Source organism: Oryzias latipes, chromosome 17 (assembly GCF_002234675.1).
Source record: "Oryzias latipes chromosome 17, ASM223467v1".
Taxonomy (NCBI): Eukaryota; Metazoa; Chordata; class Actinopteri; order Beloniformes; family Adrianichthyidae; genus Oryzias; species Oryzias latipes.
The window spans coordinates 30317568-30378896 of record NC_019875.2 but is presented as its reverse complement, the minus strand read 5'-3'; the positions used below and the strand labels follow the sequence as shown (position 1 = coordinate 30378896).

At 45.7% G+C, this 61329-nt stretch overlaps 4 protein-coding genes, 2 long non-coding RNA genes and 1 other non-coding gene across 13 annotated transcripts; 5 read left to right on the top strand and 2 right to left on the bottom strand.

Annotated features, from left to right (window-relative positions):
* Positions 1-990: 990 nt before the first annotated feature.
* Positions 991-12773, top strand: LOC101169237 (caytaxin). Of its 3 annotated transcripts, none has more exons than XM_011487103.3 (14): positions 991-1154; positions 1408-1490; positions 2773-2869; positions 3824-3879; positions 3948-4175; positions 8356-8514; positions 9350-9452; positions 9542-9673; positions 9772-9858; positions 9991-10089; positions 10255-10290; positions 10369-10416; positions 10507-10553; positions 12292-12773. In XM_011487103.3, the coding sequence occupies exons 3-13, from the start codon at positions 2793-2795 to the stop codon at positions 10544-10546; spliced, it is 1065 nt and encodes a 354-aa protein (XP_011485405.1). In that variant the 5' UTR covers positions 991-1154; positions 1408-1490; positions 2773-2792; the 3' UTR covers positions 10547-10553; positions 12292-12773. The 3 variants fall into 3 exon arrangements, with proteins under 3 accessions (XP_011485405.1, XP_020566918.1, XP_004079510.1); XM_020711259.2 differs by having other exon boundaries at positions 1327-1490; XM_004079462.4 differs by lacking the exon at positions 991-1154 and having other exon boundaries at positions 1220-1490.
* LOC110016936 lies at positions 8791-20884 on the bottom strand. Of its 2 annotated transcripts, none has more exons than XR_002875054.1 (3): positions 20111-20884; positions 9814-9895; positions 8791-9699 (listed from the first exon to the last, which is right to left on the bottom strand). It is a non-coding gene; the product is annotated as an uncharacterized LOC110016936 (long non-coding RNA). The 2 variants fall into 2 exon arrangements; XR_002292258.2 differs by having other exon boundaries at positions 9814-9898; positions 20111-20883.
* LOC101166991 (nicotinamide riboside kinase 2) lies at positions 14309-16462 on the top strand. 4 transcript variants are annotated; one of them, XM_023964842.1, is made up of 8 exons: positions 14309-14490; positions 14566-14656; positions 15228-15276; positions 15480-15642; positions 15719-15790; positions 15860-15966; positions 16053-16138; positions 16226-16462. In XM_023964842.1, exons 1-7 carry the CDS (start codon positions 14465-14467, stop codon positions 16136-16138), a joined length of 594 nt encoding a protein of 197 aa, XP_023820610.1. In that variant the 5' UTR covers positions 14309-14464; the 3' UTR covers positions 16226-16462. The 4 variants fall into 4 exon arrangements, with proteins under 4 accessions (XP_023820610.1, XP_023820609.1, XP_023820612.1 ...); XM_023964841.1 differs by having other exon boundaries at positions 16223-16462; XM_023964844.1 differs by lacking the exon at positions 15228-15276 and having other exon boundaries at positions 14327-14490.
* Positions 20885-23330: 2446 nt separating the features above from the next.
* LOC101166747 (protein-lysine 6-oxidase) lies at positions 23331-28436 on the top strand. Its single transcript, XM_004079531.4, has 7 exons — positions 23331-24592; positions 25410-25518; positions 25845-25982; positions 26062-26218; positions 27139-27234; positions 27315-27430; positions 27592-28436. Exons 1-7 carry the CDS (start codon positions 23842-23844, stop codon positions 27596-27598), a joined length of 1374 nt encoding a protein of 457 aa, XP_004079579.2. The 5' UTR covers positions 23331-23841; the 3' UTR covers positions 27599-28436.
* A 3209-nt stretch (positions 28437-31645) lies between these two features.
* On the bottom strand, positions 31646-43438 carry LOC111949064. Its single transcript, XM_023965197.1, has 3 exons — positions 41956-43438; positions 35807-36412; positions 31646-32998 (listed from the first exon to the last, which is right to left on the bottom strand). Exons 1-2 carry the CDS (start codon positions 42871-42873, stop codon positions 35882-35884), a joined length of 1449 nt encoding a protein of 482 aa, XP_023820965.1. The 5' UTR covers positions 42874-43438; the 3' UTR covers positions 31646-32998; positions 35807-35881.
* Positions 43438-44404, top strand: LOC111949065. Its single transcript, XR_002875087.1, has 2 exons — positions 43438-43775; positions 43856-44404. It is a non-coding gene; the product is annotated as an uncharacterized LOC111949065 (long non-coding RNA).
* Positions 44405-61028: 16624 nt separating this feature from the next.
* Positions 61029-61116, top strand: mir27d (microRNA 27d). The gene has a single exon (NR_107193.1). It is a non-coding gene; the product is annotated as a microRNA 27d (primary transcript).
* The last annotated feature ends 213 nt before the right edge of the window (positions 61117-61329 follow it).

Here is a 61329-nt window from a genome sequence, read left to right as displayed (position 1 = left end):
GAAGCGCTGCTGTCTATGAAGCTGTGAGGCAACTTTTTAATGATCAGTACCCTTGGTGGAAGTTTTCTTTTGCTTTTTTTGTTTGGCATTTGCCTGAAATTTTGGGTCTTAATCAGAGAAAAGGACGCGTCCTCGTGCGGCAGCGATCAGCCGATCCCACACACGCAAAAGCTAAGAAAGGTTAAGGGTTTGAAACTGCAGATGGGAAAAAACATTAAGAAATAAAAAGATGGAATTTTTTAGAGGTATGAGATGAAAAGTTTTTACAAGAAAATTGGAGGAATCGTGTGATTTAATTCTTTAAAGAAATTGCATTTCCTGTTTCTAAAAAGATTCCAACAGTTATTTAAAATCCTAATACTTTTAAAATGTTTAGTAATGAATCCTCCTCTTTTTATGAATTATTTACTTATTGACAAATGTTAGATTAGAAATCGTATTTATTTTGAAATGAACTGTTCAAGTTTGTCATTATAACGGTGTGTTTCTATTGTGAGGACTCAGTAAACAGGTGAAATGGGCGTGGTTCCATCGTGGGGCTGACGTCACAAAATGACGTTTGTTGCCCTGCTCTTTTGAAGAGGAGCGACGGGCGCCCTCTGCTGGCAGAAAGGCCACATGACAGTGACCTATTTAAAGCAGCTGAAGGCAGCAGCGGGAACGCAGAGAAAACTGCTCTTCATCATTTAGATGATGGTCATTTTCTCACTGTGTTCTTGTTTATACGTTTGTCTGCTCATCTAAGTAAATTCTGCTTCAGGTTCGGATCTGCTGCGTTTTTCTGACAGACTGCAGGTTCTGGAGATGCTATAAATAGAACCTCATAAACACAAATGCATTTTCCTTCAGAGAAAGGGGGGGATGTCAGGGCTTTATTGCCCCGGGCTAAGTGCAGGAGGGAGTCACAGAGAGGCAGCTCACGTGGAGGGTGGGGGGGGTGGGGGGGTTATTCAGAGCGAGACAGACTGTACTTTATGGTGAGAAACAGGAGGAGAGGAACCGAGCGAGGAAGATGCTGTTGCCAGGAGACGAAGAACGGTCCATCGCTGACGGCTCTAAATTGCACTCAAAGAGCGATGTCTCCGAAATGGACTGAACTTAAGGAAAACAGGTGATCCCGGCTCGTCCTGCATCCCGACCACAGCGAGGAGAAGGTAGGAAGCTGTGGTTGCATAACCATCATCACGCAGCTCCCATAAGGCTGACATCATAAGGATTAGAGGCTGGGTGGAGGGGGTGGAGGGGAGAGCGAGCAGGAAGAGTTGGAAACAGCAACGAAAATGAAATGGTGATGAAGGGAGCTGAGGCTGAGGATCATTTCTTTAGGAAAACGGGTCAGAAGACCCGGCTGCTGAGGACGCGGAGAGGATGAGAGCCGACTGATCCCTCCATCCTTTTCCTCTGCAGGAGGGCTGGATCTGACTCCGCTTCACAAAAGGACGACTGCGCATCCGCTGGACTCACAACGCAGGAGTGTAGCCGCTGCTGAGGTAAACATCCCAACCTGCATGTTTCAGCAGCGGGGAGAGCGTCTGCTCAGATGGGTCACAGCTGAACCAAACTCTGCAGGGCAGATTTCACAGAGAGCAGCCGTTCAAACCGCCCTGTGGAGGATTTCTTCTTCAGGATTATTTCATCTAAAGTAACAGGAATGATCTGGTTTCTTTGGAAAGAGAACAGCCCTCATCTGAAATCCGAACCTTTGAAATTGTATTTGATTAGTCCTTTGAGGGAGAGAGGGATAGCAGAAAAAGACTGATGTGGTCAAAAGCATCTCGTCTTTGAGCTGCTTCAGTGTCAGCTAAACGTTCGTTCAAATCAGGAAGCCTTTAGAGGGTTCTCTGCTCCTCTGAAATGTCGTATTGTTCTCATCCGGAGGGTCAAAGCACCAAAGAAAACTGTTTTTCACATGGAAAACATCCTTTCTTCAGATGTTGACGGAGACGTCAGGAAAAAGACGAGTGACGCCGAAGCCTCGGTGACGTCTGTTTCATGCAGCAGTTTGCAATGATGAAGCAGAACGTCGGGGTGTGGGGGGCAGAACAATTTGTCAGCCTGTGACGGAGAGATGAAGGCCGCCATCTGGACCCCCCGAACATATGTCTCTGTCTGCACCATCATCGGGAAAAGACCTCCACCCGCTCAGCAGTGATGCTGATGTTGGTGGTCCTCTTCATCCGGATGATGCTCCTGCAGTCAAACATTACAACCTGTTTAAATATTATCCTGTGTGAGGTAAAAAGGAGAAGTGAACCCCCTGGGACCGTCAGACAGCCCAGTTCCTTTGACGTCACGGTGTTTAAATGTCATTTTCATTTGTTTTTCTTCTTCGTGCGGAGGTCCTCTGGTGCACAGACATCTTCTCTGTGGATAAATGTGACGTCAGACGTCAGTTTCAGTGTTTTTGCTCTGGTTTAATGCACAGTGAAAAAGCCTCAGAGGGTTTATGACATCATGGATGTGGTTCCCTTAGGGACCGACTCCAGCTCGACTAATCCCATTCATCATCTCTGCCTTCATCGTCTGGAAGAAGTTAGAACAAAAAAAGATCTTTTATCAAACCGTAACTCCTCACATGTCAGAAGATGCTGCACTGAGCACGCTCAACTCAACAGGTTTGAGGTGGAAGAAGGTCTTTGGTTTCCTTTGGCTTCGTAAAGCTCAGTGGTTCTGAGTGAACATCGGAGACTCAGCAGATTCCCAGTCTGTGATGAAACCTAAACAAGTCTGATGACCGATCCTTGAAGCCATGATGAATTTTCTCCGCCACAGTGGAGCCCCGCCCCCAGAGGATGGGAACGGCAGAAGCCACGTTACGCATGGACAGCATGGAGGTGAAGGACGAGTGGCAGGACGAAGACTTCCCCAGGTATGTGCTCTCAGCGGCCTCTGCCTCGTGATGGACAGGTGTGTGGCTGACAGGGAGCAGGTGTGTGCTTTCCATCCTCTTTCACAACAGCTGGCTGCTTTGTGTCCTTGAGCAAACATCCAGAAAGGTAATCAAACATGTCAGAGCAACCGGCTCAGAAAAGCTCAGCCTCCCTGGCAGAGCGGATTTCTGTCCAAACCCTCAGCCTGAAGCTGCAGTCCTGCAACTGTCTGAACTCTGCAGTTGTTGTTTTTGTGGACTTCCTCCTGAGCTGCTGCTGCTGCCCCCTGAAGGCACAGACAGCTTAATTACAAAGATCTGCTCCAAATCGTGCTGCTTTTTGGGTCTGTAGAATTAGTTACAGCTACTGTCCGTCTGCCGTTACAGCCGCCGGTATTTATGGCGTTCCTGTCAGCTCACCTCCAAGTCTCTGCTGTGTAATCTCATGGGTCAACATGAGTGAGGAGACGCTCATCCCTCCTGTTTTTTCTGGTGATCTTTTATTGATTATGAAGCTGCATTAAAAACTTTAAGCTTTAGGAAAACGTTGTGTCCTGAAGCTGACAGAGTTGAATCTCATTGTCTTATTTATAAGTACACGAAAGTAACCAGACGGTTTTGCTGTTGAACAAAGTTCATCAGGACAAATGCAGATCAAAACAGAAAAACAACTTAATATAGAACCTGGGGAGGAGGAGGAGCAGGAAGGAGGCCCTAAGGAGGTGCTGGATTTGGTAACTCCATGGTCAAAAAAATGACTGCTGAAATTAATAAACATCTTTTGTAGAGCAGCAGCAGAGAAAATAAGCTTCTTAGTGTTCATCGCCTTCAAAAAGGGGGATTGAAAGAACATCCTAATGAAGTCTGAGGCTTTATTAGCAGCAGAAATGACCTGTGAAACGACAAAGAAGATCTCCTGGCCTGCTGCTCATCGCTTGACGTGCTCCTTTGCAGACCTCTGCCTGAGGATGGAGACGTGGATTCATGCGGCCTGACCGACAACAGAATCCGTGAGTGGAGGAAATGCTCGGCGCAGCTTCGTTTTCTCATGAAACATTAACTTTCCTCTCTGTAACAGATCACCCCACATCCCTGGATATCGGGGAGTCCATGACCCAGAGGAAGCGCCGCACCCTGGTGGCCCCTGACATGAACCTGTCCCTGGACCGCAGCGAGGGCTCGCTGCTCTCAGACGACCTGCTGGAAACTCCAGACGACCTGGACATCAACGTGGACGACATCGAGACTCCGGATGAGACCGACTCGCTGGAGTTCATCAACAATGGCAACGAGCTGGAGTGGGAAGGTCAGGAAGGTGCCTGCACACAGCTGTGCTTCATGATGTTCAGGTCTCCAGGGGTTTTAGGATCAGGGGGTCCTCATAGACCTGGACCGATCAGAGACTCCAAACCGTTATACCCAGGACTAAAGTTACAGAGAATGAATGTAGGAAAGGCTGGAACAGAAGACACTCTGACACCATGACCTCCAGCCCGACTAATGGACTGGATGCTGCCGGGGGGTGGGGGGGTGGAATAATATCCCCCTGGCTACCATGCAGATATGTTAAGTAGGTGCACCAAAGTTACACCTACTTAATTAAATTAATTTGAATGAAAGTAAAATAACTGTCTGAAAACTACGTGTTATTTTTAAACTTTATTTTTAAACTTAATCTTAACTGAAGCAAATAATGAAGTTAGATCAAAGTAAAAAGTTTATCTTTCCAACATCCATATGTGGTCTTATCACCCTCTCATGGTGGAAAAAGTATTATCTGAGCTTCTTCATCCACTAAATCATCTTCAAATGGACACGTCATGCTGCTTCACCTCTCTGAAAACAAACTAACCTTCAACTAAACCTGCTCCAGACCAGGTTATGTTCAGAGCATGAGTTGCTATGGCAACCTGACCTACCCTGAAACATGCGTCACAATGAAAATAGAAATGAGATAGAAATTCGTGCGTTTACTTTGTCTGTTCTTTTTCTCCAAGCATTAACTCTTTCTTTTGCCGATGATGCAGCCGTATTACATAATCTTCATACGCCGTCATTTAAATCTCAGCCTCCGTCTCACTGAAGTATAGCGCTCTCTTTTTTTCTCCACGCGTTTCCATGGTGACTCCAGAAATCTGTGATCCATTGAGAATGTCTTTATGTACCTGCTGTGCACGTGCATTAACCCAGGGTTACCAAGTGGTTCAGGGTTAAAGTCAGGGTAGTTTAAACGGGCCTTCTGGAATACCCCCCAGGTCTATAGACAGTCAAGATGAGGGTATTCTCTGAAGCATTTAGCCTGCAGACAAAGAATGGCATATTTTTATGAACGATATTTCCACCTTTTCATATCTTTCCATGACGTCATCATGTGTTCCTGATTCATCAGTTAGACCAGCATTCATTCATTTCTGTCTGTATTGTGAGAACACTTGTGGGGGCAGCATCACACCCTCCACAGTACAGCCTGGCGGACGCTGTTAGAAGAAGAAGTTGTAGTTTTTAAGGAATGCAGGGAGAAATTCCAGACTTTGACTTCCAGAACCTGCCTCACATTGAAGGTGAGGTGGAGCTGGGTGTGAAGGTGCCCGGAAGTCGCAGCCAATATTTCTGCGTCTTTGGAGAAACAGAAACCAGCAAAGGAAAACAGAAGCAGCAACAACTGAGAAAGACGGCGAGAACTGGACGGAGGCCTGCGAGGCCAAAACTCTGAGCGGAAACAGGAGAGAATTTTTTTAACAATTGAGTAACTTTAAATAGAACAACAATAACAACATAAATAACGTTACCAAGAATAACAATCACCGTGACCTAACGTAAAAAATATAGCATAACAGTAAAAGAATAAACACAATACACAAAAGGAAAAAATATATAAAGAAAATTTTAAGTAAAAATATAAACATTCCAAGGATAGAATATAAATATCCATGAGAAGAACTTAGGCTGAAGTGCACAGAAAGGTAAAACATACAGGGAAGCAGGGGGGTATTCCAGAAAGCAGGTTATGCTAGCTCCGACGGTAAGTTTGAGGCTAAGGAAGTTGATAACCTCAGTTTTCGGTTCCAGAAATTGAGGTATGTTTCAGTGTATGTCAAGTTGCCATAGCAACTCATGCTCTGAACATAACCTGGTCTGGAGCAGGTTTAGTTGAAGGTTAGTTTGTTTACAGAGAGGCGAAGCAGCATGACGTGTCCATTTGAAGATGATTTAGTGGATGAAGAAGCTCAGATAATACTTTTTCCACCATGAGAGGGTGATAAGACCACATATGGATGTTGGAAAGAGAAACTTTATACTTTGATCTAACTTAGTTATTTGCTTCAGTTAAGATAAATTATTTGTTTGTTAAGTCAGTTTAAAAATAACACATAGTTTTCAGACAGTTATTTTACTTTCATTCAAATTAATTCAAATTAAGTAGGTGTAACTTTGGTGCTGCTGTTAGATCGGCACCGCAAGGGATTGTGGGATACCATTCCCTTTGCCTGTCTGGACGGAATTGGGTTTAAGTGTGGCTTTTTGACCAAATTCTTTTAGTTGTTTTACTGTGTTTTGCCATGTTTTGCTGAGTTATCTTGTCCTACTGTGCATATGTCTCTGCACCATGAGTAAAGGCCTGTTCACACCGGGACGAATTTCGCCGGCGATTTTCGCCGACGTTTAACGCCTCGTGACTAAACAAAGGGCACCAATGAGAGTGTGCACACCGACGCGAAAAAACGCCACGCGTTAAAGCGTCAAAAAAAAAAAAACGTCTCGGGTTCGTTTTTTTTTTTCGACGCGTCGCGTCGAAATCTACTCGACCAATGAGAATGGCGCTTTTGCTCACGTGTCTGGAGCTTCTGAAGTTACAGTAAAACACAACTTGGGGGCGCTCAAACACAAAACTGCCTTGCTGAGCACACATACCAGCGAAGAAGATAGACGCCAAGTAGCGTCTACACAGCCGCGAAGAAATAATGACAGACATTCTAAAATATCCCCGAACCAAGCACCAGTTGGAGCTACTGGTGCTTGAAATATTCATGTTTTCTTTGTTTGATTCTGACAAGCGTGTAAATACTTGCTCTCTTCTTCTGAGTGAAAAGCGACTTTAAGAAGCGTAAAGTTGCGCAGCGCCACCTTGTGTACAGGAGTATTTCTGTTTTACATTAAGCGCCATCTAATGTCAGGGAATGAAATTGCATGTTCACTCCACTCATCGTCAGCGAAAATCGCCTGGGTGTGAACACAAAAAACGTGGCGAAAAACGCTGGCGAATAACGCCTGGCGAATATTCGTCCCGGTGTGTACGGGCCTTAGGAGTGAAGGAGAGGATGATGAGTTTATATATCACCCCTACTGACAAATAAGGCGATGATAAAGATGGACAAGTCTTTAATGAATTTGAGCGCAACGTGCATTTTTTCCCCCGTCTTTTTTATTGTTATAAAAATTTAGCATATCTGCCGGCTCATACTTAGACATCTGAGAGATCAAGAAATATAATTAATTAAGATGGAAAAAATATAAATTGAATTGGAGTAATATGACATTTAGTTAGATAAATACATAGATTTGAGTTGTAGAAAACAATTATTGAGTTTTATAGACGTAAGAAATTAGGTTGAATAAATTTAACTCAATTATTTGTTACCAATAGAAGTATTTCATTTAAGGTGGCAAAATTGGATAAGTTTTATATATATATATGCGTCACAAGGAAAATGGAAATAAGATCAGAAACTTGTGCGTTTACTTTGTCTGTTCTTCTACTACAAGCAGAAACTCTTTCTTCTGATGATGCAGCCGTGTTACTTTTTTGATGGACGTATAATCTTCAACTGCCGTCATTAAAATCTCAGACTCCGTCTCACTGAAGTACAGCACTTTCTTTTTTTCTCCACGCGTTTCCATGGTGACTCCGGAAATCGACGATCTATTGAGAATGTCTTTATGTACCTTCCGTGCACGAGCATTAACCCAGGGTTACCAAGTCGAGCGTAATTACACTAACTCATATCCGGTCTTTTGGAACCGACATACCCAGAGTAAGCAAGTTCAGGCGGATTTCAGCCAGAGTTCAGGCTTAAAGTCAGGATAGTTTAAACATGCTTCCTGGAACACCCCCCAGGTGAGGAGACGGAGTGACAGGAGGGACAAAAAGGGTGAATGAAAGGTGCACAGCAAAGAAACATGACTGTTCCCAGAATGCATTGCTGCCAAAATGAATTTAAAAAGTAAAAAAGTTATTTTTAAATCTACGAAAATTAGTTTTCTCTAAAATGAGCTAAAAACATGTTTCTTTTCTATTTCTTTAGTGTTTTTCTGGCGTCATAAACACTTTTGTTTGTAGTAAACAAAACTTCAGTCTCTGCAGTTAATATTTTAACAGTCTTTGATTCTGAATGTGGAGAAATGTTTTTTCTGAAATGAGAAATGCCGTTGATGGAAAAGATGTCAGGTTTTGTGTCGTGGAGAGACTGACTCCTGCCGGCCCTCAGATGACACACCTGTGGCCTCCGCCAAGCGCCTCCCAGGTGAGGGAGAGGAGGAGAGGGATTCGTCTGGTCGTCTGTGGCGAACAGTGATCATCGGCGACCAGGAGCAGCGGATCGACATGCAGGTCATCAGGCCGTACCTGCGCGTGGTCACGCATGGAGGTGAGGACACGTCTGCAGGATCCTGTCACCTGAACTTCAGACCTTTTGATTTGGTCAAATAAATAAATCTGGCTTCTTGATGGGACCAAAGAAAACTTATGCTGTGTTTGAAAATGTCAAATAAAAACCAAAACTTTTATTGTCAAGACATCGTTTAACAAAAAACCTTCTTTGTAAGAATACGATCAAGAAAATAACTTTCAATGTGAAGATTCTGAAATAATTGTAATAAGAAATTTGACCTTTAACCATCAAAAACTAAACACCGGGATGGAAACTGTTTTTTTTATTTATTTATTAGAACTTCAAAAGATGACATACATGTTCACGTATAGAACAGAAAGAAATAAAGATGAAAAAAATAATACAATACGACAAATTAAAATAAAAAACGGAATTGTGGCCTTGTACAAATGTCATAATATGGTCATACAGCACCTGATCTTCAATGAAAATGGACAGTTTTCTTGCATTTTTGTTTTTCATAAATTTCAGCGATTTAAAATATAAACAGATAACTTTATGAAATGTATTAAATGATGGTTTGATTTTTAAAAATATGCTCTTATGAATGAAAAATGTTCCAGATACTAATAGAGTGCTGACTGAAAAATCAAATGAATAATCACCAGAATATCTCCAAATAACACGATATGTTTTTGTAATTGAATAGCAATAGGAAAGGGAAACTTTGAACAGCACCAACAAAAACAATCCTCCAAAAACCGTTAACATATTCAAAAACAGATGATCAAGTGTTTCTATATTGATATAGCAGAAATAACAGTTATTAACGTATTTTTAGTAGTACCATGAGCCGTTTGTTTCTGCTCAGGTTACTACGGCGAGGGTTTGAACGCCATCATCGTCTTCGCGGCCTGCTACCTGCCTGACAGCAGCTCTGATGACTACACATACATCATGGAGAACCTGTTCCTGTAAGCCCTTCTGAAGCAGTGTCCTCTGTCCTCCTTTGGAGGTCAAAGAGGACCAGAAAGCCTGGTTTTGATGCAGTTCTCCCTCTCAGGTACGTGGTGAGCAGTCTGGAGCTTCTGGTGGCCGAAGACTACATGATTATTTACCTGAACGGCGCCACTCCTCGCAGGAAGATGCCAGGAATCAGCTGGCTGAAGAGATGCTATCAGATGATCGACAGGAAGTAGGAGGAACTCAGATTTGTTTGCGCTGAACATCAGAAGAGGCGTCAAAGTGTCAGTGATGTTTGGGATTCAAACATGGTGGAAATGTTTCCAACAGACTGAGGAAGAATCTGAAGTGTCTCATCATCGCTCACCCGACCTGGTTCATCCGGACCGTCCTGGCCATCTCCAGACCTTTCATCAGGTGAGGAAGTCCTGATCTCCCATCATTCCCTTCACACCTTCTGACAGAAAACATCAGATTATTTCTCCTGGCATAGATCATGTTCAAACAGCAGATGTGAAGCAGGATTAATGCTGTTGATCTTCTCCACAGTGTGAAGTTCCTGGATAAGATCAGATATGTTTACACCCTGACAGAACTCAGCCAGATAATCCCCATGGAGCACGTGCAGATCCCCGACTGCGTGCTGCAGTGAGTACTGTCGGCCACCAGGGGTCACTGTTTTACAGCTCACAGCAGAAACAACCAGACAAAAACATTCAGACTTCTCTGGTGTTTATGGGAAGTTTGTTTTGTGTTTGTTTGTTCATTTCAATGTTATTTACTTACAAATACATTTTTTGCTGTATTTCTCAGATATGATGAGGAAAAGATCAAAGCGCAGAGAGAGCGGTGAGTTTCGGATGGTTTGTAGAAGATGATGTGTTTTCCTGCAGAGATGCACGTTAATGAATCTGTTCTCATTGGCAGGTTCGAAGCAGAGCAGCAGCACGCCAACCCAACCCTCTCCAAAGAAAGGTGAACTCTTTTTTCCTTCACGTTCATCAAAGTATTCAGAAGATTCCTCTGGTGAAAATGTTTCCTGTAACCTGGGTTTGTTGTTTCCAGGCCAAAGTCGATGCTGGCTGGAGTCTGCCGTGACATTTGACTTAAAGGTGAGATGTGCTCCTCGTATGTCAGACAGGTGGAACTCGTCCCTGACAGACAGGGACATCAACTCTGGATGTTTGCTTATGTTGGACGGAAACACCTGACGCGGCCAATCAAATGCTGCGTCTGATCCTGAGAAGCTCAGAGGAGCTCGACCTTCTTAGATCTCAGAGCGAAAAACTTTCTGACACCTCCAGTTAAAGGAGAACTCCCCGACACTCAGAGGGGCTGTGCAGCAGCGGAACACCCCTCCGTTCTCCTGTCCGCAGGTTTTAAAAACCTAAGCTGTTACATCCCAGCGTCTGGTTGCTGAACCTGATCTGGGTCTCAGCACGCCATCGGATCTCCGGGTGTTCTTTCATGGTGAAAGGACACGCATCATGGGGGGGCGGGGTCCTGAGAGCGCCTCCTCGAGGTTTTGGTCTTGCTTCTCTCGTGGAACCATCATTTCCACCTGAGAAGATGAACGGAGCAGACTGAAGCTGCAGCAGTGGGTCTGGTTCTGGATCATCTGAACCTCCAAATGTTGGTTTAAGCGGTTTCTGCCTCCAAATGCAGTCCTGGAAGCTCACAGTCCTCCTAAACATCTACAGATTTCTGTCAGCCACTTAACCAACAGAAGACAGATTACCTGTGAGGAGATCATCAACCAACATTTAGTATTGGTTGATGCTATAAATCCTTCAATTCAATGTTTTCCTGTTTCTCTTTCTTTATTTCAGTGTCTTTCACCATTTTTGGTGCTTAACTCCTTCTATAATCTCTCATCTATTTTCACCATTCAACTATTCAAATGTTCAGCTCTTTCAGCTTTTTCCAGCTGTGACTTTTTCCAGCTGTGACTTTTTCCATATATTCCAAGATTTCTGCCTCCATTAAATCCATGGGGAATCCTTGGAGCAGAAGCTCGCTGGTTTGAGACCCGGCTCTGCTATTTTTCACAAAAATATCTTTATTGTGATTCTGCTTTTTTCACTTTATTTACGGTCAACTTTGATCATTTCTTTATTTATTATTATTCATTTATTGCCAATTATTCCCCTTCAAGTTTCATTTTCATTCATCAATATAGCATCAACCCTGCGTTTTCTTCTGGAAATGCAGCTCCTTCTAGTTTAGATTGAGTCCTGACATCTGCGTTCCTAAACCTGAACAGTTTTCTCTTTGCAGTTCATCCTATAGGAACACGTTCCTCCTAACGAGTGGAAAAACTGCCGTGACAGAAGCAGCTGTGCTAACCAGTGATCGCAGCGGTCGCCGTCAAATATCAGCAGCTCGTTTTTCCATCGTCATGTTTCAGGTCCTGAAGTTCAGCCTCGCCTGAATCCAGGAAATGTTAGCTAATCCTCAGCCAGCAGTTAGGGAAAGTCCGGCTGCTCGTCCCGTCAGAGCAGTGGTCCCCAAATCCAGGCCTGGAAGCTCTTTATTGGCTAAACACACCTGATCCAGGCAATCGGCAGCAAATGAGGCAGAGTTTCTGGAAAACCAGCAGGACACCGGCCCTCCAGGCCTGGATTTGGGGATCCCTGCGTCAGAGCATCCGCTTGCAGCGGATCGATTGCTGATCAGCTTCAAACTGATGCGTAAAGCCGCTGCAGCCACAGGCGGGAACTTTTCCCAGAAGACGTCCTGACCCCACACGGGTCAAAAGGCCAGCCAACCAGAGGGGAGGTGACCCCCCAGCACTGACACAAGCCCTGCAGGGTTACAGGAGTTTCACCTCTTTCTGCATTTCTGTTCCAGAGCAGAGACCGAGCATCAGCAGCTTCTTGCAGACGTTCAGACCTCCTGAGAGGATCCATCAGCAGCAGGACAATCCTCCATCGCTGTTTAACACCAGACCAACGCTCTGCTCCATCACATCCACCGCCTGCCGGCTGCACGCCAGGCTAAACCCACGCCGCATGACCCCAAACTCCCAAATAAACTCCTTAGACTTTGTGTTTTAAAGACGAGCATCTTCTGCAGATTAATGAGCAAAAGACTCGCGTCTCCTCCAAACTTGAGTGTTTCTGATGCAAAAATGTTTCATTTCATGTTTTCCAGAGCTGAATATGCAGGTGGCATGCTTGTCCCCCCCCCTCCCGGGTATTTGTATTTTTGTCGACTGTAAAGTACATTTTTCAAAATAAAAGCATTTGCTGTTATAGAGTTTAAGAGTTACTATTGAAGATGTGCCATTTAATGTTTGTAAAAAAATACATAAAAAGAATTTATAAATCAGAGTGAAAAGTGCTTCATCATGATTATGAAACCTGCTGGGGAGCGAATCCTGTTTTTATGAGCTGTCATTGTGTGTGGAGCAGACTGAGCTGCTGGCTGTCAGCTCATCCTCGTCATCATCAGCTGATGGCTCTTTGGGGGCGTTCTGTTGTCCCCTTAAGGTGACCCCATCATGACCTTGCATGGCGTTTTTATTTCAGGATCAAACCACTTTAATCTACACGGCGCCACAGACAAAAAACATGGAAAACCACACATGACAGTTGTGTAAAACAATTCCACAGGTAGAGTCTCTGTAAAAATGAGTTTTTAGATGTTTATCACTGCTTTCATTCAAATCTAGAGCTTTTTAAAAACGGCTCTGTAGATTAAGGTAAATCTTTACATCTTGGAGTTTAGGAAAAATGGCGTTTTTGTTTTTATTTTCAGCCTTTTTTCCTGTCGTGGTTCAAATCAAAGCTGCAGTAAATCAAACGGAAAGAGTTTCAGCCAAACTCACATAGGTACTGAGTCCAGAGGTTACATAACGTTACCCAGGGGTCACGCCTGCTTATGTCACACTGGGGACAGTGTGTGTGTGTGTGTGTGTGTGTGTGTGTGTGTGAGTGTGTGTGTGTGTGTGGGCGGTGGGGGGGGGGGGGACTGAGGACATGCCAAGTCAGGACTGACCTCAAAATAAAACAGCTTTTTCCAAACACTGTCTGGGTCTTTCATCAGTAACTGGATGTAGATTCTGCACATTGGGGGGAAAGCGTCCCTCCTCAGCGTGTGACCGCCTCATGACTTCAGTGTTCGATCCTCCGACTGAAGACAATTTTAGGAGCTAAAGTCGTTGTCTGTGTCACAAGGTGTTTTCCACCAAGTTAGTTCTGGCAGGGAAACATGAGACCATGAGCATCAGCCCATCACCCCCCCCCCCCCCCCCTTCAGAACCAGAGGGACGACTGGGTTGGACCAAACGCCCTGAAAACCAGCAGAACACACTGTTAGGCAGCACACATCCGGAGGAGTGGCCGTGGGGGAGGAAGGTGTTCTGGTGCCTTGGTGGGGGCCACGTGGCATGTTGCATCAGAAAAATGTTTGATGCAGCAGCCAGGCCTCTAAATATAGAGCGGCCGGTTTGCACTTGTCCACAGCGAAGCCTTTGCCTGAACTGTGACACAGATATCTGAAAATACCTGCTGATACCTGTGTAGCCCCCCCCCCCCCCACCCCCCTTACAGTGTCCTCTGAGGGACAAAAAGCCCCTCTGATGAATGACCCCTGCCCAGTAGAACAGAGCCGATCATCGGACCAAATGAACCTTTCAGATTTCTGAGATTCTTTCTTCTTCTCTGCTGCTTTGAAGGGACTTTTCCTGATGGGGGTGTCTGCCACCCACCCCCAACCAGCTGGTGTAGACCTCGGTATCCACTTTCACGAAGACCTCCTCATGCACTGGTGCTGGGGGGGGGGGGGGGGGGGCAGCTCCTCATTGGCTGGTGGGAAATGGGGCCATTGGTTTGGGGGGCTGTGACGCAGCAGCCACGGCCTTATAAATGCCCGGCAGGGAGATTGTCTATCAATGAAGTAGTAAAAGGGGGGGGCATCCCTGGCAGAAGAGAAGGACAGGCTTCAGCCTCGGACTCTGTGGGCTTTTGGCTCGGCTCCCCGCTTCTACCCTTCCAGTGTGACCAACAGTCAGGAGACAGTGATGAAATTCATCATCGGCATCGGAGGGTAAGGCGCCGTCCCCTGATTGGTGCGTGTTGTTCTCAGTGGAAGGTCGTCACGTGTTTCCCACTCTGACTCCAGAGTGACCAACGGTGGGAAGACCACCCTCACCAACAGGCTGCTGAAGACCTTCCCAAACTGCTGTGTGGTGCATCAGGACGACTTCTTCAAGGTGAGATGAAGTCTTTCCTCCTCTCTACAGGTGATATCCACCTTTTAAAGTTTCCCTTTCTGATCATAAACATCAACACATCTGACCAGTAGATGTTGTCATGGCAGCAGCATAGTAAAACATCAGGCTGATTGTCTCCTGGACAGCCAATGAAAGGGCTGAGCGTCGCCGCTAAAAGTCAGACTTCACTGCATCGTGCTGTGAACTGCGATCAGACTTTATTGTGAGCTTCGATCTGCTCAAACAAGAATCTGCTTATGCTGCATGAATGACGCTCAAACACTGGAGGTTCTGGACTAAACCAGCAACAAAAAAACGTTCTTTCACAACAGCATCCTGTTTCTTAGCATAACCAGACAAAGACAGCCGCTCCGCCTCACCCTTTGCTCCGACAGCGACTCCAAACGTCTGTTGAGGTCTGAGCAGAAATCTGAGGATCCCGCCCGCATGCTTGTGCTGCTGCGCGTTCACTTTTGGTGGAGACGAGTCCCTGACTTGTCCTGTCCAGGTGTGATCAGCTACGATGGGTTACTAGGTTGCAGCAATGTTTTGTTGGTGACTGTTATTTCAGAAACCCGATCAGATAGATGTCGGGGAGGACGGCTTTAGACAGTGGGATGGTAAGAATGGATTTCACGTAGGAAAAACCCTGCCGTAATGTACTTTTTCTTTCCTGCACATTTCTGCCATGTGGTAACAAGCAATCCTAAACTTTCTGTCAAATATTGTGTAAAAGCTGCAGCTAAGCGTGTTCAGCCTTTGGACAGGAGCGCTGCTGTTTGCCGTGAGACCCACTCTGGCCTGTTTTCTTGCCCTGCATCAGTGATCTCCGCTCTGGACATGGAGGCCATGGTCAGCACCGTGAAGGGCTGGCAGGAGAACCCGGTCAAGTTCGCCCGCTCCCACGGCGTCAGCCTGTCCTCTGACGCCGACGGCGAGGCCGTCCATATTCTCATCGTGGAGGGCTTCCTCATCTATAACTACAAGTAAGTCAGCGTTCTGCGACTCCTCTGACCTCTGTGGACCCCTGAAGGTCTGATCAGAGATCTGCCCCCCTCGCAGGCCTCTGATCGACATCTACGACAAATGTTTCTACATCTCCATTCCCTACGAGGAGTGCAAAAGAAGGAGGAGGTAAGAGGATCTCCGAGCAGCTTTCAGGTTTGCCCAGCTCATCAGGCAATGACGATGCCGTCTCTGCAGCACAAGGACGTACACGGTCCCCGACCCCCCCGGCCTGTTTGATGGCCACGTCTGGCCCATGTACTTGAAGCACAGGAAAGAGATGGAGAGCAACTGCGACAGAATAGGTTTGCAAAGTCGATTCGATCAGAAAACGGTGGTAAAATCCTCCCGTCCGCTCACCTCCCGCCTGCTTTCCTCTTTTCGTGGACAGAGTACGTCGACGGAACGACGACCAAGGAAGACATCTACAACAAAGTGCATGAAAGTGTTCAGAATTCCCTTCTGAACCAGTCATAGGTAAGCAGTGATTTCATGTGCACGCTGTCATGCACAGACCCCCCCCATCAATGACCCCCCCCCCCCCCCTCTCTGTCTCCACAGCAGATCCGGCTCCTGTATAGACCTGTAAATACCTGCAGCTGTAGGATGATTTGTAAATAGATGATTGTGTAACTTTGTAAGGATTCCCAGCAGACGTGTTGTGTTTTGTATCACCATGTGTAACTTTTTTAAACGATATGCCATCACTGCACCCTCCAGTGTCACCACCTGGTCTCCTCTCCGATCCACTGGAGTGAAGGAATTGATCCCTCACTACTAAACCAAAGACCTGAAAACAGCTCCTGTTTCCTGTCGTTCTTCCCTCTGAAGCTCAGAACAATCGCAGCTTCCGCTCTAACCGTGCCGTAAAGTCAGAAAGACGTCCTAAAACTCTTCAGAAGGTCTCCTCACTGATCGCTGAGGGTCTGATTCCCCCGGCTCACAGCCAAAGAGCATCATATGACTGCATGTGGGCGGCAAAAAGGTCAAATGTTTGCTGTCAAACGTTCCCACAGGTGTTTGTTCAAATGTCAGAACAGTCTGAAGGAACCTGGCTGCCGTCAGAAAAGCAGACGTCCTTCATGAGACGAGCAGCTTGAAAAGATCACAAAAACCTTCCCAGGACATGAGATCCTTCCTGGAGGACTTCTGAAACTTTTCAGGGTTTTGAGAGGAGGTTTGGTGTCAAGTTCAAGTTCTTCCAAACCTAACAAAATAAAAATAAACTTCAGTCCCATGAAGAGATCTAATAGAAAGATTTAGAAAGTTACCGTGTGACGGATGCTGCTAGGATGCAGTTTTCTCAGCGCGTGCTTAAATGACGGCTTCAGTCCCAGTTTTTAACCCTTGTGCTATCTTAGATGACCCCCCCCTTCCATTGAGGTGTTCTCCCTACCATGACAAAGGTGGATAAAGGTGGAAAGATTTCATGTAATCCATGGACACCAGTGAAGATCACAAATCATTGAAGATAAAAGGTTCACTGTCTAGTGGGTCTAGTTGACCCCACTCCCAATGTTAAAGTGCCTAGGATAGAACAAGGGTTAAATAACGGCTTCAGTCCCAGTTTTTAGCCCCGGTTTGTTACATTTTTGTGGTGTTGCTTTCTGTGAAGCCTTTAAGCTCCTTTCTTAAACACAGATGCTACATCTGCTCTAAACTCAGCTGCAACATTCCTGAAGGAGTTTCCAAACGTCATTTTTCCTTCAGGAACTATCAAATCCTTTTTAAAGCAGCTGAAGAACTTTGACTTTTCTGATTGAACTGGTTCAGTTCTTCAGAGAAGAGGGACCTTCTGGATAAACGGAGAAGCTTCGGCGCCGTCAGCGGAGCTTCCTGACGTTCACATCCGTTTGTTTTCCGCAGCATTACTTCAAATGTGATTTCAATGGAGTTTCTTCATGTTTATCGTTGTAAATACGTGAAAAGAATTGTTCAGTTTTCATCCTAACGAACTTAAACTTGACTTTTGTTTCAACCAAAACAAATAAAAAAGTTAATTCTTTCATTTCCTTATTAAATGTTAAACTGTATTAGATGAATTTACCTCAGGGTCTTTTCATTTTTCCTTCTGAGTATCAGTCATGCTAATCAGTCCTGTAGAGGACATTTCTAAACCTAAATGTCTCCAACCACTGCAGACGACTGCGTGGACTCCTTTCAGGTCCTATGGAGGACATTTGGCACTTTTCGATTATCCAGACTGTGAAGGAGTGGGGCTCTGGGAAATGCAGTTTTGGGTGGATTCAAAAAAAGATTTTTATTGGACAACATTTATTTATCTCTGGTCGTCAGGAGGATTTCTAATCCAATCCCCTCAAAAGCAGGTGAACACTAAAGGTCGGAGCGTGGTGGGAAAATGTTAGCTGCAGAACACAGGTCAGAGTGCAGCAAAGCATGATGGGAAACTGTTCCTTCAGCTGCAGGTCAGAGTGCGTTAGAGTCAACCCTATCTGCAGTTTTCAGCCTTAAGACTAAACTTGATTTCATGCTGGACCCCCACCCCCCATGACAGAAAATTACCATATCAGTGAGTTACTATGGTTACTATGATTTCACAGAAATGTGAGGAACATCAAGCCCCTCCCTCATCAGAAGTGATGAAAATCACCTCTGATTTTATGTAACCACAGGTCTACTGTCCCAGGACCTCAGCGGGGGTGTTGGGGGGGGTGAGGGTCTTGTGATGCGTCCCTGAGAGTTTTCAGATACCAGAAGCTCCTCTGCAGGTTTATATTTAGAGACGAGTGCTCGCCGTGTCAAAGGAACATCCAATCATCGACCGCCACAACCACTGTCACCCCCCTAACCCCCACCCCCTCAAGAGCGCCGTGGCCTGGTCTGACTCACGGACAGCCCCCCCCCTCCGTAAGGGGAGAAGTCATGAGCCCCCATGTCCCCCATGGATACGGTGGCTCATTAAGCTGGGGTGTCCATGTAGGGCCAGAGAGGTGGGAGCCTCAGCGATAAAAGGTCCAGGCATGTCAGAGACCCCCCCATGTGGAAATGGGGGGGAATTCCAGGGAGAGCAGATGACGATCTGAGCTCTGAACATCTCCCCCCCCAACCATAAAGATGATCAACAATGTCCTGAACTCATTCAACAATAATAATCGTATTTGTCAGACGGTTGATCAGCTGATCCAACTCTCCTCTACAGTCAGATGTTTCTGATCCACAAGGAGAACATTAGGAAGATGAAAGCTGCTTCAGAAAACACCTTTGTGTTTGAGACCAGAAGCTGTTTTACATGTTCTGCCGTTAAAGCAATAGTTTCATCAAGCAATTCAATTCAATTTTATTCCATTCATTTCTACAGCCTGATGTTTACATCAACAGTCGTCTCAATGGGCTTCATACCAGTAACTGTTATTCAGACAAAAGTATAACTGAGTTTGCTGTTACAGTAAAGGCTGTGCCATAGTTATGTAAGTGTAGTCTTGTTACATCACATGTGGAGAAAAAGATGATTATTGTGTTATTATTTCTTTATCTATTTTATGTTTAGGGTTAGGGTTATGTATTTTTCTTCTTTTTGTATTATTATTTCGTTTATCTCCATCTTCCTCCACCTATCTGGTACCGGGTCGCGGGAGCAGTCTAAGCAATTTTATTTATTTATTCATTTATTTCTTACTACTATTTATATTTTACTACTATTTTTACTCTTTTATTTTTATTCTTACTCTTGCCATTTGTTTTTTTCTAATTTTAACTGTAATATTTCTCGTTTGGCTGCTGTAACAACTCAATTTCCCTCAGAGGATCAATAAATCTTATCTTATCTTATCTTATCTTATCTTATCTTATCTTATCTTATCTTATCTTATCTTATCTTATCTTATCTCATCTCATCTTATCTCATCTCATCTCATCTCATCTCATCTCATCTCATCATAACTCATCTTATTTTGTGAAAATGCAAGGCCATTTCTGCTTTAGAACGTTTGAAAATAGTCTCCTAAATCTTTGCTTCATCACAGAAAAATGGGATTCTGTCATTATTCCTATGGAATACAGAAATAGAAACATCGCTTATATTTCTTCCTGATATTCTCATCAGTTTTTATTCCTGATCAAAGCAGATTTTAAATGTTAAAAATTGCTATGAACAGTGTTACTCATGGAGCTTTTGCCTCAAGTCAAAGCAAACATGGACTCTGTTTGGGGAGCCTTTGACTCGATCAGGCGGGAAAAGCGCCGTCGCTCATTTGTCACGTGTGGAAAAGCTTAAATGTGAAGATGGAAGCGGCTGACTGCGAATGAAAGCCGACCAGCTGATGTTTGCTAAAGTTAGTCAAATAAGTCAAGCAGCAGACGGCGCCCCCACCCCAGTCCTGCTGCACACCCACCCAAAAGAACATTTCCAGGCTTTTTAATTCACATTCAGAACTGAATCTGTGGGATTCAGTGTGAGTTCACTCCTCAAACCGGTTTGCAGAGTCTCACCTGCAGGTTCTGCACCATGATCTGGATCTATCATGTAATCCTCAGAACTGGGGCCTCAGGCAAACACAACTGGTATATTCCATGTGGGGGGGGGGGTCTTTTTAGACCATCATCTCCGATAAACATCACAAGAAGCAAAGCTGTGAGCAGCCCCGGATACCTGGATTCATGCAATAAGATATGTTCAAAGTGCAGAAAAATTAGTCTCTCATTCATTTTCTTCTGTCAGTGTGCCAGTACAACATTCAGACACTTCTTGTTTTATTCCCACATACTAAGAATTTCATCCTAAACTTATTTTTGTGGCAACAGTTGTTGTGGTTTGTTCACTTTCAGTTCAGACACACAAGAAAGACTCAATTCAGCATGAATACTCACTGGCTATATTTCTGGGTTACATGTCCTGCTCGGGAAGTCTTGAGCCAAACCAATACTGAGGGTCTGTGCTTCTTAAATAAATCAGGACCTTGCAGAAACCGGAGTGGGGCGGTGCTGGACTCGAAAATAAGACCTGAGCTATTCTTAGCCCAGATGTCCTTCTCCGTGAACAGAGCATATCTATGATCCCCACCATCTGGGAAAAGAAACCTAATCTGAAACATGATCAAAATGTGGGTCCAAAAAAGACGTGAGTCCAGTTGGCAGATTTATTTTAGCCAAAAACACTTTGAAGGAATCAACCTGAGAGTCTGCACAGGTCCTGTTTGAAAGTTTAAGATTGGCCACCTAAATGCAGATTAACATAGAGATTTAATCACAGAACAGAAAACAAGTCAATTAACAACACAACAACAATTCCCGAATGAAGAATATGAGAGTGAATGAATCCATTCAAAAACATGATTTATTTGATTTGATTGATTTGCTACATGTGAAATTATTGTTTTATTTTGAAAGAATGAGGTCCCAAGTGCTTCTTCCTGTTTGCCAATAAATGATCTAAAATATGAGGGCCAGAGACAAGGCCTTCAGAGCAGGGGGTGAAGCTGGCCTAAGAACAGCAAGAGCCAACCTGTCCTGGGGCATCAGGAAAGCAAAAAAGGACCAAATGCACAAAGTATCGTCTCACTTCAACGACAGCAGAGATGCACGGAGGCTGTGGCGGGGCATCCAGGCCATCACACACTACAAGCCTGCACCACAGAGCTGTGAGAGCAACACCCCCCTTCTCAACAACCTGAACAGCTTCTTTTCACGCTTTGAAGGACTAAACAGCACACACTCACAGAAAACGCCCCCCTCCCTCCACGATCAAACTTTGCACCTAACAACAGCCAGCGTGAAGAGGACACTCTCCACCATCAACCCACGGAAAGCAGCGGGTCCAGACGATATCCCGGGCCGTGTGCTGAAGGACTGTGCAGAAGAGCTAAAGGATGTCTTCACAGACATCTTTAACATCTCCTTGGAGAAAGCCATCGTCCCATCATGCTTCAAGGCTACAACCATCATCCCTGTGCCAAAGAAACCATCACCATCCAGCTTCAACGACCACCGCCCCATAGCAGTAACGCCCATCATCATGAAGTGCTTTGAACGGCTAGTCACGTCACACATCAAGTCCACTCTTCCCCCCACCCTGGACCCCTTTCAGTTTGCATACCGACCCAAACGATCGACAGAAGACGCCATTTGTTCTGCTCTCCATCCAGCTCTCACCCACTTAGACAAAAAGGACGCATATGTGAGAATGCTGTTCATAGACTTCAGCTCTGCATTTAACACAATAATACCACAGCAACTCATCTGCAAACTGGACAAGCTGGGTGTTAACACCCCCATCTGCAACTGGCTACTGGACTTCCTCAGCCAAAGACCACAAACAGTACGAGCCGGCAACAACACCTCAAATACAATCATTCTCAACACCGGGGCACCCCAAGGCTGTGTGCTTAGTCCGCTGCTCTTCACCCTGCTGACACACGACTGCACAACAACCCACAGCACAAACCACCTTGTGAAATCTGCAGATGACACAACTCTGGTGGGTCTCATCACCAAGGGCGATGAGACCCACTACAGGGAAGAGGTAGATCTGCTGACAAAATGGTGCAGAGACAATAACCTCCTGCTAAATGTCGGCAAGACAAAGGAGATTGTTGTCAACTTCCAGAGGGGCCACACTCCACACCTGCCACTGATCATTGATGGTACTGCTGTGGAGAGAGTGAGCAGCACAAAATTCCTGGGGGTGCACATCAGTGAGGACCTCTCCTGGACCGCCCACACCACATCATTGGCAAAGAAAGGACAACAACGTCTCTACTTCCTGCGGAAACTAAAAAGATCAGGTGCTTCACCAGCCATCATGACCACATTCTACAGAGGAACCATCGAGAGCATCCTCTCCAGCTGCATCACTGTGGGGGGGGGGCAGCTGTACACACAGCAACAGGAGAGCCCTGCAGCGCATAGTCAACACAGCCAGGAGAATCATTGGAACACCACTCCTCTCCCTGCAGGACTTATACATCACCCGCCTCACCCGCATAGCACTAGCAATAATCAAGGATGCACACCACCCTGCACACAACCTGTTCAGCCTTCTGCCCTCAGGGAGGGGGTACAGGAGCCTCCACTCCCGCACCACCAGGCCATCAGGATGCTAAACACCCTCACCCCTCTCCACCTACCCACCACCCATCTCCCCCCATGAACAGTGCTCAAACGACCCCCCCCCCCCCCCGCTGCCTTCAGACACTGCCTTAAGTGCACTCGCACTTAAATAGCAAATTGCTAATGTTGTAAATTGTATCTTTTCTTTCCTTTTACTTGTTTATTTATTTTATATATATACTTTTTTTCTTCTCCTGAACAGACACGAGAGAGTGAGAAACGGAATTTCGATTCATTGTATGTGATGCATGTGAAGAATTGACAATAAAGTTGACTTTGACTTTGATTATTACTGATAGACAGAATTATTTTACCCAATAAACTATACTAAAGTTCATTTCATGATATAAAATATGACAAAATATAATATAATATAATATAATATAATATAATATAATATAATATAATATAATATAATATAATATAATATAATATAATATAATATAATATAATATAATATAATATAATATAATAAATATAACTTAATATAATATAATATAACATCATATAATATAATACAATGAACTTTATGGGACTAAGTTTCTTTGGGTTTGTTAAATCATGTCATATTTAAATTAAAAAACAAAGTGCGTGTGCGCACGCGTGTTTTTTTCCTGCAGGAATCTCCGTGGATGTGTCAGCGTGGCTGCAGACCGCCCCCCTGTGGTGACACGAAGAACTGCTGTCAAATGATGAGAACCAGGTTCAGTAAAAATGTTTAGTGAATTTAATTCTTCATTCAATTTGGAATTCATCAAAGTTAAATATTTTCTTTCGAGTAACTTTTTCAAATGAAACGTTACTGAAGCCTCGTGTCTGAAGACAAAAATGTAACAAATGTTTCTTTATTTTTCTCTGTAAACACAGGAGTGAATGGCTTCATGGGGGGGTGGGGGGTCTCCCTTTACATCCGTGCGTAAAGTTTACTCAGCAGACTGCTTGTGTAACTTCAGCTCGGTGACGGGGGGGTTAAAAGTTTCCTCCAGAGGCCTGACTCCGGACCCGGGTCCATAAAGGCGCGGGAGGAGGCAGCGGCCCTCCTCCACAGCTGCAGGCCCCTGAGGTGGCATGTTGCTCTGCGTGAGAGCTGCAGCCACAAGCGTCTCACCTCGTTGATGCAGCTGCCGGGATCCTGGATCCGTCATTTGGTTGTCATGGCAAAAGGCCTTCTGGTCATTTGGTATTTTTTCCACGGACTACTTTCTCTGACTTCTGGACAGCAGCGCACTGCGGGCCCTTGGCGGCACCACATCCAGTGGGAGAACAACGGTCAGGTTTACAGCTTGATGAGCACTGGATCGGAATTCCAGAGTCCGGTTCGGTCCAGAATTCTAGCGAGGGTTTTTCTGAGCAGCAGGATGCCCAGCAGCGACATCCCAGGGACGCGCGGGGGAGGCGGGCAGCCTGAGTCCAGGACCAGGACCGACCACACGGTGGCAGGACCTCTGGCCCCTGAAGGGGGGTACGCAGCCGTCAGTGCCGGTTCCGCTGGGCCCAGAGAGCCGGAACCCCTTCAAGGATCCGTGGAGCGCCTCGGTGCTTTTTATACCGAATCCACCAACAGCTCCCTGCGTTCAACAGCCAGAGAGGATGCTGAGAACGAACCAGATCCCGATCCAGAGCAGATCATGGACACGCACACCTCTGCGTATCCCGCAGGCCCTCCCGCACACTTTCCAGCTCTCAGCGCAGATTTTTCAAACGAGATCAGTGATGAGGACATGATGAACGACGACCCGCGAAGCCCCTTCAAAAGCCACCGGAACTCCGTCTTCTACAACCTGTACCCCAGCAGGGGCAGGTCAGGGGCCCGCGCGCTCCGTCCGCCGGGCGCAGGAGGATACGGGACACGGTATTTCCAAAACGGTGAGCTCCGCGCCAAGCAGGAACACTTCAACTCAAAGGCTTTAGAATAAACGGAATAATGTAGCTTTCTATATTCTAGTCCAATGATGACAGTAGCTTCAACATCAGAAGAAGCTTTTAAGATGAAAGTTTTGTTGCAGCAGAGGAACAAAAAGAGGTTCAGCAATAAAATAGCCAACATGTAAATAAAAACTGTTTTTCTATAAAGGAAACAGCAAGAAAATGGTTTTAAATTACTGTAAATTTGAAAATCATCAGCGGAGCAGATTTTTAAATTAGCTGAATATGGCTGACTCTGATTCTTGTTTCATTCAATTATTCAAATCAGAATATGGTCATTTTAACGCCACTTATGTGTTTATTGTGAGTTAAAGTCTGTCCTAAAGTATTTAAAAACATTCATTTCTCATGAATATTAAAGGAAAAGCCTTTTTCTGGATGTTCCCATCAAAACAGGAAAACATTCAAGACTAACTCAGTTTTCTAAACAAAACACATGTAAACTACAAGTTTAGTTTGTGGAGTCTGTCTGTGACTTCAGCACATCTGTTTTTAGTATTTATGCAACTTTAAGTGTGTTTTACATCTCTTTCATCTTTTCTCTCTTTCATTTCCTGATGGTCAAATCAATAAGATGGCTTCAGAAAGTTCAGAAGGGAGATGAAGGATAAATAAAATACTAAAGAATATAAAACCCATGAAGTTATGCCAACCAGCAGAGATTTACTCCCCGACTGCAGACGATGGATGTGACATGTATGTTCTCTGCTCGGTTTCATGGTTCAGACCTGAGAAACATTCCTTTGACCCCCTCCAGGACTGCCCGATCTGGTGCCGGACCCCTACGCCATCCAGGCAGGTGCTTACGTCCAGCGCATGCAGATGTACGCGCTGCGCTGTGCAGCCGAGGAGAACTGCCTGTCCAGGTGAGCTGCCCCCACCCCAGGAGTGAGTCGTCCTCTGCAGCTCACACGGATGGAGAAACACGTTAGAAAGCATCTCTTTGGTTCTGAAATCCTCTGGCTAATGTCGGTTTTTCCATACACGGTGTCCGTGTGCCGGCTTGGCCTTTTGCTGAGATGTGTCAGAATTTAGTTTGAGTTCCTGCCAAAGCGTAAAGGTTCCGCTCTGGTTTTCCCACAAGCATCAAGCTCAGTGGAACAAAATGATGTTCTCCGTTGAAAAGCGCGAGCTGCGGCCAGCAGATCTTTCCACTGCAGCTGATGTTTCTTTCCCTCTGTGGTTCACCAAGGTCAGCTTACGCACCCACGGTCAGGGACATCGACTTCAGGGTCCTGCTGCGGTTCCCACAGAAGGTGAAGAACCAAGGAACCTCAGACTTCCTCCCTGTTAAGCCTCGACACCAGTGGGACTGGCACAGTTGTCACCAGTGGGTTTTTGCTGCTTCACATGAACATCTCAGAGCGTGAGGGACGGGCTCCAGAGTTCTCATCCTTGCGTCTCTGCAGGCACTTCCACAGCATGGACGCCTTCAGTAACTACGACCTGCTGGACGTCGTCAGCGGGCTGAAGGTGGCTGAGGGCCACAAGGCCAGCTTTTGCCTGGAGGACACCGGCTGTGAACCTGGATTCAGGCGGCGCTACGCCTGTACAACACACACGCAGGTGAGGCAGGGACACACCTGGTTTGTTCCAAAATGGTCCAGGTTTGCGTTTCAGTTCATAGGCTGTGTCTGAATTCCCACCCTAACCCCTACAGTGTCTTCGCTATTCTGTAGAGCCGTCTGAATCAAAAATTCCAAAATCCAGAGCCCTGGAAATTTCCCAGAAGTCTCTGTGAAAAATCTGCGTGCATCGATGCTCACTAGTGGATATAGACCACAATGCATTGCATCGGAACAATGTTTGCCAAAAAAAATGTATTTAAATGTTTTTTTTTTAATAAACAATCAACGTTTTCATCTTCAGAACTCAGTGGACTCATAAATGATCGTCACAAAATGCTCATATTCATTAGATTTTAACTTTGTGATGTCATATTCGCCGTTTAAAAAAACAAAAAAAAGTAGTGAGCGTGGCGACCGAATTGCTTTCAAAATTCACGACACTACATAGTGCTGCATTATATAGCTTGGTGGTAGTTGGGGTTAGGGCGGGAATTCGGACACAGACATATTTTAATTGAATATAACATCCCAAATGTTAGTGTTCCTCCGTTTCTGACATATTTGGATGACATTTCTTGGCTCTTGGGTTGTAGACTATACATCAAACTGGATCTGACTCCTTCAAACAAACACATTTCAGGTGGTCTTGTTGGTTCTTCCCGGAGCAAAGAAGGTAATCCTTTCAGTCCGGGTTTTCTGGCTATTGGTGCTGCTGTGAAACCACTGAAACTCTGCAAAGTGAGGTTTTGGGATGATAGTCATCAGGAAGGCAGCAGGCCTTCATGATGCTCTGCTGCTCGGGGTCCGGGGGATTCTGACCCCATTCTGGCTCCAAAAACAGCTTTTCTAGATGAAACCTGTTGGTGAGAGACTTCAATTTTAGACAACCCCTGACTGAGAAGGTTTGCTTGTTTTTAGGGTCTGAGTCCGGGCTGCCATGACACTTACGCCGCCAACATCGACTGTCAGTGGATCGACATCACTGACGTCCCCCCAGGAAACTACATCCTGAAGGTACCGCCACGCCGTTTGGATTTGTGAACACTCTCACCTGTTTCTCACGCTCCGGATTAAAACTCTGCTGAACTATTCAGGTCACCGTCAATCCTAATCTGTACGTTCTGGAGTCGGACTTCTCCAACAACATCGTGAGATGTGACGTCACCTACACAGGAATTTATGTCCAGACCCGCAACTGCAGAGTAACGAGGTACCGCCAACATTTTAGGTCCTAGTTTAACACTTTTGATGTTGCATGAAAACTTTACTGATGAACTAAGAAGAAAATGTACAAAAGAAGATTTCTGAGCTTCTGAAAGGCAGCAGGAAAATCTGTTTTAGATTCATTTCTCTTCATTTCTTCTGTTTCAGGGGCTGAAATCTTCTTCTTTTTTTAAATCAGGAGCTGCAGGTTTCTGAGAGATGATTGTTCTGCTGATGTTTTCTTGATCCACTAGGTTGGGTTTTTTCATTTAATTTAAACACTAAAGTGTTCTGTATTTTTGATTTTTCTCATTAAAGTCTTAAAACAAAGAATATTTTCTTAACACCTGATCATTTCTGTTAGAGAACGAGTAACATTAAAATTAAAAAAAATGGTTGATTATAAATCATAAATGTGTATTTTTGTGCTTTTTTTTAACATAAATGTCTTTCCATGAAAACCTAATTTATTGAAACTATATACTTACTATATACTTTAATAATACTGAGATTATCATGTGAGAAGAAGCGTCACAGGTCGCAGGACAGCGGCTGAACACCAGCCTCAGTTGTTTGTTTGTCTCTTTCCTCTCAGCCCAGCAGCAGTTTCTAGTTTCACTCGTTTATTTCTTCACTGCTAAGAAGAACCCTGTCACATATGGTGTCAGAAGTGGGATTCGAACCCACGGCTCTATTGAGACTGCCAGCATAAGTACAATCTCCTAAACCTTCTGGAGGTTTGAATAACGGGTGCGGAGCAGAGTGAAAGACGCTGTGGAGGCCAGCCAGTCCCTCTGAAGACAACCAGCTTCCGTTTGGTTCCCAGAGAGCCAACCGGATCCTCGGCTCCGGTTCCCGCTCATCCCGGCAGACAGAAACCAGGAGCTTCAGCTTGCAGGATGTGGCCTCAGATGCAGACGGGCCTGCAGGCAGGAAGGCATGTTTGCTGACAGACCTCTGTGAAGACCCAGACCTCAGGACTTTGTACATAAATGCCACATCCACTGAAACCAGCCACGGGGGGGGGGGGGGGGGGGGGGGGTCTGCAGCACTGACAGATGAACTCCAGATCATCAGATTTATGTTAACGTGCACGCTCTTTCTTCAAGCTCTGGGATCTTCTGTCTGAGTTAGAAGATCAACCAAATCCAGCACAGAAGATCCTCGGTGAGTCACTGAAAGATGTTTGCACCGTGAACAAAACGGAATCTTCTGTACTTTGGCGTTGGAGTTGACCTCGTTTGAGGCCTTCACCCCCCCCACAGCTTCTCCAGAAACCTCTGGAAAACCTGCTCCACTGGGTTCATGCAACACGAAGTCCACAGATGTGAGGATTTAGAGGAAACCGGCTTCAGAAACCAACGAGCATGAAGATTAAGAGCAGCTGAAAGTGTTTGGACGAGCTGCAGCCACAAAGATAGTTTATGCTATTAAAAATGTCTGGAAACTGCCCCCCCTCCCCCACACACCTTTCATAAAGCCATTTCCATTTGTGTCTGTCTGAAGGCTCACAGAACAATTTTGTACAGCCTCCTGCAGCAGAGGTTTATTAAAGAAAGACGTTAAATGCTCCGAGTGACGTTCCTGATGAAAACATTTATCAGATGTCAAACAGAAAAGACCTCGGCTGAAAGCAAAAGCTGCAGAAACAAAACATGTAAGTATCTGTGATTCACCTTCTGGATGAAAATGTAACGATGGATTTATAGAAACTGGCAGAAACCAAAAACATCTGCAGAACTAGCGACAAAGAAACCAGGAGGGCTGGCACGAAACCCAGCGAGCAGGTAGGTACGCTGCTGAGGGAGCAGGTCACACCATGTGCAGACCAAACAGGGAGGGGTCTCCAGGTGCGTGCCAGTTGGTGTCGGCAGGTTAAAGCCGGACCACGTGACAGGCTGCAGGAACGCCACAGAGGAGCGTGCGCCGCCTGAAGAGAGCATCCCTGCAGGTTGATTTAGGCACCGAGGAGAGAAATTCCTCAGCAGATCTGTCATCCCGCTGAGATTCTGACCAGAGCTGGGGTCAGGTCCAGACCAGGGCGGGAATGTGGCGCAGCGGGCCACTTCCTCACTCTGGTCTCTCCCAAAACCAAGAAAAACAGGGTTGTAAATGTGGCCAGAGGACAAACAGCTGAGTCATGCTAGCGATTGTCCTGTTCTGTGTCAAGCTGGGTGGCATCATGCAGTCGGTCACCTGGGTGGGATTTGGAGGGGATCCTGACCCGCGTCGCTGATCCCCTTATTTTTTTTATTTTTTTTTTTTTTAAACTTGTCCTGTCCAACAGCTGGGCAAACAGATGAGAGCTGAGGGCCTCTTGTGTTGGACATATTTTATTTTAACAAGAGGGGTTATTAATCTTCAGACAAACCAAAGGTATGTCTGAATAAACCCCTTTTGTAATTGAGGCCAAACTTTATTAATTTCAAACATGTCTGAAAATCTTTGGTGTTGGACCGGACGGAAAAGGAAAGAGGGGAAGAAGAGAGAGGGACGTTAGAGAGAGGGGGGGTAGGGGGTGATAATAGGAGGGGAAGGGGGATAAGACCATGAAGCAGCATAGAGCAGACAAGTTTACTGGTTTTTTATCATTACGGTAAGGTTCAAATGTAGTACAAAAAGGGCGGGGCCTGTTCACACACACTCAAATATTATCAACACACCTGCTAGCTGCAAAAATGTCCACATGTCAACATGTACACAAAACAGATAGTGTTCACAAACGCATACACGTTTGTGAACCCCTTTACTGCTGATCCCGCTGATCCCCTTTACTGCTCATCTGGACAGAGCCTCCACTCTCAAAGCTTTATCTGAAACCTCTTGAATTGAGACGGCATGTCTGCTGCGACTTCTAATGAGATGTCTTCATAAAAAATAAAAATAAACTACACTTTATAACAAAAATGTAATTAGAAAAACTCTGTTGTGACTCCCATACATCCAGAATGATTGCTTTGCTGATTTCTTTTTTTGAATTTCAAGAATACTCCGTTTTTTAAATCGGAAGATATTTTGCCTCACAAAAAGTGGCTTTTTAAATTGTATTTATAATTTATGTTTAAACAAAGGGGCATTCTTTGAAAATGACACTTGTTGAGCGGCTGCATCTTAACGGGAGCTCAGGTATGTCTTTCGGTTCCCATGAGGCCTCCTCAAGGGACGCCTTGATGATGGAAGGTACCGTTGTTGTGGGTGTGGTAAGTGTATCGTTGTCAGAACTCTGTTTCCCATCTCCAGAGTTCTAGCCACACGTCCTGGATGCTGCAGACCTGGCTCTATGTTTGGACCTGATCTTCTGTCTCCTGACCCTGTTTCTGACTCTGTTTGCCTGCCACGACCATCGCCTGGATCCTGACCACCCTGTCTCTCCTCTGATGATCTTATGCCTGTTATCGACCCCTGCCTGCATGCACAGAGTGTGCCGTACGATCCCGTAGGACGTCCACACAAACTACACTCCGATTGTCTGATTTCTAGCAGTCAGCCTGCAGCGAGGAGCGTGCACGTATCACGTGAACAGCCCTAACGGCTCCTTCTATGGTCTGCAGGATTTGGGTGGGTTGAAAAATAAAATGTCCGTACGACAAGCCTGCATCTCACCTACTCCACCCTTACGTGACGTCTAAGTTTTCACTACGACCTGTCGCCCGCAGCATAAATGTAGAGAAATGAGCATTTTCCCGTTACGGGTTCACTGAGCGTCTACGACCTGGATACTTCCTGCAGGTGAACCGCATGTCCTGCACAGGCTTGACCATTTCTCACCTGCAGGCAGCTGTAATCACCTGTGAGGACAGGTGGGACTCAGGCTTAAAGCTTTAGTTGGATGATATCTGGAAAAATATTGTTCAGATCCAAACTAAAATCTGATGTTTAATCGAGGGATTTGAGTTTGGATTGAAGCAAATGCTGCCCCCCACCCCCACCCCACCCCCACCAGCTGCAGCAGCAGTTAAGGAACTGCAGCAGCATCAGAGTACTAAGAATGATGCAGTAATTCAAACGGGCCAAAAAGAAAAAGTACCAAAGAAGACAAACTGGATTCTTCCTCTGAAGCCCGTTCAAAAGAACAATCACTGTTCCTGATGGAGAACCTGGAGAGAATCCCGGTCCAGGAGGATTTCAGGAGTGAACGTTTGTGACAGAAAGTGCTTCACGGTGCAGTCGCCCCCCCAGCACCAGCTCAGGCCTGCTGAACTGAAGAACATTAATACCCAGCTGCCGCTGCATCATAAAACTTTATTGAAATCTTGTATCTGAAACGTATCCAACAGGATTGTGCAACTCAGCGGTTTTCTGACTTTTGTTTTTGTTCAGAGTCAAACTTTTAGAGAAACAGACCAAAGGCCGTCCTGCTCTCTGCCTGGCGGTGTTTGTCTAGCATCCTTTTGTCAGACTTCCTCCTCTGTTCTGCAGGAAGGAGCTTGTTCTTTTGTGCGTTTTTGTTTGCTTCCTGTTCTTAACTCTGCTGTGATTGATCGCCACACCTGCATTACATTCATTAGGACGCAGACTTCAGTGGCTTGTTCCTGCACGTCCTGCCTCCTGCTCTGCTCCACCTCTTTCTTCTGTCTTTTCTGTGTGTTCAGACTCGAACCCATCCTGGGTTGGCCCTTCCCTGCCCCCTCTGCCCCAGCAAACGGAGAACGTTGGGTTCCTCACCTGGAGGCCTCCTGCTTGGAGTCTGCATCTGGGCACCAAAAACGGTTACGTAAGGCGAGGTTTTGTCTGTGGGAATTCACTCGGAACATCACAGAAACTGTAATGACTGCAGCTCCACAAATGTCTGCCCCCCGGCCTCATGTTAAGACTCCCCAGAGGCCTAAAGGTCACACTGACTGCTCCAAGATCTCCTTTTTAGTCATGTTTTTATTTGGTTTGTTCAAATGACAAGATTCTGATTGGTCCCCGTTGTGGTTTGATATTTGTGAGGACAACAGACAACCATGAACGTGACGGGCAGTTCTGCCTCTGTCTGTCATGACGAAGGGGGGAAGGATCTGCGAAGAAACGGGGAGGGGGTTTTGGTCAAAGCAGAGAGCGGCGACATTCTTAGACAAGATTTAAACAAACACAGACGCTGGCTGAGTCAGACCACACACGGACCCTGTGGATCTGCTGAGCAACAGCTTCCACTCCCCCCTCACACGAAACGCCGCTCACGTCTGTATTTACTGAGAAAAGCGGGACATTTAGGATCATCTGAGCATCAAACAGAGTTCAAAGAGTCGCAGCTCTTCGTCTCTTCTTTCCTTCCCTCCTCATACGTTCAAACACTCGTACAAAAATATATCTTTGCTGAACTTTACACGGTTTGGTAAAATCTGTTAAAAAAATAGTCATTTTTGGGATAAAAAAATCTTCACTGTTGCGAAAAATGATGCTTATGTTGCTGTTTGTGGTTGTACCCGCTCACTCCTTCCTCCTCTCAGCAGCTTACACCTTGACCGGATCCTCTAGCTTGCCTTCACACTTGCATTCCCTGGTGATGCTCGATGGCAGGTCAGCTCTGGGTTCTTCAACCGCCCCCCCCCCCTTCAGTGCTGCTTTGGTCTGCCTCCGTCTGCTCCTGCTGGAAATGCAGAAAACAGAGAAAGATGACTGTAATTCAGACGACTCACTCAACAAGACGTGTTTGCAGAAGGCTCCCTCCTGTGTCGTCCCTCAGTGATGGAAACAGAGGGAGAGCTTGTGTATCCTTGTGAGTCATGATGTCTGAGTTGTGAGTCAGACCTGCATAGAAAAGCTTGTTTTTTCGGATTTTTCTGTCAGTCTCTGCAGAAATCTTGACGCCTCCACAGCCCGAGCGGGAAGGTTTGCATCAGACTTAACATCAAATGTATGTGTGTGTCTGTGGGATTCCTGAAGTTTTCATCTTTAACCAAAGAACCTCCCTCATCATGAAATCATCCAGCCCCATAAAACGCAGCCTGAGGAGAGGACGGTCAACGCTTTGGATCAGACAAACCTGCAGATTCTGCAGATGTAGACACAAGATCAGGCTGGCTGGACGTGCAGACCGTCCCTTCAGGCTCTGAAGTTATATAATAATTCTACATAATTATACTACATGATTAAAACTGAAAGTGGAATGATTTGAAATCCCTTTTATAACATTCCTTTGGTTCGTAGAATCAAATGTTGGGTCCAAACACAAAAGACTTCAAGAACAAATACAGAAATATGATTATTGGTAAATGTGTACATTTATAAAATACAAATTAACTGTGATATATCTGTCAATCTTTAGGAAAATTAAACTTGGGTGTGTTTGGGAATAAGATTTGAAAGGAACCAAACAAGTGCTTAAATATGACAAGTGTGTGTTTCCAGGTGTGTGTTTGTGTGTAGTTCTATGTGTGTCTATGTGTATCTGTAACTGAACAGAGAACGGTACTGAAAGTGGGTGGACTGCTAATATGTCTGTTTTAGGGCATTTTATACGACTTTTACTTCTTCCCCCCTTTGGGATATTTGCTGCATAGTTTTATTTTGATGTTTTTATTGGTTTCTACACCAACTTTATCATGTTTGTGTTCTATAAAAGGAGAAAAAGAATGAATAAGTCATACTGACTGAAAATGTCATGATTGGCTTTCTTGCATCTCTGTTGCTGCAGGAGGATGTGATCTGACTCAGAGGATATTTTATTTTGAAAAGAACTGGTGAAAAAGTTTCAATTGTTACATAAAGAAAATTAGATGATTGTTATAATTGAAATATTGTCAGAATTTAAAAGTTACATTTTATAAACGAAAGGCTCAATGACCACAAAAAGCTGTATTTTTTCTGCCTTTGGGTTAGGAACTGGACCAAAATGACCTTTTTAGAGGGAAAGGTTGCATTCAAATCTATATACGTTTTTAAGTTTAAACACGTAACATAAGTTTAAACACGTAAACGTGAAACCTTTTTTGGTGACTCAAGCAGGGCATGGGGGACAGCTTGCAGTGCGCCTCTGGGTTGCTTAGCAATGCTGGTCCTTCTAACATTGACCCTGGGCTCTGAGGGACTCATTGAAACGATTCAAGCCTTTCAAATACCAACAACATGGAGGCTGAACAGAAACTCCGTCATTGCAGTTCATTAAACGGCTCATTCAGATGCACCTCCGGCGCCTGCCAGCATCATCCAGAAGCTCCCACCTTGGAAGCGCGCCTGCTCCTGCAGCAGTTTATGGTGGACGCAGACGTACCGAGGGTCTGCTTCACTGGGCTCTGGCACGTGGCTGAGGGGGTTTTATTATTAAAACCAGACTGCGCTTACCCAACGCACAGGGCCCAGAAAAATAGACTGCAGTTACGCATTTTCTGCACAAGAGGGAGGCCCTAAACTCTCACACATGTCTCTGCAGCACCTACAGAGGGGGGCACGTCGGAGGGGCTGTTCCAGTTCCCGCCTCTGCTGCAGGGGCTCTTTTCGTCTATTAAGGCTGGAACTATTAACGATGAGAGGGAGGCTGCAGCATCAACCGCATCCTCCAGAAGCTGCAGCGGCGTCTTCTCTTTGCCAAAAGCAGCAGAACTTTGTTCCACCTCCCTTCACGTTACAGCGTTTACAAAAAAGCATCAAAGTTCTAGCTTCACATCCATCAAAGTGAAAGTGCCACAGAGACGCAGAGCGAGGCTCTTCAAGCACACTTTCAGAGGAACAAATGCAGCTCCTAACGTTGCTTTTCCCTTTTCCCGACACAGAATTCCTCACCGGACTGGTGAAAGGAAAACTGTTCAGTCAGGAGGGAAGTTTTCCCTCCGCCTCTGATTACATCCACATGTGGAGCATCACTGACAGGACAGACGCTGTATGGAGGGATATTTATGCCACCACGTTGCACACAAAACTTTCTAAGTTGCAAATTAAAATATTAAATATTTGCTTTCAAATTTTTGTTTTTTATTTTCAAAAACGTTTTTTTCCTCAAATTTTTTTTTTTGCTTTCAAAAAATATTTTTGTGTTTGCAAAACAAATGTTTTCAGTTAGGTTTCAGTTTAGCGTGAGATAGCTGCCATCAAACAGCTTCTTCACCCTAAACTAAAAAAATAAAAGGTAGAAAAGAGAGAGCAGACACACCGCCTGCAGAAACATTTGTCCTGCAAACGCAAACATATTTTTTCGTGTGTAACGTGACGGCATAATTATTGCTCCATACACGGAGTGGAGAGAGCTGGGAAAGCATGATATCAACCAAAACAGAACCCCCCACCCCTCCCCTCCCCTGCACTGCTGCCCACACACAGACACGCACATCAAACAACCCCCCCCCCCCCCCCCCCCCCCCCCCCCGCGGCGCATGCTGCAGCTCGTTTTCTGGCTTTGAACCGAGCTGCCAGTAAACACAGCCGACGTCATCGCAGAAGCATCAGGACCAGCGTCACTTACTGACAGACGCCCCCGCCGGGTCCCCGCCGACCTCCACCCGTCACAGAAGAGCCTCAGGTTTCAGGCCCCCCCCACCTACACCTTGCTGGTGCTCTGGCGTCCTTTTACAGGGTGGGCAGGGGTCTTCACAGGCCGGGTTTGTGGGTGGGGGCCCTTCCCACATCTGCCGTTCTGGGGATAAGGTGGGGGCTTCTGAGTTTGGGGATTGGAGGGGCTGTTCTCGATGATGACCTTTGGGTCCAGGGTTGGGGGGGGTTCAGTGTGGTTGGGGGCCCGCTTCAGGTTCAGATGAGGCAGGTGTCCGTTCATACTGAGCAGCTTTTCTTGACTCGAGTCCTTATTGAGGCCGGGGGGGACGAAGCTGTTGGTTTTGACCACTGAAGCCATGTGGACGGGGGAGGGAGCGTTTGTTCTGAGGAGGACGCGGTCCTCGCCGTTGGCTTGGGGGCCCTGACCTGTAGCAGGTTCCTGATTGGCCATCAGTGCGACTCTCAGGTCTCCTAAAGGAGCAGGGTCATGAAGGTGATCGGACGACCCCCAGGTGACGCCCGGCGCCTCCCCCTCCAGGCGGATGTCCGCTGTGAGACGATCTATCTGCTCCACCACCTGGAGGAGGAAGGAAAACACCCCGTCAACGATGAACCCTACATTCCTACAGAACACTTTCACCACAAAGAGAAAAATCCAACCTGAACCCAAACCACAGAATTCTGGGAAAGCAAACAGGGAAATAATCCGATGATGAGATTTGATGCAGTCATGAGAAACTGCAAAGTGGAGGTTTGTCGACTGCTGAACTGCCTGCAGAGCACGTTCACTTAGCCACCAAATGGGATTAGCAGCAGGCGGGAGAAACTACCCCTGGCTGCAGTATGCAGAAGAAGGCGGAGCTAAACGTGGGCTCCGCCTACTGCAGCATGGCCTCTCAGCAGGAGCGTCCGATGCAGCCGATTCACAGCCGAACCTTCCAACCTTTTTCCGCACTGTTAAACACACCTCTTGGATTGTTGCACTGAAAATAACGACTGCCACATTTTGATAGTTTTAACTAAAATAAGGAGAAGGCTACTGTTCCAAACAGGAAGTGCAACAGGAAGTCCTCCAAATGCAGGCTGTTCCTCAACCGCCAAATTAAATCCTAGTCTGACCATAAGTCTGTAGTCGGTTACTATTCTACAAGCAACACTAACTGATAAAGTTTAGGGTCAAACCAACTGACTAAAACAGAGAACTGGAGTTTCACCCCCCCCCCCCCCCCCCCCACACACACACACACAGAAAATGGTTTGCCCCTGGCTCCAACCAAATCAGGTCAATTCAGTTCATTTTTTCGCCATGTTGGAGCCAGACAAGGTCAGTAAGCAGTGATTGGTCCAAGTCCGTCTGAGTTTCTATGGAAACCACTCTCAACAATCAAGGGGGAGCTTGTTGGAAGGCCACACCCCTACCACTTGAAAGCAGGCCTACATGACATCTGTTAAACGTTTTGAACAGTGGGGGCCAGCAGGCTCCACCTACTGTAACGGAGACATCTGATTGGTCCGTTTATAACTTGAATAATTTGAACAACAGAAAGAATATCATGAAAAATAAGAGGAAACGGTTGTTAAAAAAGGTATCAGAGCAAGAATGTTTCTACTGACCAATAGAATGACGGAGTAACCGCTGTTTATTTCTCTATAGGGTCTGTGGCATTTTGGCTTCTTTGAGCCACTTCCTGGTTGGAACGCCATGGGGGAGGAGTCAGTATGTACAGTTCTCCAGTTCTAAGATGTCAGTGATCAAACCTAAGACCATTGAAATTCTCTTAAATATACTGATTATCCTGAGCAAATTCAGAGGTATTTATATTTCCTCTACAGGTTTTAATACGTCGTCTTCTAGAAATGATGATCAATATTTCCTCTAATTGCTCCAATTAATAATTTCCTCACCTGTTTGACCTCAGAATGTCTGAACTCTCATTTAAGGAGCAGATTCTTTCCAGAAATGAACGTTTATTTACGGCTTTAAGCAGAACGAAGTGCTGAAGGAAAAACAAGCTGGACGAGTTCCAGCAGGAAGGTCAGAGGAGAACGTCTGACCAGAGATCCAGGAGACGACGACGAGAGGATCCCAGTGATGAGTCAGCACACACACACACAACACACAACACACTCACAACACACAACACACACACAACACACACACAACACACAACACACTCACAACACACACACAACACACAACACACTCACAACACACAACACACACACAACACACACACAACACACTCAGAACACACAACACACACACAACACACAACACACTCACAACACACAACAGACACACAACACACACACAACACACACACAACACACTCACAACACACAACACACTCACAACACACACACAACACACACACAACACACTCACAACACACAACACACACACAACACACAACACACTCACAACACACAACACACACACAACACACAACACCCTCACAACACACAACACACACAACACACTCACAACACACACACAACACACAACACACAACACACTCACAACACACAACACACACACAACACACAACACACACACAACACACAACACACTCACAACACACACACAACACACAACACACTCACAACACACAACACACTCACAACACACAACACACACAACACACACACACAACACACACACACAACACATTCACATCACACAACACACACACTCATAACACACAACACACACAACACACAAACACACACACACAACACACTCACAACACACAACACACACACACACACAACACACACACACAACACACACAACACAACACACACACAACACACTCAAAACACACAACACACACACCACACACACAACACACACACAACACACACGCACAAAACACACACACACAACACACGCGCACACAACACACACACAACACACGCACACACACACAACACATGCACAACACACATACAACACACACACAACACACACACAACACACGCACACAACACACACAAAACACACATGCAACAAACGCGCACACAACACACACACAACACACGCACACAACACACGCACACACACACAACACATGCACAACACACATACAACACACACACAACACACACACAACACACGCACACAACACACACAAAACACACATGCAACAAACGCGCACACAACACACACACAACACACGCACACAACACACGCACACGCACACAACACACACACAACACACATACAACACACACACAAAACACACACAACACACGCACACAACACACACAACACACGCACACAACAAAGACAACACACGCACACAACAAACACAGAAAACACGCACACACACACAACACATGCAAGAAATGAACGTTTATTTACGGCTTTAAGCAGAACGAAGTGCTGAAGGAAAAACAAGCTGGACGAGTTCCAGCAGGAAGGTCAGAGGAGAACGTCTGACCAGAGATCCAGGAGACGACGACGAGAGGATCCCAGTGATGAGTCAGCACACACACACACAACACACAACACACTCACAACACACAACACACACACAACACACACACAACACACAACACACTCACAACACACACACAACACACAACACACTCACAACACACAACACACACACAACACACACACAACACACTCAGAACACACAACACACACACAACACACAACACACTCACAACACACAACAGACACACAACACACACACAACACACACACAACACACTCACAACACACAACACACTCACAACACACACACAACACACACACAACACACTCACAACACACAACACACACACAACACACAACACACTCACAACACACAACACACACACAACACACAACACCCTCACAACACACAACACACACAACACACTCACAACACACACACAACACACAACACACAACACACTCACAACACACAACACACACACAACACACAACACACACACAACACACAACACACTCACAACACACACACAACACACAACACACTCACAACACACAACACACTCACAACACACAACACACACAACACACACACACAACACACACACACAACACATTCACATCACACAACACACACACTCATAACACACAACACACACAACACACAAACACACACACACAACACACTCACAACACACAACACACACACACACACACACAACACACACACACAACACACACAACACAACACACACACAACACACTCAAAACACACAACACACACACCACACACACAACACACACACAACACACACGCACAAAACACACACACACAACACACGCGCACACAACACACACACAACACACGCACACACACACAACACATGCACAACACACATACAACACACACACAACACACACACAACACACGCACACAACACACACAAAACACACATGCAACAAACGCGCACACAACACACACACAACACACGCACACAACACACGCACACACACACAACACATGCACAACACACATACAACACACACACAACACACACACAACACACGCACACAACACACACAAAACACACATGCAACAAACGCGCACACAACACACACACAACACACGCACACAACACACGCACACGCACACAACACACACACAACACACATACAACACACACACAAAACACACACAACACACGCACACAACACACACAACACACGCACACAACAAAGACAACACACGCACACAACAAACACAGAAAACACGCACACACACACAACACATGCAAGAAATGAACGTTTATTTACGGCTTTAAGCAGAACGAAGTGCTGAAGGAAAAACAAGCTGGACGAGTTCCAGCAGGAAGGTCAGAGGAGAACGTCTGACCAGAGATCCAGGAGACACACAACACACACACAACACACACACAACACATGCACACAACACACGCACACAACACACACCACACACACACACACCACACACACAACACACACACAACACACTCAAAACACACACACAAAACACACACAACACAACACACACACAACATACTCAAAACACACAACACACACACGCACACAACACACAAAACACACGCACACAACAAACACAGAAAACACGCACACACACACAACACACACAACACATGCACACAACTCACGCACACAACAAAGACAACACAGGCACACAACAAACACAAAAAACACGCACACACACACACAACACATGCACACAACACACGCACACAACACACAACACCCACACCACACACACACACACCACACACAACACAACACACACAACACACTCAAAACACACACACAACACACACACAAAACACACACACACAACACACTCATAAAACACACACAACACACACACACACAACACACACACAACACACTCAAAACACACACACAACACACACGCACACAACACACACACACACACAACACACACGCACACAACACACACACAACACACACGCACACAACACACGCGCACACAACACACACACAACACACACACAACACACGCACACAACAAACACAGAAAACACGCACACACACACAACACACGCACACAACACACGCACACAACACGCACACAACACACACACAACACACGCGCACACAACACACACAACACACGCACACAACACACAAAACACACGCACACAACAAACACAGAAAACACGCACACACACACAACACACACAACACATGCACACAACACACGCACACATCAAAGACAAAAAACACGCACACACACACACAACACATGCACACAACACACGCACACAACACACACACACAACACACATACAGCACACGCACACAACAAACACAGAAAACACGCACACAACACACACACATAACATACACATGCACACAACATACACAGAACAACACACGTGAACACAAAAAGGAAAGCACTCATAAATGTAAACATGAACACACAGAAACTCTTCTGAACACACATGAACACTTTGAAAGACACACAGACACGCGTGAACACACAGGAAGTCCCCTCCCCTCCCCTCCTCTCCTCTCCTCACGTCATCGTCTCAGCAGGATCAGGAGGACGGATCAGGGTGTAGAGCGTCTGGCATGATAATATGAGTGATGTGCACCTAGAGAGTAAATAGCTCTAATTATAGACCTCCTACCTCTTTCATCTCCACGTGAACTTGCTTCAACCCCCCCAGCACGTCCTCCAGATCTGTCACCACTTGCCGGATCTGATCCCTAACTGTAGGCTTCCTCCTCCTCTGCCTCGTCTCCTCAGACGGCTGACGCTGGCAGATGTGTGGAGAGGTGGACGTCTCTGAGCGGGGGACACCTGAGGGAAGGTTGCAGGTTCCCTGTCTTCTGCTGTGGTTCAAATGCTTCTGTGGGACCTCAGTGGGGAAGAAGCATTCATGAGGACCCTCACAGCTACTGCAACCCTCCTTTAAAGAAACGTACAGCCTTTCAGGCTCCTGATGGTTATCTCTGTGCGCCCCTCCCTGGAAGAACACGGCCTCCGGTCCACAGTGCCCGTTTGCCATGTTAGAAGGAACCGGATCCACCTGGTAGCTTCCAGAAGAACATCCACAGCCTTCTTCTTCGTCCAAGGCCAGATACCTGATGGTCCTTCTACGCCTGTGCCCATGACCTTTGACCTGAAGATGGGGAAGTGGGTGTGGTATCCCGCTGTGGAGGGCGGGTCCCCCGTTGTAGCTGCTCACACAGCCACAGTGTTGGCTCACAGAGGAGCAGTGTCTCCTTGTGGGCTGTGCCGGGCAGCTCCACAGGGCCGGGTTCAGTTCCCAGGCGCATGTCTGGCTCCAGTCGTCTGGGTGGCTCCAGGGGCCGGGCCCCGCAAACACAGGCCTCCTTTGTGGGCTGCGCTGACCGCCGTCCCTGACCTGAGGAGCTCGGACGTCTCTCCTGCAGTCCAGGCGTGGGGCGGACGCTGGCGGGCGTCCGGCGGAGTGACAGCCGTACAGCTGCTCACAGGAGATGCGGTGCTGGCTTGGGCAGGGGGGGTGGGCCCGCTGGAGAAATCGGTGGTGTCCCAGCGTCTGGGAGCCGTCCGTGTACATGTCCAACGCAGCCCAAAAAATGGGAAGGTCTCAGAAAAGAAGTGGTTTGTTCCCGTCCCAGCTCCCTCCAGCCCAGTCATTCACTCCTTCTGGTTTCCTCATCTGCGCCTCCCCACAAGAAAACTTTTCTCCAACTCTTTTTTTTCACCCTGGACTTCTCCCTCCCCTTCCTTCCTGTCTGTTGTTTCCCTTCTTCTTCCTTCTTTGCGTGCGTAATCACTTCCTTTTTCTTTCTTCTAACTTTTTCTTCCCCTCTCTTGTTCCTCACCCCGTGGCCGTCTTTCCTTCATGCCCCCCCACCCCCACCCCCACCCCACCTCCCCTCATCGTCCCCTCCGTCTCTTCTGCTGCAGGCGTTCAGTCTCTCCTTCTCCGACGCTGGATTTCCCGTCTCCTCCCCTCTCCTCTCCTCTTTTCTTCTCTTGGAAAAGCTCTCACGCCGCCGGCGGTACCTGGAATCTGGATCTGAGGCGTCCTTCCCCGCCCAGCAGCAGCTGGAATCCAGCTGCTCCGTCAGGCTCCTCCGCTGACCCACTCCATGGGGTTTCCTCTTTCTCGGGCAGTGCGTAAACCGTCTCAGCGCTGGTGCCGAGCTCATTAGCCCAACAAAATCCGTTGCGCTCTGCAATTAAATGCTGCCTGAGATTCCTTGGCCACAGTCTGAGCGAAAGGGAGGGGAGAAGGAGGAACACTACGGGAGGTGTGGTCTCCCACAAACTGAGACAAGCGAGACCTCTGAGTGAGTGACGTACGAGGACGACAAGTTTCAGTTCAATTTTATTATAGCCCAAAAAACTGAACTGAACTGACTAAAGTAAACGGGGCATCCCCAAGTTTCTTCTCTGTTCTCGGCGTTTTCCTGTCGTGACCTGCGTGGATTTCACCGCATAGCTGAGCTGAACGTCAGTCTGCTGGCGGAGAGACGCTCCTGTTCAGCCCACACGTGTCATCGTCTGCTTCTCAACCTCTTCTCTCCCTGCAGATAAGCAAAGGATGACACACGAACGAAGCAGGATGAAGCTGAAGTCTGGATTCTCCGTGACGAGAGACAGTTTGTTTTCACAGAAAACAGCCTTGAAAACAATGGGCGCTTAAAAAAAACCCCACCAGGACGACCGCAGAGGAAGATGAAGGGAATCGAAGGAGGAGGATGTAAAGTTCATCAACGGCTATGCGGATGGATCGTTGCAGATAAAACACAGATGGACTGACTTATCTTGAAGGAAAGAAAACATTTGTTAAAGATTAAAGAGTCACTTGAAGGAGTTTTGGCATGTTTGATGTGCTCACAGAGGGAGACAAACCTTCCAACAGTTTCTAAGTGCTGCTCTCATTTACTGCTGTCACTCACTTTAAAGAAACCAGTCATTATCTTCACAAGCGTTCTTTCATCCAGCACTGTTAACTCTGGATTGTTATTGTGTTCAAAACATTCAATGTTTCTGAGAATTGGACTGAGTGACTGTGACCCCCACCACCAGAAAATGGTTTAGTCCGGCTCCAACCAAATAAAGTCAAATCAGTCATCATCTTTCTGAATTAAGGACGCCGCCATGTTGAAGCCAGACGTCGTCCGTAAGCAGTGATTGGTCCAAGTCAGTTTGCGTTTCTATGGTAACCACCATCATCAATCAGGACTGGGCTTGTTGGAATGCCACGCCCCTACCACTTAGAAGCAGGCTACATGAAAATTGTCAATCAAACATTTTGAAAGTTGGACGTAGGGGCCAGCAGGCCCCACCTACTTTCATTGAGGTTTTTGATTGGTCAGTTTATTATCCTGAAAAAATTATATCAGAGCCAGAATTTTTCTGACCAAAAGTGCTTCTCATGCCCGGCGCTTTACATTTCAAAACAAAACAAACATACACAGTATTACAATAAAAACCCCACCCACCCTTCACCATCCCACTCCCCCCCCCCCGTTAACATGTGACCTATGACGCCACACACTCTGAATACTGATAAAAGTAACTTCTAAAAGTAACTTCAGGCTGTGCTGTGAGTAACTATTTGGGAATCTCTTCACACCAGGAGCAACTCATATGTAGGAACATCGTCACAGTGCCCCAACCCCCCCCCCCCCCCCCCCCCCCAGACCGGGACGGAAACGGGGTCCACTTCATAGCTGTGAGGCTGCAATGTTAAACTCCAGCCGCCCCAGCAGGGGCAACAACCACCGACCAAGCCGGCAAAGCCCTGGTAGAAAAGATCCCCACAAGAAACACTGAGGCTATAATTCTGATAAGATACTAAAATCTAATGCATTAGATGAACATAAAACATACAATTGAGAATGAGATCAAATGCATTCAATAAAATTAGATTCATGAAACAATATCTACTAAAACTTATAGAATAAATAAGCAGATAAGATCAACTAAAAGCCAAATAAAAAAGGTGGGCTTGAGCCTCTTCTTAAAAACCTCTACAGTCTCTGCGGCCCTGAGGTTCTCCGGTCCACAGGTGAGGACCGTGATGGCAGAACGAAGCCTCGCCATAAGATTTGGTCCTCACCTTAGGGACAACCAAAAGCCCAGCACCGGACAACCTCAGGGTCCCAAGGGCTCATACTTCAAAAGTAGATGACTTAAAAAAGGCCCAAGACTGTTAAAACATGAATAAACCTGTAAAAGAATCTTAAAATCAATCCTTATTTAAGGCTTAGTGAGCAGCTCATGCAGTCTGTTGACAGCAAATCTGTTCTTGTCAGTGGTTATGCTGCAGTTAAGGGGGTATTATTGAGTTTAAGTGACATCATCTTTGAGTGATGATCCGGTACCTGGTGGAAACCCAACAGACGTCATTTCCCCTCGGAAATGGTTGTGTATTTAAAACCAGGGGGTTTAACACTCCCCCCTGAGGGACACCACACACAGAAAGGAGGGGATCTAATTATTTTCAACAAAGGGGGTTTAAACTGATGAGGTGAGTGAATCAAAGTTATAGAATGATGTTATCATTCTATACAAAAGCAGAGATACTGAAGTCAATGGAGTCAAAGTCTGAGGAAGGGCAAAGTTCAGCCGGTTGGTAACCGAGTCAAGACCCGATTGAGGATGTGTTACTATTCTTAACAAGGAAAGGTAAAGGAAAGAGTTCAAAAGTACTTCAGAAGTAGGATGCAGAGAAGGTCAGATGGAGGTGGAGAATTCATAGTGGCGCCCCCTAGAGGAAGCAGCTTTAAGACAAAGCAGATTTGTAGATTTTTCTTTATTAAAAAAGAGAGTTAAAGCCAGCAAGCACACAGATGCTCTGCATCATGGCAAAGGAAACTCAGACTGACAGTGGAGGCAGGAATTGAACCACCAACCTTCCACAGTTCATAATTATTGGTGTTTCTTAGGTGTACACATGAGTGCACGGACCCACAACAGACTCATGACCTGTTCAGAGAGCCCTGCCCCCACCCAACAGGGATAGGCTCCAGCAACCCCCGTGAGCCCAAAAGGGATTCAACAGTTGGATGGACGGATGGAAGGAAACAGGACTGAGTGCAAGAGTTTATGAAGACAAGTTAAAGTTTAGTCTTCCAAATGTCACACCAGACATTTCTAATTCAAGGGTTCAAAGACTTTTTTTCAGCTGCAGGGGCAATTAAATAGAGAGTAGACCCCAGTATTGATGCATCCTAATATAACCATAAGCAGCTGAGTGAGCCATGAAAATACTGTGTCATCCTGGTTAATTCTTGCGTTTTTCTGTTCAACAGCATTTACTGAAGCTTTTTCTTCCCGTTTCCATCAGTCTCCTGTGTTTTGGGGGATCCTGTTTTCTAGAGAACACGCGTGTTCTGATGCAGAATTTCTGTGAGACGACGAAAAGTCGCTGCGTTTGGTTTTATTACCTTTGTCAGGATGAAATGAATTCTAGACTTTCAGGACCTTAAAGTGAATTCATAAGGTTTGTCAATAGAGCATTCAATTGATTTATTAAAACTGAGCTCATAAAGAAACTGAACGGATCATGAAATGCCTCAGGAGGGGTAACGGCTAATTTGCCTTTATATTTCATGCCTCAAGGACACTGCAGGACAGAACGGCGTTAAGAACAGGAGAATCTGAATAGCAACAGCACTAATGGACGCACGGTGGGGTGGAGGCTGCCTTGAGATAGCTCTCTAAGGCGGTTGCCATGGAGGAAACCAGATAAATACCGATAAAAGTGGGTCAGTTTTTGCTTTTGTGTGAAACTGACGTGTTGAGAAAAAGGAAAAAAATATTTCACCAGAGTGTTGAGAGGAGTGATGAAGGACAGGAGCATTGTTGGCTCAGAGGGGGACCTGAACAGATCTGCCATGACTCTGCAGAAGCAGTCATCACAGCAGGAGGTGGTCCTGACAAACGGCTGCAGGTCTGTGCAGATCTTTGAATAAAACTTTATTCACCTTGAACTACCAAACAAACAAATATACAAATGAGTAAATAGATACATAAAGAAATAATTGTGAAGACGTCATTACACAGACGAGGCTGTCTGATGGAGCACTTGGCCCCGGTGATGCTCGTTCCAACTCTGGGGGTGTCAGAGTCTGCAGCTGAAGGTCCTCAGTGTCCTCACAGTTGGCTGCAGTGGGTCAGAGCTGTTGTCCATGATGGATCCAGTCAGCATCCTCCTCTCACCCACCTCCTCTACAGGCTCCAGCTGGCAGCCCAGGACAGAGCTGGCCGTCCAGGCTCGTAAGCAGTCCTCAGAGGTCCGAACACTCCAAAGGGCCTCAGTCTCCTCAGATGATGAAGGTGACTTTGTACAGGTCAGTGTAACGGGACCGGTCCAGTTTGATGTTCAGTTCCTTGGATGATCACCGCTGCGTGGGCCACCGATCTTCGTCTTTGGAGGTCGGTCACCATCTCTTTGGTCGTGCCGACATTTACGTTCAGGTGATTTCTCTCACATCAGCTCACAAAGTGTCAAAACATGAAGAATTTGCTCAACATTAGGTCAATAAAAAACTATGATACTCATACTAAAACAATAAAAAAAGCTTTTTCAAATCAGTCATTTTCTGTTTGAAGGCTGGACCAAACATCCATCTTTATGCATCCAGGCCTCTTCTGATCGGTGACCTTTGCTTTAACCTCAGAGACAGGGATTCTTCACACAGTTGCGACTTTGCAGGGTAAAGTTAGTGAAGGCAGAAGGCCATCATCATCCTCGTCATCATAATCCTGCAGGTTTCACATCCTCAGGACTCCTGCATCACATCCCATATGTCCTCAGCAGCATCTTCTGGTCTCTGATTACTGTTTTCATGGTCGTTTCTCAGCAAAGAAGCAGCTGCAGAAAAATATACTTTTATTTTTTGTTCTGTATTTGTGCACGTCAGAGAGCTGTAAGGCTCTAGCTAAACCTAATGGGTTGAATACTCTAAATCCTTCAATCCATTGTTTTCCTGTTTCTCTTTCTATATTCTAATATCTTCCACCATTTCTTTCTGCTTAACTCCTCCTACAATTTTTTTTTTATTTCAACCATTCAACTATTCAAATGTTCAACTCTTTCAGCTTTTTCCAGCTCTGACTTTTGGTCCTTGAAGTTTTCCAGATATTCCAGGATTTCTGCCTCCACTGAAATACATGGGGAATCCTTGGTGCAGAGGCTCGCTGGTTCGATACCCGGCTCTGGCATTTTTCACAAACATTTTTTTTTTTTGGTTTTTGTGCTGTTTTCACTTTACTTTTGCTCAACTTTGATCATTTCTTTATGTACTTACTTTTTTTTTTGCCAATTATTACTCTTTAAGTTTCCTTTTCATTCAACAATATAGCATTCAATGCTGCATTTTCTTCTGCAAATGCAGCTCCTTCTAGTTACGTTTAACTCCCATCCTACTGTTAGCAGATCATCTGTTTCCTGTTTCGATTCTCTGTTCAGTTTATGGCGAAACTGTCAGGATTCCCACAGACTAACACGGTCCTGAGTTCAGGACTTGATGCAGATACAACAGAGAACGTCTCTGCTCTTCCTGGAGGATAGGAACTGTGATTTGTAGAGTCACGTCCTCGGCCTGGGACCTCCTCCCAGACGGATATCACATCCAGCAGGAGGAGAGCAACCCACATGAGTCACCATCACAGAGATCATTCAGCAGCCAGACATCCGAGCCTTTTAATTGGTGTCAGAACCAATTGTTTGAACCGAGCGCAGCCGAGGTCGACTGCTGACGTTACTGACACGAATGAGGAGGAACCAGCAACTTTAGCAGGAGAATTAGGATCAAAGGAACATTTTATGAAGTTTTTTTTAAGCAAGTGTATAGATAACACAGTTGTTTGCTTTCTGGACGCTGCTTTAGTTGTGGCTTTGCACTTTCTATAAAAAACAGGACAGATGAAGGTTTGTTCCACAGACTGCTGAGGAGGCATCTCTGCAGAAAAATGTACACAGCAACAAAATGACATGTTATTTTCTCTGCATTTACCAGCGCTGCCCCCAACTGCAAACATGACAAGGTTCCTGGGGGGTGGGAGAGCACTTGAAGTCAACGATGGCGATGTGTCTGATCTGGAGCGTGTGCAGCAGCAAAAGAAGAAATTACAGCAACCAACATTCAGTGGGTCTGACTGAGGATTTCAGAAGTGAGAGCCTGAAAAGACGAGGTTCAGGAACCCGTCAATGATGACCTTCAGGAGTTTAAAACGGCAGCCTCCGAAGTGAAGAACAAGACATTTGAGATGTTTCTGTTTATGTGTCTCAATCCTCCCTCAGGGTGGTTTTCATGCTGCCGTTCTCTCGACGTTCAGGTTCACGGTCGCCCGTCTTTTGACGGAGCTGTTTTCCTGTTTGGCCTCTACGCCGCTGCTTTCAAACAAACATTACTGAGCTTTTAGAAAAACCGAAAAACTGTGGACAAAAGAGAAATGTGCCTTTGAAAACAAACATCTTCACCTGACGTTTTGCATGCATAGCAGTGAGAGAAGCAGAGCTGCCTTCCTCCTCCTGACGGCCCGTCATGATCAAACCAATATGGTTTTAGAGAAAACAGATCCACCTCATTGGCTATCATTGATGCTGTGAAGGAAATCACAAACGTTCTGGACAAAAAGAAATATGCAGCTGGAATTTACATTGACTCAAAAAAACTGGAAGTGTCTGGGATAAGAAAACTAGCACTAACTTGGGTCAAAAGCTATTTAGTGGGAAGAAAACAATTTGTCAACATTGATGAATTTACAGCAAAGAGATGAGTTGTGGTGTCCCACAAGGATCAATTCTGGGCCCGCTGCTATTCAATATTTACAAAAATGACATATTCAATGTTTCAAAGCTTTAGAAACTCATTCTGTTTGCTGATGACACAAATCTATTCTATTCTACAGACAATCATAGGGAACCTATCAATGTGATGAACACAGAGTTAACCAAAATAAAATCATGGATGGATTACAACAAATTATCTTTGAACCTAGATAAAACCAAAGTGATGTTTTTTGGTAACTACAACGCAAATAAAGAGCTCTCAATTGAAATATTTAATTGAAAGTGTTACAGAAATCAAATTCTTAGGGTTTTTTATCAATGACAATCTAAGTTGGAAGCAACACATCAGACATACAAACTAAAGTCTCAAAAGGTATTTCAATCATAAATAAATCTAAACATATATTAGAATAAAACAGTAGATAATTATTGTACTGTTCTTTAATATTACCATATTTCACCTACTGTATAGAAATTTAGGGGAATATTAATAAGAGTTCCCTACATCCTCTCTTTTTATCACAATTGTACATAAAGCCGGATATATTGATCATACAAACCATTTATTTCAATATTCCAGACTTTTAAAACGTTAAGACCTTGTGGATTTTTACACCGCACAGCTTCTATACAGAGTCAGTGGGGAATCGTTACCATTCAATATCCAGAAACAGTTCTTAGAAAATGAAGGAGGAACAAACTGAGGGGATGTAGGAAGTTCAAGATCAAACTGTTTAGAACCACAAAGAAAAGTTTCTGTGTGTCTTTGTGTGGCACTAAACTCTGGAACGGGTTCAGTAATGAGCTCAAACAATGTTCAGATGTTCAGATGTTCAAGAAAATGTATAAAAAAAACTCTGATTTAATGATATAAAGATAAGAGTTAAGGATCAATAGGTGATTGAATAATTCCAAATCCATGAGTGAACTTGATTGTGGTGAAATAATCAAAGCTCTTTTAATTACAACCAATGAGTTTTACATTGTAATGTGCAATAATGATTACTGACATGTTTAGATTACAATCAATAACTATTGATTTACTTTACTTGATCTGCAATGTGTAGCAATAATTACTGGTTTAATGTGATCACGTGTTCTAATAATCAATGATTATTACATAATGGTTAATATTACTGTTTACTGAAATCATGAATGAATGTTTTCTGAAGATAATCAATCATTACTAGACACTGGATTTAGTAACTTGAAAAGAATCTATTGGATCAGAACCGGATTAAAACACTGTAAAACTATCAAATGAATGAACTCAGTGGGGGGGGATTACATAAAATCCCTTTTTCCTGCTGTTTTTCAAGCAATAAATGAAGCTCTACTTAACTCTAGTAATTGATCACCGAATGTAATTAAGCAAATGTGATTAAGGTGTCTTTTTTTGTTTAATTTCTGTTTTTTTAATCTATGCATTTTATCATTTCTGTAACGAGTTTGATCAATCTGTTTACATTATTAATTGCGTTGACTACAATACTTGAAATAAATCAACAAATCAAATCAATCAAATCAGGTGGGTTCACTTGCACGTCGGATTCAGGCGGACGATGACCCTGACGGCTGTGAAGAACAGTAATGGGACCGAACAGCAGATGGAGAAGAAAACGCTCATCAGATTAACTGCACTGACAGATCACATCTAATCTGAGCAGAAGTGGGCCAACAGGGAGGAACAGTCATTAGAGAACTCCTGACCTCCTTTACAGAAACTTTCAGAGAAATTTAAGCTCCATGAAAGACAGACTGGAAGACTTGGTTTGAACCAACTCCGATCCGAGGACGGCAGTGAGTTTGCTTTGAAGCTGCTGGCTCATCCCTCAGTCTTGGCTCCCATAAGCAGACCTCTTATTTCCTTAAGTGCCAGTTTCTCATCTGATGCTGCAGCTCTTAGAGAGCATTGTGTCCGTGTTGTCCTGTAAATCACTTAACAGATCCTTCCAGCTCCGGCCATGCAGACGGAGATGACGTTCCTCCTCGGCTCTAAAGGGAGATTTTGCTTGGCATGTGTGTAAAACAGGCAAGTCAGTACAAAAACAACACCTTCAGACATGGAGGAACACGTTCCGCTGCATGAAAAGGTGTTGCTGAATGTCATCGGTCACTGGGCCACATCGGGACGTCGTCGGACTCCAGACGTCATCGGTCTTAAGCTGTGTCGTTATGTGGGCTTCATCGGTCTCCGGACATCATTGGTCTCTGGAGGTCATCGATCTCTGGACGTCGTCGGCCTCCAGACGCCCTCGGCATCCGGACGCCGTTGGTCTCTGGACGTCATCGGTCTCCGGACGTCATTGGTCTCCGGACGTCATTGGTCTCCGGACGTCATTGGTCTCTGGACGTCATCGGTCTCCGGACGTCATTGGTCTCCGGACGCCGTTGGTCTCTGGACGTCATCGGTCTCCGGACGTCATTGGTCTCCGGACGTCATTGGTCTCCGGACGTCATTGGTCTCCAGAGGTCACCGGTCTCTGGACATTGTCGGTGTCCAGACGTTGTCAGTCTTCAGACGTTGTCAGTCTCCGGACATAATGGGTGTCCGGATGTTGTCGGTCTCTGGACTTCATCGGTCTCTGGACTTCATCGGTCTCCGGACATCTTGTCGGTCTCCGGGCATCTTCGGTCTCCGGCCATCTTCTGTCTCCAGACGCCCTCGGCCTCCGGACGTCGTTGGTCTCTGGACGTCATCGGTCTCCGGACATCATCGGTCCTAAGCTGTGTCGGTCTCTGGATGTCATTGGTCTCCAAATGTTGTCGGCCTTCAGCTGCGTCGGTCTCCAGGCATCATCGGTCTCCAGACGCCTTTGGTCTCCGAACATCAACGGCCACCAGATGTCTTTGGTCTCTGGACGTCGCCGGTCTCCAGTTGTCAACGTTGCCTGGACGTCATCAGTCTCCGGAAGTCATCGGTCTCCGGACGTCGTCGGCTTTCAGACGTCGTCGGTCTTCGGACATCATCGGTCTCTGGAGGTCGTTTGGTCTTCGGACGGCGTCGGTCTCCGCTTGTCAACGGTGTCTGGATGTCATCCGTCTCCTGACATCTTCGGCCTCTTAATGTCGTTAGTCTCCAGGTGTCGTCCGTCTCCATCCTATATTTCAACTCTGTGTGTTTGGCAGCTTCCAGTCCATTTCAGGTGTTTTTTGCCTTCACCCTTGATCAATGCAGCTCCTCCCTCTACTGGACATCCTTCACAGTCCTTCAGCTCCTCCAGACGTCATTCCCCTGAGAGCTCAGACCTCCTGCTCCATTGCATTTATTACATCACGCGTTCACGCGGCAAAGGATGAAAATCAATCCATAGGAAAGGAGGATGTTTCAGTCGTTATATCAGAGCCCTGACTATCATTCAGTCTTCTTTCTTTCTTTTCTCTGAGGTGTTTTCTGATTCTCAAATGTAAAAAAAAGAAAGAAAAAGTGAACGTTGTAATGTCGAGCAAAATCCAAGATTTGCACTGAACTTTTGGCTCCACGGTCAGTTGCTTTCCTGCAGAACCATAAACCAAAGCTTTTCCACTCATTCAGCATGTTTTAGGTAACAGCCAAGGCAGTACTTTATCTGTCTATGTTTTCCCCTCCTTCATGATGATCCACAGAGGTACGGATGGATTTGTCTTCTGCTCGGCTTACATGTGCTGCATCATTCTGAGGCGGTTAAAAACCGCTCCGTCAGATCAAAGACAACCGTCTTAAAAGACACTAAAATGTTTCTGACGGTCTTTGACTCCCAAAATCCAGATGATTTGGGTTAAATCTGATTGTTAATAATAAAAATAATTCATTTTATTTAAAAAGGACCTTTCAAGACACCCACTGACTCTGTATGGACAAAACACAACAAGTTAAAGTAAATTATTTAGGAAAAAGCAACAGTCTATGCTCCTTCATCATCATCATCATCATAATCATCATGTGACACTTTGCTGCCCTCTGCTGTTTTGTTAAAAAAAAAAAAACCTCATGTACCCAGAATGCCCCCCTCCTTCCCACTTCATCCACTGCCTGCACCCCCACCACCCCATTTTACAGACATTTTTTATAATAATAATAATAAACTTTATTTGTATAGCACCTTTCAAAATAAAAATCACAAAGTGCTTCACAATAACACACTGTAAAACACAGAATACAGAGAAAAGTAAAAATATGCTATTAAAATTATAAAAGATGTGTTTTAAGCTGATTCTTAAAAGAAAACACTGAGTCAGCAGATCTGAGGCTGAGAGGAAGGGAGTTCCAGAGCGATGGAGCCACTGCTGCAAAGACTCTGTCACCTTTAGTCTTTAACCGGGTTCTCTTAACAACCATCAGACCCGGGTCACATGACCTCAGGGACCTGCTGGGGGTGTACGGCTGCAAAAGGTCTTTTCTTTGGACCGGTACTTGGCTATTGAGAGCTGTGTATGTCAAAACCAGAATTTTAAAATGCACTTGGTAGCGGATGGGGAGCCAGTGCAGCTGGATTAACAACGGGGTGAACTGAGCCTTGGGGGACACCAGAAGTGATGGATGCAGAAGAGGACTTGAACTTGGAAAATACAACAGAGAAAGATCTACCCGTCAGATAAGAGAAGAAGCAGTTTAACGCAGAACCAGATACCCCAACCCAGTTTTTTTAGCCTGTCCAAGAGGACAAAGTGGTCGACAGTGTCAAAGGCTGCTGTCAAGTCCAGTAGCACAGAACATTTTCCTGCATCACTCTGCATCAGGATGTCATTGGTGACTGAGTATCGCTGTTTCAGTGGAGTGAGCTCTGCGAAAACCTGACTGAAACGGATCTAGAACTGCCTTTTTTCACCTGCGGAATATTGCTAAGATCAGAAATATACTTTCTAAGAGTGATGCTGAAAAACTCATCCATGCATTTGTTACGTCTGGACTGGATTACTGTAACTCCTTGTTAGCAGCGTGTCCTAAGAGTTCCTTAAGAAGTCTCCAGCTTGTTCAGAAAGCAGCAGCTAGATTGTTAGCTGGAACTAGCAGAAGAGATCACATCACTCCTGTGTTAGTTTCGCTCCATTGGCTCCCAGTTGATTCTAGAATCAAGTTCAAGATCCTCCTGTTAACCTAGAAGGCCTTACATGGAATGGCCCCGTCCTATATTAAGGACCTCATAGTCCCTTACCAACCAATCAGAACACTTCGCTCGCAAAATGCAGGACTGCTTGTGGTTCCTAGAATTAGTAAAAGTACGGTTGGAGGTAGAGCGTTTAGCCACCAAGCCCCTGTCTTATGGAATAAACTCCCAGCTCATGTAAGAGAGGCCGACTCAGTTTCTACATTCAAAGCTAGACTGAAAACATTCCTCTTTGGACAGGCTTATTGTCAGACTAGTTAGTATTCAGAGATTATTTAACTTAATGTTAGTTTGTTTAAATTAAACTTAATAATAACTATTTCTTTTAAAAGGCTGCTAGAAGTTGAAGCTGGGGTAACTATGGTACACTGGGGTTCTGTCCTCTTTCCTGTTTTTACTTCTACCCTTCCTCTTCTCTATTCTTGATCATAATTTATCATTTAGTTCTCCATGCCTCTGTTTGGTGCAGTGAGATTCATGTATTGTCCCTCTTTTCCTCTCCCCTCCTGGGGAGTGGGAGTGCTTCCAGACTCCAGTTGGCTCATCCGTGCTCCAGTTCCTGACCGTTTACCTCGCTTCTGCTCCTGCTCCTACACCTGGCTGTGGATCCTGCCTCTGGCTCATCTCTGGCTCGTCTCTGCTCTGTACCTGACCGAGTACCTCGTCTCTGCTCCTGCTCCTACACCTGGCTGTGGTTTCTGTCTCCGGCTCGACTCGCGCCTTTGACTGTCCCCACAACCACGGCTGGATGAAGCTCGTCTGCTGGACTTTTATATATGTAGTTGTAGATTTAGATTAGTTAATTCTTCTCTAAGAGTTCTGGTAAATCGCCTGTCCGTCCTGGGGGAGGATCCCTCCTTCATGTGGGCACCCCTTAGGTTTCTTCGTTTTTTCCGGAATCCGTTTTTTTTGGGAGTTTTTCCTTACCGCGAAGGGGGGTCTAAGGGCAGGGATGCCAGTATAGCTTAGTCAGTTTGTTAGTTCATTTTAGTATTTTTCTATTGAACTCTTTGTATTCGTGATCCTTTTGAGTTCATGTTTTACTTCGAAGCCCATCGAGACGACTTGTTGTGATTTTGGGCTATACAAATAAAATTGAATTGAATTGAATTGAAAAATTGAATCTAAAATGCCATGACTGTAGAGAGCAGTTGTAAGTTGTTTAGCAACAACCTTTTCTAAAATTTTGGACATGAATGGAAGATTAGAAATAGGTCTAAAACTGCTCAAGAGGGAGGAGTCAAGCCCGGGTTTTTTAAGGAGAGGTAGAACAACAGCATTCTTAAAATGGTCAGGGACTTGACCAGACAGCAGAGACGAGTTAATTATTGTCAGGACACAGGGACCGATGGACAGGAAGACATCTTTGAACAGAGATGTTGGCAGCACGTCGAGAGAGCAAGAGGATAACTTCATTGATCCAACTAATCTGGCTAGCTCAGGTAGAGAAACAGGTGAGAATGTGTCTAAAATCACAGGCCGAGGTGGACTAACAGAACCAGAACCAGCTGTGTGACACAGAGAGCTGCTCAAAGATCTGACTTTGTCAATAAAAGATGATAAAAACTTATCACAATCATCATTTGAATGGATGGGAACAGCAGGGGGACTGGGCATCACAATATCATTAATGGTGTTGAAAAGCACTTTAGGATTACCTCTGCTTTTGGAAATGAGATTAGTGAAATAAGCAGCCCTCGCATCTCGAACTGCACTGTTAAAAGAAACTAAAAGATCCTTAAGATGAAGTAAATGAACATGTAAATGAGTTCTTTTCCATAAACGTTTGGTTTTTCTGCAAGATTGTTTCAGACGCCGAATGCTTTCGTTTATCCAAGGGGATACTTTAGAGACAGGGGCCAGTCTGGTTTTAATGGGACAGACTTCATCTAAAATAGAATGACAGTAACTATTAAAAGTGCATAATAACGAATTAAAATCTGTGCACAGAGAGAGGACCAGATTGAAAGCGTTAGAAAAGGCCTCAGCCGAGGAGGAGTTAAACATGCAAGAGCTAACTTCTCTACATGCAGCCTGTGGGGGGGCTCCTAAGCGTGCCTTAACCCGTGATGTTTGTTTCCATCAACGCAGATAGCCATGTAAGAATCTCACTGTGTTTGATCGTGCTGCATTGATAAGCTCGCCGCATTGTGACGGTTACTATGGTAACAGGGTTGGAACAATGTTAAAGAGGTCAGTGCTTTTTGATGGAACAGGCCTGTGCTAGAACCTGAGGGGGGGGGGGGCAGCTGAGTCAATAAAATTTCACAGGAAGTTTTACACAGAGACAGGAAGTGGACTTTTGGACTTTGATGTCACACTTTCAAGGTGGCGTCTGCGGTTTTTCTCGAGCCTTTGATGTTTCTGTTGATCTATTTCTGAACCAGGTTATCGCATTTACACAAAATCAAATGTTCACACATGTTCACACACGAGTCCACAGATGCATTCATGCTAGACCGTCGAGTGTTTCGGCAGCAGCTGCTGAAAGTATCTGCACATCCTTTCAGACACTAAACAAACCCTCTGCTGCCGATTCCCTCCGGAGGAAACCTGATCTGTTCCTCTGGGATTCTTTTCAACTCAATATTGGGAAGAAATAAACTTTTTTCTTTACATGGTTGACTATCATCCAAAACAATCCGGTTTTTCTGGCGCGGTAAATGTCAGACGTAAAGGAGGGATGCCGGTAATTCACAGTTACAGATGATGATAAAGGCCAAAGCGGTGAAAAGCCCTTAACTCCTGCAGCCGTGGCGGCACATAATGGACACAGGCTTTTCTGAGCCAGCTACCCCATTAGCCCGGGCTAATGCACCCACATCCCCGCCATGCGCTGTCCATCACTCTGCTCCAGCTCTGGTTTCATTTGAGAGCCTCCTCATCTCTCTGAGCTCCAGGAAGCTCCACAAAAACAACCGCTGGAGCTGAACGGGCTGGAAGGTGGAGCCGCTTCCTCCCAGTCTGAAGCTGTTCTCCATCAAAGCAACGCCTCAAGTTCAACATTTCTGTTGTTTTCAGAGAAGTGTTTGGATGAAAGCTCAGCAGTGTGAGGAGGACATACGGGCTGATTTCCTGTGAGCGTGACGGGGGTTCTCCCTCAGAGGAGGGCCCGTGGGTGACCCCGCCTGTGACCCCCCCCCGCCATGTTAAATGGAGCGGGCGCATTAGAGGGAAGTGCTCCTGAAGGCCGCTTTTCTCCACCGCCGACCTGCGTCAAGCATGTGTGGAAGCTCCGCCTATCAGGTTACAGCCGGCGTGCAGAGGAGGGGGGGGGGTCATGCTGACGGACACATGGGACCGAGGGGAGCCGTTCAATTCCTCTGCTTTGTTACCTGCAGCAAAAACGTACTAACAGGCGGAGAGCAGAGAGGAGCAAAGGGATTTCTGAGACAGGTGACAAACTTGAAGTCTGTTCTTTCAGCTCATGTTTCCTTCAGAAACACAATCTCACTTCTGAACCTGACAGCTGTTTTTTCCTGCACTGCTGAAAGGATTTTTTGACTATTTTTTGTTGGTTTGGTCATTTTGGGTAGCAGCAATAACAGTAGCCAAAAACAAACATTTTTATCATTTTTATAAAGTGGTCAGATTTGGGTTCTCCAGGGTCCAGCATTAGATCCTGAAAAGGAAACTTCAGAAAGCAGAATTTAAACAAAACGATACGTCTGTTTCCTCAGAAAGTTTCTGTTTGTCTCTGAGCAAAGTTGAGCTGCACAGATGTATTTTCTTCCATGTGACTGAACTGTGTTCTGGAGCCACATTTGGGTTTGGATCAGAAGATCTCCTCTGGAGCGGTTTCAAAGCTGATCGTTTCCTCTGAAGCTCCTGTTTCACCTAATGCCTTTCTGCCTCATTTTCTCTCCCCTTCACAATAACAAGGGTGACGCACCATAGCGGGGCAGATAAGTACATTCCAGCAGTGGGGTTAGTAAATTCCACACCTGTCCCATCCTCCTCCTCCTCCTCCTCCTCCTCTTCCTCCTCATTTGAGCCTCCCTTCACACTCGCACGCCTCTCAGTGAGCAGAGAGCAGTTCTGCTTTGCTGAAGCCAGGAGGCGAAGCGGAGGAGGAACGAGGAGGCAGCAGCCGCCCTCCTGCCTCACGCTGCTCCCCCAGGTAAGATTTGAATCTTTAGAGCCGTCAAGAAAACATTTTACGTTTGTCTTGCTTGGTTTTTGCTCAGGAAAGTGAGAACAAAGGTGGAAACAAGACTTTCCCGACGTTGTCTCCATAACAGGAGAGCATCAACTGCAGCAGCAGAACCTCCTTTTGTCTCCACAGGTGAGGAGGCGCATGCGGAGGACAAAAGCAGCAGCCGCCTCTCCTTTCCACAAACAGGCTGGAGCCTGACGAAGGTCCTCCACTGCTCAGGTAACCGCACTCAGACACCGATACCCTGCAACTCCTCAACCATCGGGGCAGGAAGACCTCAGTGGAGGGAGGGGGTTCCAGGGGAGATCTTTGGAAATGTCCACTTCACAGATGAAGCCGCAGCCTCTGCCGCCGCCGCCGCACTCTGACACCTTCACCAACAGAAGCTGCAGGTCAGACCGGCTTTGATGTGAAGCTTCCAACTGGAGAATGAGGCGTTCCCACTGACGTCAGGACGGTGCTGTTCTGGAGAACCAAGAGTTTGTTCTGAAACCTGAGACTGAGGCCGCCCACGAAAAACAGAAGAAAAGCATCCATGAAAAGGGAGAAACAATAGCTGCGCTCCAAGCCTATAATCACACCTGGCTGCAGTTTGCACCAACAGATTTCCCCGAAGGAGCTTCCATGCAGAGAAAAACCTGATGAAGAGACCCAAAGCCGACCTTTCTCTGGTAAAAGCAGAGCTTTGAAAAGCCAGCCTTTCAAGTTCTAAAGTTTCTGTTTGCTGTTCCAGGAGGTTCCTCTCTGCTGTCGCTGCACATTTGGACCAAACGCTTCTGCTCTGCTTCCTCTGAACCTGCAGCAGATCCACAGCAGGCAGGAACCAATCAAAACGTGTACTTCCACCAGATCTACTTTTTAAACATCACAGTGACCATCATCAATATGCCGTTACGGCTGGACGTTACCGAGTGAGCTCCCAAAAATGTATTAGTTTGAGGGTCAAAGCAAGTTTTTGGGCATGGTGGAGTAGTGGTTGGCACTCCCTCGCCTTACAGTCAGAAGGTCCTGGTTCAAATCCCGGCTTGGTCCTTTCTGTGTGCAGCTGGCATGTTCTCCTGTGGGTTTTCCACTAAATTCCCCTTAGGTGTGCATGTGAGTGTGTGTTCCTGCAGCAGACTGACAGGCGACCTGTTCTGGGTAAAACCCTGCCCTCCAACAGTAGCTGGGATAGGCTCCAGCAACCCCATGACCCCAAGAGGGATTCAGCGGATTCTGAAGATGATAAATGGATGGATGGATGGATGATGATGGATGGATAATGGATAAGTGGATGATGGATGGATGGATGGATGGATGGATGGATGGATGGATGGATGGATGGATGGATGGATGGATGGATGGATGGATGGATGGATGGGTGGATGGATGGATGGATGGATGGATGGATGGGTGGGTGGATGGATGGATGGATAAGTGGATGATGGATGGATGGATGGATGGATGGATGGATGGATGGATGGATGGATGGATAAGTGGATGATGGATGGATGATGGCATTGAGGTAAAGGAACCAACCCCTCCTTCATAAATGACTATTTTCATTCACTACAACAATCAGGTTTGTTTTTGGGTCTTCAGTTCCTTCACCGGCGTAAGTTTGAACAGATCACTACATCAGAGATCCACTCTCACTGTGATCAACTGGGTCCTAAAAAGCTCTTCATCGTTCATGTAACAAAGTGCCTCTTCTTGCAGGAAAAGGAGGAGACTTGGGCTCAGATGCAGGACTTAGTTCATTGGTGAGCATTGAGCCACACAGGAATTGTTCACAGTGGCTAAGTTCAGTACCTGACCTGAAAGAAGAGCTCCGCCCTGACGGTAGGAGGTCACGCTGCACGTCACAGCTCCAGGAGAAAATGTGGAACACCGTAAAACTCTGTGCGTTTCTAAATCAGCCTTTTTTTAACGCATTGATGCTTCATGAAGTGAGAAGAAAAACTACCAACAGCTGACAGCTCTCCTGTTTCATGAACAAATCATCTTATTGGTTGAATCCCATAAATCTTTCAA

Excerpts from the sequence above, each read along its gene's own strand:
- LOC111949064 (XM_023965197.1), bottom strand. The coding sequence starts at position 42,873 with ATGTACACGGACGGCTCCCAGACGCTGGGACACCACCGATTTCTCCAG. Across the intron at positions 36,413-41,955 it reads TTCACGTGGAGATGAAAGAG|GTGGTGGAGCAGATAGATCG; the intron begins GTAGGAGGTCTA and ends TTCCTCCTCCAG.
- LOC101166747 (XM_004079531.4), top strand. The coding sequence starts at position 23,842 with ATGCAGCTGCCGGGATCCTGGATCCGTCATTTGGTTGTCATGGCAAAA. Across the intron at positions 25,519-25,844 it reads GAGGAGAACTGCCTGTCCAG|GTCAGCTTACGCACCCACGG; the intron begins GTGAGCTGCCCC and ends TGGTTCACCAAG. Across the intron at positions 27,235-27,314 it reads CAGGAAACTACATCCTGAAG|GTCACCGTCAATCCTAATCT; the intron begins GTACCGCCACGC and ends TGAACTATTCAG.
- LOC101169237 (XM_011487103.3), top strand. The coding sequence starts at position 2,793 with ATGGGAACGGCAGAAGCCACGTTACGCATGGACAGCATGGAGGTGAAG. Across the intron at positions 9,674-9,771 it reads TATCAGATGATCGACAGGAA|ACTGAGGAAGAATCTGAAGT; the intron begins GTAGGAGGAACT and ends TGTTTCCAACAG. Across the intron at positions 10,417-10,506 it reads CCAACCCTCTCCAAAGAAAG|GCCAAAGTCGATGCTGGCTG; the intron begins GTGAACTCTTTT and ends TGTTGTTTCCAG.
- LOC101166991 (XM_023964842.1), top strand. The coding sequence starts at position 14,465 with ATGAAATTCATCATCGGCATCGGAGG. Across the intron at positions 14,491-14,565 it reads TTCATCATCGGCATCGGAGG|AGTGACCAACGGTGGGAAGA; the intron begins GTAAGGCGCCGT and ends CTCTGACTCCAG. Across the intron at positions 15,643-15,718 it reads TTCCTCATCTATAACTACAA|GCCTCTGATCGACATCTACG; the intron begins GTAAGTCAGCGT and ends CCCCCCTCGCAG.